At 44.9% G+C, this 53312-nt stretch overlaps 2 long non-coding RNA genes across 2 annotated transcripts; one reads left to right on the top strand and one right to left on the bottom strand.

Annotated features, from left to right (window-relative positions):
- Window positions 1–9742: 9742 nt before the first annotated feature.
- Window positions 9743–15137, bottom strand: LOC132243557 (uncharacterized). The gene is made up of 2 exons (XR_009455182.1): window positions 12255–15137; window positions 9743–10220 (listed from the first exon to the last, which is right to left on the bottom strand). It is a non-coding gene; the product is annotated as an uncharacterized LOC132243557 (long non-coding RNA).
- A 77-nt stretch (window positions 15138–15214) lies between these two features.
- Window positions 15215–38236, top strand: LOC132243562 (uncharacterized). Its single transcript, XR_009455190.1, has 2 exons — window positions 15215–15354; window positions 37698–38236. It is a non-coding gene; the product is annotated as an uncharacterized LOC132243562 (long non-coding RNA).
- The last annotated feature ends 15076 nt before the right edge of the window (window positions 38237–53312 follow it).

Below are 53312 nucleotides of genomic sequence, written 5' to 3'. Positions count from 1 at the left end.
ATAGAATAAAAAGCATAGCTATATATTTATCTATAGTTAGATATAAAATGTTCTTTACACTAGTATAGTATACTATACTATATAGTAGTAATTGTAGAGCAATGATCTCAAGTTGCAACAAGGGAAATTTAAGTTAGATATTAGGAAACATGTTTTCATGAGGAGCATAGTAAAGCAGTAGAACAGGTTACTCAGCAAGTTAGTGGAATCTCCATCTTTTGAGGTTTTTAAGACCCAGCTACACAAAGCCTTGGCTGGGATGATGTAGTTAAGGATGGTCTTGCTTTGAGCAGGGGGTTAGACTAGATAACCTCCTGAGGTCCCTTCTAACCCTAATTTTCTATGAGTCTAGTAGTAGTATACTGCATATAGTGTATATGACCAAAATTCAGGTGTATGACATTTGAGGGTCAATCAATCAATCTATGCTAAATTTTGTAGGATTTTTGGACAATAACATCTGATAAAATGCATTCCACCTTTATACATAGAAGTGATATCACCTCTGGATACCACCTTTTGGACCTGAAAGGTCCAAAAATAGGCCTGTTTTCCACTGTATCACATCAGTCTTACACAAACAAATTATAATAGTATAAAAACAGAGAAATACAACAGTGGATCCAGCTTGTTAGCTCAATGTCCTTTTTAAAATTTTTTTTTTTGCACATATATACCCTAAATGGCTGATTCTATTAATACTTCCCTCTTCCCCTTTCAACACTTGTAATTTAATTTTAAAAAGAAGAAGAATCTATGTCAATTTGTGTCACCACCACCAAGGCATCACCAAAGCTGGTGCAGTCATGAACATCATTATAATCTGCTAATAGGAACAATCAGGGAAGGGTAAAAGGTATATCTGTGCATGTGTGTGCGCATGCGCACATCTAAGAGGGAGAGGGGGGGAGAGAAAGGAAGGGGGAAAGAGAGTTTATAAACATCCATCTCCAATAATGAGCCCTCTAGGAAGAAATGAAAAATAGCCAAAGCTTCGTAAAGTCAATTAAGTTGCTTTTAAATAAGAGGTTACCCAGAGAGGCCAAAAGTTAACATGTAAGGCTTATTGCCAGTGCAGTAAAAATAAAATTGTGCTTGAATATTTGAAGACATTTGGTTGCTATTATAGACAAGTGGAGCTAATAGTGTGGGGGCCTTCATAAACTAACTATTGGAGCTGGGCATCCTATAAGGACACACTGAAAAGCAAGACTGCAAAGTTCTTTGGCTAAATCATTCCAAATGGTCTATTATAAAAGCCACTGACACAACAGGCATGGTAAGGACACAGAGCATTTATAATAAAAGCTTTATAATGAGCAGCTCACACTGTGAATACTGGTGAAGGATGTTTAGTTTTTATTAGCTCACAGAGAACATAAGGGCAAAGCTTTATGATACAGATTCCTATAATAACATGTATATTGTCTGTCCTTACTATTCCAAGCTATTTGTAAAATCAGCTGTATGCATTCACATTTTTAAAATCAACAACTGGGGTGGGAGAGGATGAGATTTGTAATTGTACCTTCAGGATCTTTTTTGAAGGAAGAGGGGCTCTGGTTTGAACCATGGAGAAGAAAAGAGAAGAAAAAGAAAAGATGACCAACACATGTATTGTTGTTTTTACTCTTCCCAGCCTGTAAGGACCTGCTCTTGAGCTCTTTGAAATGAATGGAGATTATGCGTTGGCTTTGGTGGGAACTGTGTGGGACTTATGGCTGCACTTACTCAGACTATGCTCCCAGATGGCAAACCTGTCTGATAAGGATGCTAGTAGAGCTTGTCAGCATTCAGGCCCTGATTCTGCTGTGTTTACCTGCATTGAAAAGTACCTTGAGTCATAAGGACTTGTTTGCAAAATAAGGGGCTACTCTGCTCAAGTAAGGGCCTTGTTGCCTAAATTTTGGCACCTATGTCTATATTGAAACACCCGAATAAGAAGCCTGGTTTTCCAAGGGGCTGATGACTGAGCACCTGCTATTCCCACTGAAGATAATGGTGATTCTCCTATCCATTCAGTGCTTGAGGGAAGACACCATGGTTTGGGCTATACTATATTAAGGATGTCATACATCCATGTATTCTATTTTCATGAGGGGAGGGCGGAGGGGAAATGCTGAATTCCTTACCAAAGACTTTCTCAGGCAATGCTCCAGACCATTGCAGCCAAGTCAGTGCAGTTCCATTGTAACTCCTCTTTCAGCCTATGTATTCTCCTTGACATACATATGCATTGTTTTCAAGAATATAGTTGGGGATTATACTGACTGGTTGGCAAAGAACTAGACCCTGATATTAGTGTGGGCAATATTTACTGGAGTCAGCATTCATTAGTTACCAACTTATCACACATCTGATGACATCATGGTGAACCTCTTCCCAATAGAAGACCCAATATAAGAGAGGGCACAGGGTAACTAATCATGTGTGTATCCTTGAAGCAGGTAACTCACCCATAACTTATTGTACACTGCTAGCTTTTCCACACAAGTCACAAGTTTCCTGACCACTTACATGGCCCAGGAATACTATTATTTCATTGTGACTAAGCACCTTATATCCTTCAATTTATCCTCACAAGATCCTTATGAGGTAGTCTACTATTATCTCTGTTGTGCAGAGGGGAACTGAGGCACAGAGAAACTATGAGACAGATTTTTAAAAAGTAGTTAAGGCCCCTAACCATTAGGACAGGGGATTTTCAGAAGAATCAAAATCAGTAGGAGTGAAGGACATCAGCACTCCTAGAAATCCCATTAGACACCTCTTTACATATACACCCCCTTTAAAAAAAATCATCAGCAATTAGCCTAAGGCCACTTAGGCAAACCTGTAGCAAAACATGGAAATTAAACCAAGGTGCCCTAAGTGCTGTGCTGGTTTCCTTACCCCTGGTCCATTGCTTTTGTAATCTTAGGTATCTCCTACTTAGAAAACAGGGAGAAGGAGCATGTTTGAAGTGGAGAGCATGTAAGAGTTCAGCCCCACTGACTCTTCATAGCCAATATGCAAAAAGAGGCAGGAGTAGGAATAACCACTTTTTATTTCTTATGTTACAGTTGTGTTGAGAGGATATAGCCAGGATTAGAGCTGCCTTGTGTACAGCATTGGGCAAACAGGTAGAAATGCATAGTCCATGCCTGGATAACTCCATAGTGTAAATAAAGCAAGAGAAAGAAAGGGTGATAAGGGAAACAGGGAGAACATACTGATCACTCAGGATGTGGTGCCATTGCAGCCCCAAATTGAAATCCAAATGATCCGAGGTTCAGCCCAGTTCCCCATCCACCAAAACATGCAGCTCACCTTTTTGAACTGGAGCATGACGCAGGAGAGGGGAGGCCAGGCGGGGAGAGGAATCTGCCTCTATTTGTTTATCAACAAGTAAATTATAGCTGCAAATCTGTCAGGCTGGTCCTGCGGTTTGGGGTTTGGGTGAGAGTTTCCTTGGCTTTTTGGTCTTGGCTGTTATACATTCCAGGTTTCCTTTCTAGCCCTTGATAAACATTTCTTACCAAATGTTCAGGTAGCAAAGAATCCTAAATATTGGGGTGGAAAACCCAAAGCCCAGATAAAAGTAAATCTTGCACGTCACTAGATTCCTACGTGAATGAGCAAACTTGGCTGATGAGTGGTCGGGGCAGTGCTTATGTTTTTTGCATGTGTCAGACTGAGAGCCAGACTGCTACACTCTTACGCTCAGTAGGTTGGGCTGTAAGTGCCTTCATCAGCCAGCCTATCTGATTTCTTTTTCTGACCCTGTCTGAAGGTTCAGATGATAGTATGCCAAAAAAAATAGATGCATTAATGGATTTGGAGGGGCTTGACCAGGGTAGAATAGAATTGCACTTAGGCACCTAAATTCAATTATACGCCTAAAATTGAAATCGAATCTGGCCATAGGTGTCTTCTCCCATCAATTACTGTTAAACATGTTTGACCCCCTGATGCGAATGGAATCACCTCAGGCCCTGCTATAGCAGTATGAGCTTGCTATATTTAGGCCATTCAGTACACAACCAGCTCGAGCCAATGGGAACACAACACTTTACCTGATCATTTACAATATAATAATGCAAAACCATGACAAAACACTTTTTACCATGCTGCATTTTTATTTATTTTTCCAAACTTGCCTGCATACTAATAATATACTGTGCGCACAACTTAAGTGCAACATACTTTAATCAGAAATACTGATAAAAACCAGCTAAGCTGAAAGACACTCTAGTTGTGCAAAATAGAAAAAAATATTCCCTCAGTTGAAGTTGCCAGAATTTCCATCAGTAAGCGCTTGGAAAAACTTACAGTATATTACAACCATTGACTATAATCATTAACCAAAATTATTAATTGTAAGGAAACAGACCTCAGAAGGTTGTCTGATAAAGATAAAGCAACTAGGAATTTAATCTGATAGCACTGACAAAGCTAAGTCCTGCTCTGTCTGACTTACTATTGTAGTCCTCTACATTACACAGTGGAAGTATCATCGATAGCATGGAGAGGCTTCAGCCAGGGCCCGGGCACCAGTATGCTGAGACCCACCCCCCATAAAGACCTTATCAGACAGGCAGAGAGGGCGTGTCTAAACAAGATGCTAAATAAGCAGTAAACTATTTCTACTGTGCATTAGCACAGCAGGCAAAACCCGTGCTAACGGGCTAATGCACAGTAGAATTAGCCTACTGTGCATTAGCATCACAAAAAAAATGTACACCAGTGCTACTGTACATTATGTTAGTACCTGTTATTGCAGGTACTAAATTTAATGTACCATAAATCCGGTGCATTAATGAACATGTAGACATGGCCAGTGTCTTTCTGGGGAAACAAAGGCACAGAAAGGTGAACTGATTTGCCCAAGGCTAGGCAGCCTATTAGTAGCAGATCTGTGAACAGAAATTAGTTCTCCAACCTCCCAGGGCCAGTGTCCAACCTGCTAAGATGTATCCTAGGATTCTGGTTATATTCTTCCCACCTGATTGCCTGTTTCCCCTCTGTTTCCTCTCCAAAGTCCTTAAGGAGCATGGTGAAAGACTTGTCTACACAGTTTTTTACATGTTATGTTAAATCAATAGAAATGTGATTCTTTAATTCTTCTTCCTAAAGAAGATGAGTCCTTTAGAAAGATGATAGCTAGCTAGGCAGGCAGACAGGCAGGAAAAAAAGAACACCACAGCTCCCCTTTCTATCCCTCCACACACTTCTCTCGTTCCCTGGAAAGTGACACACATGGAAGTGGGCAGAGCCATCTCTATGACATGGTGTCATCAACACTGGCTCCACTGAAGCTTCTCTAAAGGAGCTCCCTGTGGTGTCTTACTGGCTGGGGTTGGGAGCTGTAATGGAAAGGATGTGGGGAATAGATGCCTCCTGGAACATTATCTCCAGCTCTTCTCTATCTCTTCAATGTTGGTTTTTTTTTTTTAAAGTAACATGTCCAGACACCCTAATGGGATTTTTCTTTCTCCCAACTCACTGACACTGTAGCAAGGTCAAAGAATGTTCCTTCCGTGGAGCACACAGAGTATGGGTTCAAAGGACAAACAGAGCTTGCAGCATTGTAGGACACAGTCTGTGGCCTCCCTTCCCCATTTACTGTGAGTGGAGGACAAACTCCAGTGACCATGGTTCCAGCCATCTGTCCGGGAAGCACAAGCACAAGCAACTAGTTTCATAATTTCATAGGGTTGGAAGGGACCCGAGCAGATCATCAAGTCCGAACCCCTGTCATGGACACAAAAGAATGCTGGGGTCAAACAACCCCGGCAAGGTGTCTATCTAGCCTCCTTTTAAAGACCCCCAGGGTAGGAGCAAGCACCACTTCCTTTGGAAGTTGGTTCCAGATCCTAGCTGCCCTGTTGATGCCATGAGGATTTAAATAGCATGTAAACAAATATGCAAATTGCATTCAGCAATTTGCATATTTGGCAGGTGGCCAGTGCAATGATTAATGTTGCAGAGTTTGGACACCCCTGCTACATCCATTCCCTCAGCTAAAACTCCACGCTTGTCCTGTGCCCTGCTCAGAATGAGACCGTGCCCGAATGTCTGGGTCTTGTTTGTTTAACTTGGCTCCCACATTGATGCCCAGAAAGCTCTGAATTTCCTTCTGACTTATGGCTGCACATTTCAACTCCCATTTCCTCCAGAGGCAAATGGGTGCATTCACCTTTGTAATAAAAACATAGTGACTGCTGGGCAAAAGGCCTAATGCAACTCCCACTGAGGTGGATGAGGGTTGATTTAATTCACTTCAGTGGGTGTTGGATTGGATCCCAAGAGCAGCAATTATGCCAGTTTGCAAGACCCCTTCAGAGGCCACCTCTGGGGAATGAGTGGTAACTGCATTTCCAGTGAGTCGGTGTCCCCATTTCCATTCATGTTTTCTCAGTTCTAACTTGTGCTTCCTTAACAAGTCATAAATTCAGATGCATGAATTTTCTCTGTCCTTTTTTTTTGACTTCCACTTAATGACCTGACTCTCTAAAATATGGCAGGCATTTTCCTTCTAAAATACTTGAGGTTTAGGACAGGTAGTAAATGGAGATCTGCCTTCTCCTCTTAAAATACCATATTGCCGGACTCCTGGCCTTGAACCCAGCCTTACTGGCTCCTAGGAAAGGGGATGCATTTTTCCTTCCTACTTTTCAATTAACTGTAATGTTTGCCTCCCCCCCAAAAAAAGAAATCTTTACAGTGGCACAAGGCAATATTATGCTGCTACCACTTTTATTTCTTCCACCTCAGTAGGAATTTAGCACAGCAGATATAGATTTTGCTTCCAGGTTCTGTATGCAATAATTCCAGTCAAAATAATGAAGTACCCTCCTTTTACACTTGCTGTAATAACATGGGCCATAGTTACTCTGAAGCTTACTATTGTAGTGAGGAGGCTGCACTTTTTGAAGTTCCCGTGGTCAAAGCTTTCAAGACCAAATCTTCCTCAATTGTCTTTTTACAACAGTCCAGTGATGGCCGATTCCCTGTTTTAGTGATGAGGAATGGATGCACAGAGCAGATTAAGTGAACTGTCCCATCCCACAGAAGTGATCTGGGGCTGAATTTAGCTGTCCTGAACCCACTGTCTCCATCAGACTATACTTCCCTACCTTCCTCATTCACATTAAGGACTATTTGCCTGAGGAAGGGTATAAAGGATGTAGTCTTAGTACCATAAATCATTTTTCAGGCCCTGGGTTTCTTGATACTACCCATGTATAAAGTGCATTACAACTCCCCTTCACTGCCCAATCTGGAGAGACTACAAGAGAGAAGCCACAACCCGGCTTAGATAGCTTAACCTCAAATGATAGAATACTATGATTTTGTCTGTAAACTCAGTCCCCCATGAACTGGTCAACATGGGAGCTGTCTCTCAAGCTCAGGTCTCTGCCTGTTTGATTTTATTTTCTTTTAAAGACAAAGCTAATTGCTCTAAAGTGGGAGACCAATCAATTATTTTAATAGCAACACTGTGAGGTTAAACACTGCATTCCTTGGCATTGACTTCAGGATTGCTACCTCACACACAAATGAACACACTGGTAAGATGTGGTAATGTTTAAGGTTCAATTCCCTTCTGCAGCATGGAACTAGGAAGTGGGAAATAGTATCAGAATGGAAGGGTTCCCTCCCAGAAGGCAAGATAAGTGTTTATGTGGCTTTCCCTTGACTGCAGAGGTCCATTTTGGCAACACACAGACAGTTCAGACTCCCTCTGGCTGTGAGAGCCTATATCAGGTCTGAGTGGAGGCAGAAGCAGAGAAAAGCCAACCTGTCCAACACACCGAGAACCTTGGTGACTTTCCAGGTGGACAGCATGGAGAAATTAATAATGCTGGATGTATTGCTGATAGGGATGATGAAGAAATAGTGGGGGAAGCCATGAGTCATTAATTTGGCAATTCTTTTTGGTAGTTGAATAGCAAATATTTATTAAGAATTGCGCCACTTGATGGTCAGTTGGTCAAATGAACCCCATGGAGGATATCAGCAGACTATTCTACTCCATAACTTCTGCTCTGTGCTATCCCTTCTCTGTCCCCCATTTGCCTTGATGGGACATAACGCCACATGTAAAACAAAGAAAGCCAATGGCTGTATTTCAGAGAGTAGTACATGGAATTCAATCTGACTATCTCCTAAATTTCACTTTATTTGTAATTTGTATCCTCACAATTCTTAAAGGTGCCAGGCAAAAGTAAGACTCATAAGGGGTGGAGCCATATACCCATAAAGTAAGAGACAATCTCAGTGCCAAAAAACACTTGGATTTCCCATCAGAGTCTTGTGTTGGAACAACAGCAAAAATGCATTCCACTAAAATTTTGTTTAAATAGTTTTCAGGGCTAGCTGCCTTGTGTTCAACCTAGCAGGAAGGCTACATCTCATCCCTTCCATAAACCCCAGCTCCTTGAAGGGAAAATATTTTAAAAATTCAGCTGCTTCAAAACTGCTGAGGCCTGGATTCAACAAAGCACTTGACCATGTGTTTAATATAAAGCATGTGTTTAAGTCCCTCCACTTGCAAATTGTTTGAAGTTCAGAAAGTGCTTATGATTTTTTTTTAATTGGGACCTTAATTTGGAAGTGCTTTTCTTACTTCTGTGAGAAGAAATGAGCAGACACACAAAGATTATGGACGGTTCCATCCTAAAGCAAGCCTCCTACATCCTTGTTTTGGCATGGATAAAAGAAGCTAAATATTCAGTGATACTGTTTTTTTTTCAGTTCCAGTGCCTTCATCGAGATGTGTGGGTGTCCAGCTCTTCTTAAAAATAGTCCATTCATATTTAAATGCCTAAGTAGGTCTCTATCCATGTATATTTAGGTGCACAATTCCAAAGGCTTAGTTTCTAGCTCTATAATCAGAGCTTATTAAAAGGTATGAAGACTATGATTTATGAAAGTTCTTTGCTGTAAGTTTTGAGGATTTTCCACCACTTCTACAAGTTGTTTAAGAAAACCAATGTATTTTCACTAAGTCAGTCAAAATTCAAAAAAACCGTTTCTACCCACCTGTACTTTGAACACAGACTTCATAAGAATATCAAGCAATGAAAGTATTAAATAATTATTTGCTTTGCAATTACATTGTAGACCCCTGCTTTAAAATATAAACTACCTCTAACACTGTAATGTTTACCATAGATATATATTTGCTGCAGCTGATAAAGATAGGAAATACAGCATAAGGTCTCACCAAGTTATATAGGGATTGTTGATAAGGGCAGAGTTAAGTTTGTTTGGCTAAACAAACTGGCCTACCCATATTGTTCAATGGTTTTTAAAAGCTGTACCTTAATTTAACTTTTCCTTGCTTTCCAATGTATATCTGCTATGTTAAATCAATAGTGTTTAATTTGTTTAATTAAGTTGTGTGAGCTTATCACTTTAACTCTGCTTGCTTTTTTCTTTGAAGAAAGGTGTTTTAATGCTGAGGTGTAACTAATGCAACTTACTGAGGTGTCCACATTTCACTGCAAATTGATGGGAGTTTGGCTCCCTATAGTCAGATTTTTAAAGGTATTCAGGCACTTAAAATGAAGTGACATGCTTAGTGTTACTACTCTCAAAAACACCTTTGAAAATATCAATAGGTTCCTATCTGGATTTTGTAGCACCTAAATATCTTCAAAGACCTACCCCTACATCCTTTTGGGAATGAGATTTAGCGGCCATTATAAAAAACAGGCTATAGCCATACTGGTCTAGAGGCAAAATGAATCAGAACTTGTGGCAGAGATGATATCGTTTATTAGACCAGCTAGATATTTGCAAAAAAAATCTGTATTTGCAAGCTTTTGGGTGCACACACCCTTCCTCGAGCATAGGAGAATGCAAAGATTGTAAAATTTCTCCTAGGTGGAAATGAAAAATCGTAGTTCACAGGAGAGCTGAAGGTGTCTCCAGGTTGGAATGGTTTATTTTGTGCAAATTAGGCTCAGATAAAAGTTAGAACAGGCTGTTTACCTCGCAGCCCCCCGCTGTTGGCTTTAGTAGAATTCCTCCTAATTTACACTAGCTTGATGAAGTCCAGTATCAGACTATGGCTGCTTACAAAGAAACCATAACCACATCCCAGCACATGCTTAGTAGTAATGTGCTTGAAGATCAGATATCCAAAATCTCTTTTCTTGAAGGGGGAGATGGAGGGGGTGGGGGGCGGGAGTAATATCAATTGGGAAGCCATGTAGAAATCAAAATCAACCCTAAAGAAAGAAAAAATGTAATTAAAAACAACATCCATGCAAATGATATATGTACCCAGTTAGGGATTCCACTCCACTATAATGACAATAAACAGCAAAGTGGAAATCAATTTAGCAGAATCAGTTTCCAAGAGTGGAAAACACAGATGTCAAATTCTTGCATTCTACAGTCAAACATCTTGTTCCTATTTCATACAGAATCCACTCTTTCTCTGTGTTTTTAAATATAATTCATCCTACTATATTACAAATGACACAGGTAAAGCAGCTTGCCCGGAAAATATTAATAATTGAATCCGAGGAGAGTTTCTAGCATCCAGAGAAGTGATTCTTAGTCTAGCTGAAATTAAAAAAAAAAATAGCCATGATTTTTCCAGGCGATCTGGAAATTGGACTGTAGGCTGTATGGAGTCTCTCTGAGCACGACAGAAATAGGATTAAAGCAGGTGATGCTTTGAACTTAGTTTAGAAAACTGACCCTCAAAGCCAACCGTCCAAAAGTTTAGTACACAGATTATAGGGACTTGTCTAGTTAGGTCTCCATCAAAGTACCTCTGACTTCAGAAAGTCAAGTTAAAATAAAGAAGACATGTTGCTTGGGTTAGCTCCCAATATTGTTTTAGCCATGTATGAGTACTAAATGGACAATTACTGGGCTGCCCAGTTCCTAATACAAAGTCGAGAGAAAAATTCTTTTTTTGTCCCTCGGAGTGCGCAGGCAGAGCATTTTACAGAGGTCGGAAATACACACAAATAGTAGACAGAAAAGGAGTGTGAAGGTCTATTTTGGTCTGTCTGATTCCATCGCAGACCCTAGTTGAAAACAGATTCTTCTCTCTCTCCTCCCACTTCAAAATTCTCTGCTTTTGATACACTTGTAGAAGAAGAAAAAGGAAGTCTGCACTTTATAAACAACCGAATATATATGCTCGGGATAAAAGGCAGGCTTCAGAGAGCAGGCTGGCGTGTTGGTAAGAACTTTAATGGCATTACCAGTTCTTCAAACCAGAAAGGGCATATCATTGCTGGTGCTAGATGGTCGCCACATGTAGCTTTATAAAAAAAAAAGGTGGGGGGAGAAAAAAAAAATCTCCCTTTTATGCCAATAAATAACTGAGCAGAAGAGAAAATATTTACCACCGTTTTTCAGGATTCCTTATGCATGCAGTAATACACTCCTCCCGTGAAAATGAGCCCATAAAGAAACACAAGCCGTTTCCTCCACTACTACTGGAAGTGTGTGCTCGCTGCAGCAGCCTCGAGGCTGCCAAGAGACGGGGATAAATCATCCGCGCGCTCCAGCCCCGCGCTCACACACGCATCTTCTCTGCAGCTTTCCCCTCGTCCAGGCTCTCTCCCCTGTCTCCTCCGTCTCCTTCTGCTTTCTCCCTTTTTCCGTTCTCCCAGATTCATTCTTGCCTCTGTTTCCCCTTCTCGTCTTCTTGCTTTCTTTCTCTTTCACCTTTCCCCGCACTCATTTTCTTTCTCATCCGTCTTTCCTTTGCCCCCATCCCTCACTTCTCTCTCCCCCATGTCCATACTCCCTTCTTCCCTCCCACCGCTCGGCCGGCTTGAGTCCCCCGGCCCGGCCCGGCCCGGCCCGGCCCGGGGTGGGATGGAGGGATCCCTCGCCTCCCCGAGGCTGTCGGGCACATCGTGGCTATTGGGAGGCCATGGCCCGGAGCGCGGTGCCAGAGCCAGCCCGGCTCCTTGACACCCCGCGCTCGCCCCTAGCCTGCCCCAGGCTGCGCCTCGCTGCCCCCTTGGCCCTGGGGTGGAGGAGAAACCGGCGCCTCGATCCTCGCAGCCCTCCTGGGCTGTCTGCGAGCCGGGCGTGGGGGCACAAGGCTCTCCCCAGCGGATCTCATCCCGGCTCTTCAGAAAGGAGGGGACCCTCCGAGCTGGCAGCTGAGCCCGGCTCCCAGGGAAGGGCAGCTGCGCCTGGCGGCTCTCGCCTATGCCTGCTGCAGGCTGCTAACCATAAGCACTCAGAGCACGAGATATTAATGGAGTTATAATTGAGGGCTAACAGACCTGGCAAGCCACCTTTAATGTGCAGGCAGGACGCGCCGTGCGCGGGGAGCTCGTGAGCCTTGATCGCTTCCTTAAACGCTTTAAAGTTTCATTAAATCAGTACCTCGAGGAAGAGCAACACATGGGCTCCCCCCGCCCCCCCGGCCGCCCCCAAGCAGTGACATGAACAAGCGCCTTGTCCTGCGTGCAGCCGCCCAAGGGCGTCCCCGGCACCCGCCGCCGCCCGGCCACACAGCGCGGCCCGCGCGGGATCCGAGCGACACCTCCGCGCCTCTATATGTAGCCGCGTTATCTGCGCCTCTCCAGTGTGCAGTGATAGCCCGGTGGTGTAGTGGCCGGGGTTCCTGTGTGGCCACAGGAGATAAACCAAATCATTTCACTTTCTTTTCTTCTCAGTCTTCCTTAGAGGTAAAGAGGTCGTGTCCCCCCGCCCCGCCCTCTCCCTTTGGCTAGCAAAACCCGCCTGCGATGCGTGCAGGGATTGGGGGTTGTTTGTTTGTTGTCTGACAATCACAGAAAAACTCGGGTGGGAAGGGACCTCAGGAGGGCATCCAGCCTAACCCCCTGCTCAACGCAGGGCCATCCCCAGCGAGATCATCTCAGCCAAGGCTTTGTCTACCCGGGGCTTAAAAACCTCCAAGGATGGAGAGTCCACCACCTCTCCGGGTTGCCAGTTCCAGTGCTTTACTACCCTTCTTGTGAGAAAGTTTTCCCTGATACCTAACCTAAATCACTTCTTCGGTTAACTTTTAGGCGATGATCCCTTAAACAAAAGAAAAACAGAGCTCGCTTGTATCCTTTTTTAATCCCTTCTGTCTCCACCCCCTCCCCCTTGCAGCTCGAGGAACTGACACCCCATCCATTAGGTTTGGTCCTCGGCTTAGCTGAAGCGGAGATGCAGTCTGGGCAGCCTTAATTCCCGCGTCCCCTCTGTGTAGGGCTAACTACTAACTCGTTTCTTTTTCTCTTTTTTTCTTTTACCTGCCCGTCCTGGTCACAAGGGCTCAGTATCCTGCTGCCAACAGCGTGCTGTGCCCCCCCCCCCCATACATCTTTAAGTTTTGCTGGCTTTTTAGGGTTCACGTCTTCATAATCCGAATTCCCTGCTTTCCCGCTGCAGCAAAACCAACACAAGAAATACACGTCGCGCATCATGTAATAACCGTCCTTTTAGCCAAATGTATCCAGGTCCCCGTGCTTTCCTCCAGAGAAAGCAACACCGGATCGGATCGGATCGGATCGGATCGAAGGGGTATTTCAAGCGAGTTGGTTGCTGTTCCTAGAGCCTGAAAATGATTTCTCTGGGATGGGAAACGACCGTAAACACGTGGGCAGAGAGAAAACTTGCCTTAATGGACACGAGTGCGGGAAGTCTGTACGTGGCCCTTTGCTATGGTTTCCTGTCCTGCACTTTACCAGATCGCTTTGGTACTGAGCAGGGGAGGGGGAGGGCGTGAACAGCGATTAAAACAAAATCAAAGCAAACAACACGGCTCCTGCAGCCTCGCAGAAATATTTACGTAAAAGGCGAGATGAAGATTTAGTTTGTAGAAAGTGAAATCAGTTTGGACTAGTTTGGAAACCATCTAGCTTTGATGTGTCAGCTGCTTTTGAAGGGGGCTGAAATCTTGGGAGATCGTTGCCTTTCGGTAAAAAACAAAACAAAACAAAGGAGGAAAGAGTTGGGAAGAATTTAATCGGAGCCCTGCTGCCGGCCCTGCCGCCTACAGAAAAAAATAGTTTCGCTCGGCGCGAGGAGATCGCGCAACTGCCCCGTAAGGGCATTTATTTGTGAAGGACACTCTCCCAATCGCACGCACTTGGCACCTGCTTCTGGAAACGAAAAGGTTTCAGGTGCAGCAGAGGCGCAGGGGCTCACTTCTGTCCTTGTTGAGTCGAGTCTTCATTGTAAGTAAGCCCCCTTCGCATGTTTAGTGGGGACGGATCGCGGTGTCAAACCAGGTTGTGCGACCCATCTGGGGAAATCTGGTCTTGTTACCCCTCAGTCTGTGAAGCCGCCCCCCACACAGGTATGTACGTGTATATTTATATCCCCCCCCACACACACACACACGGGCGCATATACAGAGGTACATATTTACATAGGAGCGATAGATCCCCCTAGAACATCACCTATGCACAGATTTAGGTTCTTGGCTTAAAACTTCCGTCGTTGAATTAAACCGTGTTTCGGAATGAATCAAACACCAGACGCTAAAATATCGCCTTGTGCTCAGTTTTCACGTCAGTAAAAGCGAGTAACACTCACCCTAAACCAGACTTCGATCCCGGTGCAAAAAATGTATCGATTTCCACCAATGGGCTAGAATTGCTCATATCCCTATCAGGAGATGGGAAATCTCACAGGGCTAAGAGAGAAAATCAATAACCGAATCAATCGGTCCCTTTTGTGATCTTTCCTTTTCCACTCCTGAAATCCAGTCTTTCAATGAAGTTTCCCCTCTGCTCTTGTACGTTGCGATAGGAAATGTATGTATCTGCGCTTTGCTGTGATGCCGAGTGAGGCGAAGGCGAGAGCACCGATCTGTTTGGGAGGTTTTCGATATTAATGGTCAAACAGCGGGGAGACGCTGGTTTAAACAGATCCACATTTTGTCTTGCCATTTTAATTTCCATGGTGGAGGGAATAAAGGGGAGGGGGAGATAATCTGTACCCGCACTGCAAGGTAAGCGAGGTGCATCACAACACTTCACGCCGGGCAGAGCTCGGACTCTGCACATTCACTGTCAGCAGCTGCTCTTAAGGATCGGGGGGAGGGGGGTCTTCCCAGGCACGAATTTTAGTTGAAGAGGGAACAACTCAAAACTTGATTTGGTTTCATTTAAACTCCCAAACACACCGAAGAGAATCTTCAAAAACAAACTCACTTTTCGGTGCGGTCCCTCGATCCCGGTACGACTCGGTTCTGTAAATCTCTGCCCACATACACTCGCAATAAAAGCGATCGTGAGGAAGGTATTCGGTGCGGCTTTGGGGGGCTGTTTGTTTCCAGCGAGCGCACTTTAAATTGTTTCTTTGTTCCCCGAGGTCAGTTGCCTTGAACAGTACGAGAGCCCAGGACTCGAGCGCGCCTGGCGGGTAAGTATAAAGAAGGAGAAAACAAGACAAAAGATGAGTGATAGGAGGCTGCAGGCGCACACTGCCCAGGGGCAGACGCAGGTCTGCAGCCAGCCCAGCCTTATCCGAACCCAAAAGGAAAAAAAAAGGTGTTATTATAAGATCGTTTGGATGATGTAAAGGGCTTGCTTTTCGGTGTATTTTCCCCAGCCCTTGGTGGGGAAAAGGGCTGCAATGTAAGTTTCAAGCGAGTGATCATCTCTCTGATCTGATTGATTTCAATCTCTCGGGCAGTTGTTCTCCCCACACCCGAGAATATTTGCTGATCGTTTTCTGCCCGCAAAAATAAGGGTCCCTAATTGATCCCGGTGTCCAAGGCTTCCCCACAGACGAATCGTAGGGAGCAGTACACGGAAACAAAGAGCACGGGAAACAAATGCCATACACCTAGAAATGAAGGCTGGCTTTGTGCAAGTGGCCAGGACAGTTCACAAAGAAATGCGGCTTTTCCCAAATATTCTTTACAAGGTTTCCTAACTTTCCCCCTCCCCCCTCCCCCATCTACTCCTCCTAATGCCAGTCTCGTGGTTACCTACTTTAAATTTGTGCCCATCCGGACACTGATTCGTTTTTAAAACCATCCCTTTTTCCCCCTTCCAGTTTCGTGGAATTGATCTTAACTGATCTCATTTTAATCACAGCTCTTATAAAACACAGGCTGCAGAATTACGCACGTGCCCATACATACAAGACAGACTTACCACGATATCCACATTTATCTATCGCTCAACCTGCTGGGCGATTCCACCAGGCTTTTACCTTATGCCAACGCTCACTGTTTTCACTGACCTCAGGTGTCAGTTTAAAACACCTCCGAAAAAACCCTTCCCATTGATTCCGAGTTTGGAGTCTAAGACTTCCAGTGTTCAGGCATAATAAAGATTCATTTCGTTCATTTCTAGTGATAGATTCAAACTACAGTACACAGCAATTGAGGACCCGATTCTGCAGCTATTGAAAACTAAAACTGTCCCCATTTTTTATGGCACAAGGATCGGGCCCCTCTACTAAAAAGAGAGGCATTGTCTTTTCTTTCCTTCCCTGCCTTGCTTGGGAATGGTTGAAGGAGGTCAGAATCCTCCACGCTTTACTCAAACAAAAAGCTACAGTGGAAAATTAATGACTTTAATGGGAGTCTTAAGCATGGCACGGAGGATCGGGCCCTCCATTAACAGCCCTGGGTTTTTATACCCGGAGCTGAGCGCTCAGGACTGTAAGAGGTTTTGTAGGACTCGAAAGATCTATTGACACAGGGTTTTTATAAAGCCATTAATGTTTCCCAGAACTTCATATTAACTCAGGAATCACTAAAGGTCGATTTGTAAATGTCTGGACATTAGAAATATAGGAGATGTTGTAAAGCTAAGGCAGTTGCCTGCATTAAAATAGGAGGTTCCTTTGTGCAATTTAAATCTGAGCCAGAACCTTGCTTAAATTGCAATCAACTGTCTCCTTAGAATGAGGAAATGCTAAGAGGGATGCATGCCTTACAAGTAAAGCCACCTCCACCTCCAAGGACTGGACTTAGGGAACTCACAGACTGTGCTCTTTCCTATTGTGACAGCTGCCATTAGTGATACACCCCTGTCCCAAACACCCCCTCCACAACAGCTGACTGATAGGAGAGCAGGGTTTGGATAACTGGGTCTGAAATTGACTGTGCCTTCTTCATCTCAGAGCCACAGATACCATCAGTGCTTGGGGAACACTAGGTCTAGTGTCTCTAATGAAAAGAGGTATTGGAAGGGGGTGGGGGATGGCCAAGCTTCCCCCCAAAAGTGAAATAAATGACCCCTACCCCCCCCAAAATCTCATATTGAAAATCCATTTTTGGTCAGATTAATAATCTCCCCCTGCCCTGACACCAGCTCAGTTATTTTTCTTATTAAGGTCATTGAGATGAATGGGGCTCTGTGTGTGCATGTGTGTAGGGGGTGATCAGTATTATCTGCACTCCACATGTTTGGCATATTTATATCTATATATATGTGTGTCTGGAGGAGGCAAGATCCCTTTAAAATAGCACTTTGATTACCCAGTTTAACACAAAACACAGAATAAGACAATGTTTGATATTACAATGTAAAACACATTTGTGGTATGCTGTGGGGATGGCTTGCTCCTCCCTCTTTTCCTGTTTCTGTCTGGTCCAGACAGCCCCCACCCCCTTCCACATTCTGAGGCCACATTCCCTCAAACCCCGAGTTCAATATCCATACCCCCACATACACACACATACTTTATAGGTATTCAGCTTCAACAGTAAACTCTCAGCTTTTCAGATCATCTAGATATGAACCTCCAGTTTTCTTTAACATCACGAATAGTAGCAGTAATAATAATGTTCCATTTAAATAGTGGCCCATAGTCAAGGGCCTATTGGAGCCTGAAATTATATAACAACACATTAAATCTTAAATCCAAACCAAAAGCATGACTGTCCCAATAAAAACAATTGGATACAACAACTTCAACAACTCTACAAAAACTTTAACAACTGGATACAAAAACTTCAACTACTTTTACACGACTATTCAGCCACAGTTATAGTATCATTTTTTAAAATAAATCCCCTCAAACAAGCCACAGCTAAAACACCACCAGACTCCCAAATGTAACGCCCAATCTTGAATTCCATCAGCTAAGCTTCAAGGCATTTATTCCAAGAGAAAAGCCTTAACTGTGAATTTGCCTGGGGAGGCTGGACTCTGTTGCTTTGTGCACATTTCATACACAGCACTCTAACCCAAGTGTGTTTTTGAAAGACAGAGTCTGATTCGGAAAAAAGTGGGGTGCTACCAATACAAAATGAAATACCATACACAGAAGATTAAATAGAGACACTGAGGTTGAAATTCTTGTTTACACTCAAGCCTTGTTTCCCTGGAAAAATGGGGCCATTTTAACTACAAGTGCATTTATGTGGACTTAGCTGCACCACTCACAGGTCTGGACACTTCTATCTCAGTCTGAACTAGGCTAGCTCAATTTTTATTATATGTGTATCAAATTCTATTATATATAATCAAATACAGTATTGACATCAAACAAGTAAACCAAATCAAGCCACTTTTAATTCAGACAATAGGAGATGAAAGGTAGTTCATTATATAGTGTGCTACATCTAGGCTGAAGAGACTTGCATTAGATCTTCCTATCGCTGTTCTCTCTCTCTAGAATCCAGGACAAATTAGTTAATAATTTTAATAATTCTGTACCTCAGTTTTCCATCTGTAAAATGGGTGTAAGAGCACTACCCTGCATCATGGGGGTGAGGTAAGGTGATCAAATACAATGGAGCTACATAGCAGAAAGAAGCATGAGTATTTTCACTGGTTTAAACGACACTGTTTTTTAAGACATTATTTTAAACAAGCCTAGTGCAAATGTCTTGACTGGATAAGGCTTAGCCCATCTACCCTGCTTGGCAGAGTAAAGAGACTTTAGAAAGGGTACCAGTGCACAGGATGTCATAAAAGAGTCTTGTGGTGTAAGTAAGCAGGACTAATTCAATACGAAGTATGAAAAAAATCATGCCTTTCCCTGACATAGTGATGCTAGCAGAAAAGACCCATAGATGCTGTGTTTACAACATGCCATTTGGAGAAGTGATTTAAACTACATCAGCAGCAGAACTCTTGTCAGTTCACACTGCAGCTCTACCAGGGAGTTTGCTGGTAGAGATTGCTGAGCCTGGCAAACCCTTTTAAGTATAACCAAACTCTCCAACCCTGAAGGACTCCAAGATGAACTCTATCTGCACACAGGCACTGTGCCAATTTAAATGGCTGAGTTAAGGGGTACAACTCCCCTGTAACAGAACAATGCTGGTATGAAGGTGCTTCATACAAGGTTAGTTTAGCTTTGTATGAGAATGGGATTAAATTTTACCAGCATAGGGCACCTTTCTACTAGGATAAATCTGTCCACGCTAAGAGTTGACCCGGGATAAATATTTCAGTAAAAAAGTCACACTGTTAACTGGAATAGCTATCCTGGCACAAAATCTTCATGTGGAGCAGACTTCAGAAGAGTGTATGGGGAAAAGCGTTGTTCCCATTATTTGTGGCCTCTTTCCTAGTAAGATAAGTCAGGTCTGGATCGCTCTGAAAAGCTAGTAAACATTAAGATTAATCTATGATTGAAATTCTACAATGAAAGCAGAGAGGGGAATTATTAACTTATACAATTAATATCAGCTTCCTTATGCTCTCCTCTTTTTTCCAAAGGATTGTATAATTCCACTTTTAGGACCAAATCCTGCTCCTTAGTCCGATGATCAGTGCCAGCAAGTCTTTCTGCGTAGAGGCAGATTTTAACCCCATCAGACACTAAATAGATAAGCAGCACCTGCTTAACTTTGAGCATGTATTTTTGTTCCAATGGCTTTGACTGATCTCAAGGACAAGTTTAAAGTTACGAATGGGTTTAAATAAATTGCTTAACAGGGAAGGATTTTGCTTGATTGGGGCCTCTATCTACACAAGCATGTTCATAATTACTCACAGTTGTAAGAGAGGATTCAAAGCATCATTTAATACAGATTGGAAGGTATGACCCTCTCCTACCCATAGCATATTTCAAGCACTTTAGATGTTTGTCTCTGTCTTCCTTTCAAGGAATCTCGGGCACATGAATGGGGAGAGCAGGAGAATGAATGGGACACTTCAAAGAAAATGAAAACCATTACTGGGAAATCTGTTTATAGAGAGAATGAATGATTATGAGGGAAGATGCCAAGAGAGAGAGAAAGATTGAGAGTTTGCACACTGCACAGTCACTCAGCCCAATGGTTCTCAGACTTTTCCATAGTTCAGCCTCCTTTGCTTTGGGGGCCCTTTTAACTACCCCTCCTAGATTGGTTTTCTGTTTAGCAATAGGGGAAGGACAGGATAGTTATGACCCTCTGACACCTGTCCTGGAACCCCGTATGAGCTATGACCTCTGGGGCCTGAGCCACTGATTTAGCCAAAACCCTTCAGTAGTCTCTCTTATGTTTCTCTGGTTGCTATTATCTGCTACTAATTTAATATTAGTTCTTCCTCCTCCATTTTTGTTGTGCCTAAAGCCTTTGATGGAGGATTACAGCCTTGTGTATCAGGCACTGGACACAGATAAAAAGACTATCTGTGCCTGAAAAAGCCCATCCGGTAGGTAGATAGATAGAGATGGTGATAATGAGCAGGAGGAAGATGTAAAGTAATGTGTACAGCCCTCAGTCAGGGACCAATGTTGCATTCTACTACAAGGGTATTTTTGTGAGGAAATCACAAAGTTGCATCTCTTGTTCTTTTGGCAGAAAAAGAGAAATGTCTGCGAAAACTTGGGCCAAGACAATTTTGTACTTTGAAAAGACACTGAAAATCTCTCAAACAACTAGTCACACATAAAAAGCCCCAGGGCTGGGCTCACAGAATGGAATATATTAGCTTAACGGTACTGAACTGGGAGCGTATATGGAATAATTTCCAGTCCTGGCATAACTCAATGCATTACCAGTTTGCCAACCTTTCCCTTCCATGGCCCACTTCATATGAGACAAACGTGTCCAGGGAATGGACTGTTCTTCGACCTAATGCATAGTTCAAAGAACACAGCCAAGAGACCAGTGGTCTTTTTATGGAGCCTCTGTAAATTGGCATCACTATTTTGCCACCTCCTTTCCTCTTCTTGCTATGCCACTCTTTTCCTGCAGCCTGTTTTGGGTGGTCCCTTGTTAACATGTCACTGCAATCCCCCCATACTGCTTTACTGGTGTAGCTTTAAATACCCTTTCACCGAGGTACACACCTTTCAGCTTCTACTGACTTAATCATCTCCCATTACAGTTGGGAGTTGCATAATCAAAAGTGAAACATGAAAGTAGCCCAGTTCCCAGCTGAGCATGAAGGCAGTGGTCATGCAAACTAACTTTCAAAGGCTTAGTTTCATCCACTTATAGTACTGAAAAGGAGAGGCATGGAATAAAAAGTGAATTATAGAGAAAGAACAGTATTAGTGCTAATGCATTGACCAGGTTTGCCATGGACTTCCAACATGATATTGGCAAGTCACTTAATAAGTTTGACCCAGCTCCTTAAAAGTATGTAGATGTGTACCTCCATGAGGACATGAGGCTTTGGCCCTTAGTCCTAATGCTACATCCCTTCTCTCAGCCTTTTTTGCTTGTCTCTTTTGACTCTACACTCTGGAAGGAAGTGGGTGTTTCTCATTACATGAATACACACTGCTTAGTACATACAATATGGCCCTCATCTCCACTGGGGGGGCTTTGCTGCTGGGATAGTAGAAATAGTAATGATAGCTTAGAGAACATAGGAAGGAAGAGGTAGAAGACAAATGCAAGCTTGGACAATTCCCATTCCTTGTCTCAAATTTTAAGGCCAGATCCTGCTGGCAATACTTAATGGGAGCAGTCGCATTATAGACAATATATAACACGGGGAAAGCTGCCAACCAGGCTCGCGTTCAAGCTCAACACGGTGGTGAAATCATAAACCACTCATGCTTCACTCTTGTGGTTTATTGTGATGTCACCAAAGCCCCCACTCGATGTATTTATCTAATGAGAATAAATTATTGGGAACTGTGAGTTGCAAAGTTATAAATATGTCTGTTGGGTGACATCATAACAAATTAGATGAGAATGGAGCCTGGGTGACTCATGATGTCATCGCACCCTCAAGATGTATTTATATCCTTGTATGATGCATGGATTTTTTTTTTTTTTTTTTTGCAAACAGCAAGACATTTCTCTCTGTAACTTCTCTCCTTCCATCATCTTCAATCCAGCTCAATTTTCCAGTTAATCTGGGATTTCTTGATAGTCATCCTTGGGTTTTAATCAGTCTTTATCCAGATAATTTTCTCTCTGAAATCAATAGGAATTTAACCTATGTATTAACTAGTCAAAACAGAAGCAGGATGTGAGGATTCTGAGACAAGGATATAAGGAATAATATTGAAGCAATATACAGTGAGGAAAATAGCTATTTTTAAAGCTGTTCCACTAATTTTGATTTTGAGCATATTATGACCCAGTCTATAGAGAGACTGAGAACATGCAGTATTCACTGATTTCTATAAGAACTGATCAGACTTATTTGGATGCATCCGCATGAATTAAGGGCAATGTTTCCAAAAACATTCAAGTGACTTGGGATTCTAAACTCCATTAAAATCAGCGGAGGTTCAGCTTTTAAGTTCCTTGGGTGATTTGAAAATATCATCCATACACCCAGGTTTTCTAACTCAACTTCCTAAAAAGTCCTACTGAGTGGCCAGCTAACCAAGCAGGCACTTACACTCACTGACACCTCCCTGACCTGGAAGTTCCCTACACAACTGCAGCTGCAGTATGGGGCATATGTACAGCTGCTGCAGTCTGACCAGCCCAGTGCTTAGCTAATGTCCAAGCCCTTTGGCCTCCAGAAATAAGATAGAAAAGTGCCTAAGACCCATGTTGTACAGATATATAGAGACACAAATGGCTGCTGCCAGTGTCGTTAAGTGCTTTATTGGATCTGGCCCTATGTGATTCGGGGCCACAGAATTACTGAAGGAAATGCCTTTATTACCTGCAGGTGTGCCCAAGACCACTGCCAAGAAATAAGCTTCTTCCTTGTTCCAGTTCTGCCCAGATAGAAAAATGTCATGAGGTTGCCATTAGCACTCCTAGCCAGTGCCATGTTTAGGAGCATGCCTGAGATGGAGATCTTGCAAGCAACTACTGAGTGGCTGGGGCTTGTTGATCCAGATCACTGCAGAAGTGACACAGATGTGACCATAGATCTGTAGATCAGAATTTTACCTTAGCAGCTGGCCCTGCCTTTCTAACAGGACAGAAAAAAACTCCACCAAACCCTGGCAGCAGCTCGATTCTTTACAGTTGAATCATGTTAGAAATGAAGCCTTGGGATTCAAAACTCTGTCAGGAAAAATAAAATTACTTCAAGATTCAACTGTTATGGTTTAGGCTACCCTCTAATTTTTAGTAGCATATTTATTGACAAGAGGGTGTTGGCATAGAAAAGGCAATTGTATAATATTTTTTTTTGGGTACTATGACCTGACCTGTTAATATCTCTTTCTTCCTTTAAAGTTGCCTTCTAAATCTGAGCATTAAAGGTGATTAGATACGTTAGGGACTTCCCATGTCATTAGTTAATACTTTAGAGCTTGTTTTGGTTCCAGTTAGCAGTAATGCAGGGCCCTCTTGATAATACATCACCCGCCTCAAATATGTCTGCACAGTCTCCAGATGATATACCCCACCAGCGTCTGCCTCTGTACAGCTCACAGATTGGAGGGGTCGGAGACGAGTTTAATTTAAAGATGAGCCGCCCTTGGGTTGCCAAAGGAAATGGTGTGTCAACTACGTCAAAAATAGATACTGTTGTGCAGATATATGGAGGGTGAGATGGACACTGCCAGTGCTATTAATTACCTGGATTGCCTTTAAATGTCAAAGCAAATCCTTACCCAGTCCTTCTCCAAAACCTAAATCACCAAGAGAGACAAGGTCAACCCTAGCAGGCTGGAATGCTGGAAAAGGAAAACACATATACATAATGTTGTGTGTGTGTGTTTGTGTAGGAGAAAGATAGAGAGAACAAGAACGTGTGTGGGTGTGTATAAAGGATCAAGTGCTAAAAAGCTCAGTGAGCTATTGATGAGAAAGTTGATCAAGTGAAAAAGATTCACCCCCCATTCTAATATATTATTTTAGGGACTGATCCTTTTCCCATTGGAATTAGAGGATGCAGCATCCAGCCCTAAACCGGATACATAGAATGCTTTTATTATTTGCTCACTGTTCACCCATTGACATTGCTATATTGTTCAGTTAAGCACATCCCCTCTATGAGGATAAAAAGGAAACTAGGATGGCCGAGCTTTATCTGGTAACACTGGGACAAGATGGGACTTTATGCAGTAACTTCCTCCCTCCCTCCTGCCCAGATAGGAACAGGAAGCCACATGCATCTGTATATCAGGAATCCTCAGCATGATGAGCACCAAAAGAAAATTGACGTGTTGGCTTTTAAGCAATGGCCATATCCCCATCTGAGACTGTAGATAGATATGATATGATTTTTTTTCTATCTATAAACAAAGGATTATATAGATAGCTATCTCTATATATAGAGATAGCTATCTATATATATGTAGCTAAATAGGATAAACTAAAATATATGTAACTAAAATAGGATAAAACCTTTGTGTTTGGATAGACTTGTGATTACACCAGTATAAAGAGGAAGGAAGAAGTTTGTTGCTCAGGAGTACAAATCAGCTGATCTGGTGTAACTTTCATCTGTCCTCACCTGCTCTGCAGTAAGTAGAGGCAAACTGCAGTCATTTGCCATGGAATAAAAAAGCAGGCAGACAAACAATTCCACTAGATTCAACTCCACTACAGTAAGTTCCCCCTTCTTCTCACAGAAGGGAATCTGTTTTATCTGGCCACACTTTATTAAAATGAGCAGTCCAATTTATTTGAAGTATTTGGGTTTTTAAACTAGTTTTAAATCAAAAGGGTGCGCACTGCACATGCTGGTGTGCCACAAAAAGGATACTTTACCAGTATCAGATCCCACCTGTAGAGCCATGTCAAGCAGCCTGCAGGACTCCCCACTTAAAACAATCTCTGCCCACCAACTGCTAAATGTCTAAGCTCTATGAGGTATTATCAGGCCCTGGTCATGCTACCCCTGTGTGGCAGGATCAGGCCCATGGACTGGATTCAACCTGTGGACAGATCCAGCATCGCTCATCTAACTTGCGGTGCCAAAAGGTCAGGCACAATGGTACATACCCCTCTCCCCCCTTTTCAGGTATAAGAGTCAAGTGTGATGCTAATTTTAGTCCAGAAAAAAAATGCATCCCAGGTATCAAAAGTTTGGGAAACACTGTTTTAAATTCTGCCACTGTTCACAGCAAACTCAAAACAGCTAATCATGTTGGATGCATTTTACAAGGCAGTGTTTCTTTAATCCTTCATCTATAAGGGATTAGTTAGCAAGGCTGGGAGTCCCAGAAAAGGAATGTAATCCTGGTACAGGTTTATCACTAGCATGTTCGCAGTGGGCATAAGTCTGATCTTTGTACTCTTCTTTAATAGGATCGTCTCCTCTAGATAACTCTGGACACACTAGCAACCAGATGTACATTAAGCACTGATTTCAGGGCAATGCGTCTGAGAGCCCAGTTGGTTTCCATGTATAGTACGTAGGGTAAAAATGTAAAGAATTTCAGATAAACCCTTTTGGAAAGCCACTTAGGGTGACTAAAGAGAGATGTTGAACTGGGGAGGAAGGCAAAGAGGGGAGGGGGCATGTATTTTAGTTATGAGCAGACTGGAGTCTGAAAGGGAACTGTGCATCTGTCCTGAAATGCATTAGGAAGCTATCTTCCAGCTGGGCCAGGCTGGAGTGTTCACTGCTAAGACAATGCTCAATCAACACCACTCACTTATCCCTGTCCCTGAACCAAAGAATTTTAAAGGAGCCCTGTCAAGAAAAGGGGCATGAAGGGTGGGAAGGAATCAGATCCTCTTTAAGGCTTGATTGATAGTCTCTGTGTTGATATCACTGTTTTGGCAGTGGTTGTGATATTAAGAATTACAAGTCAATAAAACCTCCTCCCCCAACCCTGCCCCAAACAAATGCAGGTACATACTGCGATGTTGATCACCCTTCTCAACGAGGAATAAGTTGTCGTGGTATGCATACCTTTCTACAGGAATAAGTACATGCATGCTTAAACTGATAGAGGGTGGTTGTCTGCTTAACTTATAGCAGCATGGTTAAAGCTGTAAAAATCTTGTATGCTGAAGGTGTAAGAATCACATTAATTTATCCTTTGGTTACCTTAGATTTTGGTTGGTTTTAATTGATTAATTATTCTGTAAAGGCTGCAGGGATGAGTTCTTTGATTAACAAATTATGAAGTGACCACAAACCTATAATAACAATGTAGGACATGGTCTTGGTCCATCACTAGATACTATGACAAGGGTAATGAATGTGCTCTACTGGACAGAGGAAGGGGCACAAATTCCTGAGCATCATTCCTGGCTTTTTGCCAGGGACTTGCTGCATCTCGCCAAACTCTCTCTGAGCCTCAGTTTATGTCTCTGAAGAACAGGGGTAAAAATATATCCCCCCCCCCTTTTGGAGGCTGAATTCATGCATATAGAATACTTTGAAAGCCTTGAATGAACCATGATCTAGAAATGCAAAATATGATTAAAAAACAAACAAATGAACAGTGTGTACAGATACACAAAGTCCTGTTTAGCAATAATTAACAAACTTTCCTCATCTCCAGCATGTGCTGGAAGAAGTCAATGAGCTATATAGAAATGGTTAAATTTTACGACCATTTTATGGAAAAGAAAACTGGGGCAGAGCTGAAGCAGAATATGTAAGGTATCACAGATTGAATGGCTTAACTGGGAACAGAACTCCTGACTCCTATTTCCCCTTAAACAAAGCTGCTAAATAACCCTTTCATGTCAGGTATGGAATGACCCTGAAGAAAAACAATGCCAATTTGTACAAAGTTTGGCAGCACTGCTTGAATATCCCTTAGGGCAGTGTTTTTCAACTGTTTTAGACTTGAGACACCCCTCAGAAAATGCCAGCTCTTAGTTTTCACTCGGTTTTCTCACTATGAAAAAATAACAGCAATTTTTCTGTTGCAAAGACCTCAGAATGACCATAACAAACCAGAGTGGTTTTAACACTTGGGATACTTGTTTGCTATCTTTTATCTTGTGAATAAAATATATCTTGAATAATATCTTGCACACCTATCATTGTTAGCATTTCCTGGCACCCTGCAGCACCCTTGAAAGGATTTCAAGGTACCCCTGGGTGCTGTGACATCCTGGTTGAGAATCATCGCTCTATAATCTACTGAAGTCAATGGTTTCCATTGATTTCAATACTACTGGGCTTTGGTCCTGATTTAGTTTTGAAAAAGCTGGAATCCATCCTCTTGCTCAGAGTGTCATTAAGAGCATCCTAAGCCAAGTCCCAGTCTGAGCCCATTCTGCCCTCAGGGCACAATCAGGCTTCTAGTAAAGTCCATGGGACTTGCAGGTTTGATTTCTCTTTCACCTGCAAGAGAAGAACTGGACCATCTGATTATCATAGTGGCCACTGGGGGATGTTGGTGGCCAACATATTGTTCTTTCTTCTATCCGTGGAATCCCACTGAAGTCAGAAAGGCTGAATGAATGGAACTGAGGGATGAATAAAGCCCAAAGACACGAGCCCAAACAAGACAGGGAAGAATCAACATTATTAAGGCTAGAAGCATAGTACCATGAAGAAACTTGTAACTTAAAAGGAACGTAAGTGTAACACCCCTCTGCATAGTAGAAGCTGGCATAACTATCCCATTTCAGGCTCAAGCCTACTGTCCTGAGGCAGGCACAAACTCCCACCAACTTCAATCAGAGCTTCACCTGATCAAAAGCTGCAGAATCGAGTCCTAAAGTAGTAATTCCCCAAAGAATGCATGGAATCTTCCCTTTATGCAGCATGCACTTGGCAGATGACCTCTGTGTTGAGCGAATATCCTCCTTTACCAATCAGGGCAGTCCATGCTGTGCCCAGCAACTCCAAACATCACAAGGTTCCTTTAAGAAGACCTCTAGCCATTAGCTTAAAACTGAGGAAACTACAGCACAAAAAGGACAGAGATCCAAGAGATCTGGGATTTTATGGGACAGTTCTAGAGACCCTCCAGTCTTTAAATCATTGCAAGATTTCTCCAGGGTTTTGTTTTTTCCTTTTTTACACCAGGGTCTGGATTTTGACTAATGGTAAAATAATTTTTGTAGCAATACATTCTTGAGGCATAGCCCACATACACTAAACTGTTTTCATGTCCCCATAGTGTGGCTCATTTTGGAAGCAGAGTTGTTTATATAGGGTAGTATGGTTAGATTTTTTTTTTAAATTTGCAATGAGGGATTTGATAAGTAAGGGAGAAGCACAGAAAAAAAAGATCAGAGGAGAAAAGTCCACTCCTGAGCAGAATTTGAAATAATGAGAAATAAAAGGTTGCAGGTTATGGAGCTTTCTTGCTGGAGGATATCTGTCCCTTATGTTTTATGCAGGCAGATCAACTTGGAGGAATTTTTCTTCTAACCTCAGCGCCACTTTTTAAATCCCCACAAACTGGTTTTGGTTATTTAAAGATGGATGGCAGGGACAGCCTCCAAATCCAAGCCATTTGTCTTCCCCAAAGTGTTTTCTACCATGTCACATTATGGGAGAGGGCAGCATGCCCTAATAGGGATTTTTCTCCATTCATAACCTCTTCAGCATCCTGTGGTTTCTGCTAATCTGAGGGAGATGCCATAATCTGCGGTGCTGAAACCTGTTGAGGATCAAATGGGAGATCATTAAGGGCAGACGTCTGGGCCAGATCCTCAGCTGGCGTAAATTATTGCAGTGGAGTGATGCCAATATACAGCAGCGGAGGATCAAACCCATATGAGTCTATGGCAGAGATGAGACAGAAAAATAGCTTTTCTCAATTCAGGTTAATTTCACCAACAAGTAAAGGACACCAGCTGTATTGAGAAGGCCTTGGACATCTCTTACACTGATGAAAACTCATGGAATGGCACAGATAGCATCTGACCCTTTAAGTTTACGTTGGCCATCCCCTGATTCACATCTCCACCCAGGTCATTTATTAGCTATTCTCCACAGCTTCCAGTAGCAACCATAATCAAATGGGACATAGTATCTTCCTTAAGAAAGAAGAGGAAGGCAATTTAAGAGAGTGAAAAATGGGTTTCTTTCATTGTCTGGACTGAAATGATAAATTAATCTCTCAAGTCTGGACAGCAGAAGAGTTTAAAATCAGAATACTGCCACCAACTGGGAAATAGGCTGAACTTTTAGAGCAGGGGTTCTCAACCTTTTTAGACTTAAGCCACCCTCCTTAGACTCAAAGCACCCCTTGATAGACTTGAGCTACCCCTCTGAAAATGCCAGCTCTTCGTTTTCATTCTCTGAGTGCAGAAAAACGAACAGAGGAATTCTTCTGTTGCAAAGACCTTGGAAAGACCACAGCAGGTCAGAATGGTTTTAAGACCATGGGTTCCTACCTCTGAGTTTATCTTGTGACTTGTATTTGTGCACCTAAGAGCAGTAATGTCATGTGGCACTCCATAGCACCCTTGAACAGCTCTCACCACCCTGGTTGAGAATTACTGGTTTAAAGGAGCTCAGGGTTAGCATAAAAAAATCTGAATTATGTTTTTGGCTCTGCCATCCACACACTAGCATGTCAGGTAAGTTGTTTTCATTTTGGTTCCTCTTCTGTAAAATACACTTAGTCTAAAAGTTCCTACACTTTTGCCTTTGTTAAAACAACTGTTTAGTCACATAGTATTCAAGATACAGAGGTCCACTGTGGTTCCACTAAAGGGAAAGTGATGGTGGCAATCATTATTACCCTTTCACTTTCACCCAACTTATTGCAAACAAAGCAAGCACTAGAGGTTTATGAAACTGCACTAGAGGTTTATGAAACTTCCAGTGGGATAAAAGTAGATGCAAACCTAGATAGATATTTAGGGTGGGGTTTTGGTATTCTGCTAAACTGTGGTGATTCTTGGACTTAGAGGAACTTCATTTCTTTGCTGAATTCAAACCCTCATAATGTGTGAAGAAAGATTATACTCAGGTATCAGAAGCCCACTGACTGGTAAAAATATGTATCATTTTACTGCCCTCTTGTGGTGTGATTGAGTATATGCAACAAGAAAGATGCAACAAATTCTAACTCAACTAGAAAGCAGATTGAATAACAAACAAATCCTAAAGGCCTTGGTTGTGTGAGCAGCCCTGTAACAACAGTATGACCAATCTGTGAAAAATAGGTGTCACATCTTTGGTCCCGAATTCTATGATCTTTCAATTTCATTGCCACTATTACTATGTCAGTCTCACCTCCATCCTCGGCAAAATCTTTGAAAAAATTATCAAGGCTCACATTTGCGAGAGCCGGGCAGGACAAATTATGCTGAGGGGAAACCAGCACGGGTTCGTAGCAGGTAGATCATGCCTGACCAATCTAGTCTCTTTTTATGACCAGGTTACGAAATGCCTGGATGCAGGAGTAGGGGTTGATGTCGTATACTTAGACTTCAGGAAGGCCTTCGATATGGTATCCCACTCCATACTGGTGTACAAGTTAAGAGGCTGTGACTTGGATGACTACACAGTCCGGTGGGTGGCGAATTGGCTAGAGGGTTGCACCCAGAGAGTCGTGGTGGATGGGTCGGTTTCGACCTGGAAGGGTGTGGGCAGTGGGGTCCCGCAGGGCTCGGTCCTGGGACCAATACTCTTTAATGTCTTCATTGGTGACTTGGACGAGGGAGTGAAATGTACTCTGTCCAAGTTTGCAGATGACACAAAGCTATGGGGAGAGGTGGACACACCGGAGGGCAGGGAACAGCTGCAAGCAGACCTGGACAGGTTAGACAAGTGGGCAGAAAACAACAGAATGCAGTTCAACAAGGAGAAATGCAAAGTGCTGCACCTAGGGAGGAAAAATGTCCGGCACACCTACAGCCTAGGGAATGACCTGCTGGGTGGCACGGAAGTGGAAAGGGACCTTGGAGTCCTAGTGGACTCCAAGATGAACATGAGTCGGCAGTGTGACGAAGCCATCAGAAAAGCCAATGGCACTTTATCGTGCATCAGCAGATGCATGACAAATAGACCCAAGGAGGTGATACTCCCCCTCTATCGGGTGCTGGTCAGACTGCAGTTGGAGTACTGCGTGCAATTCTGGGCGCTGCACTTCATGAGGGATGCAGATAACCTGGAGAGAGTCCAGAGAAGGGCCACTCGTATGGTTAAGGGCTTGCAGACCAAGCCCTGCTAGGAGAGACTAGAGAACCTGGACCTCTTCAGCCTCCGCAAGAGAAGGTTGAGAGGCGACCTTGTGGCTGTCTATAAATTCATCATGGGGGCACAGAAGGGAATTGGTGAGGTTTTATTCACTAAGGCGCCCCTGGGGGTTACAAGAAATAATGGCCACAAGCTAGCAGAGAGCAGGTTTAGATTGGACATTAGGAAGAACTTCTTCACAGTTAGAGTGGCCAAGGTCTGGAACGGGCTCCCAAGGGAGGTGGTGCTCTCCCCTACCCTGGGGGTCTTCAAGAGGAGGTTAGATAGGCATCTAGCTGGGGTCATCTAGACCCAGCACTCTTTCCTGCCTATGCAGGGGGTCGGACTCGATGATCTATTGAGGTCCCTTCCGACCCTAGCATCTATGAATCTATGAATCTATTACTATTAATTATGAATATTGGGGGCTAAGTGAGCTGTGTGCTGTACAAACACAAAAAGTAATAGACAATCTCTGGATCTCAAAAATCTTAGTTAACAATAGGTGAGAGGGGAAAGCAATTTACCCAAGGTCACAGAGTAGGTTGGTGGCTGAGCTAGGAAATACAATCATGGTCTCCTGTACTTTACCCAGTTCATGGACCATAACAACTCAGCTCCTTAACACTCCAAAAAAGAGCAGCCTCCCAATTTAGGGAGAAATAAACATCTCTCTCATACTCTGTTTCTCCCCTTCAGATGAATCTGAGAACCAGGCCTCCCAGTTTTATCACCTTATTAATAATTCACCTTTCCTGTCTTTTCATTCATGTTCTGTATTATATAAATTTGTTTAGACCCTAGCATAATGATAACCTGATTCAGACTGGGGATCCAGGTGTAGAAACAAATAGAAATGAGAGCTGTAATCAAAGAGTAATATAGACAAAGATAGACCTTACAGATTATTATAGATGATATAGTATTTATGGAATTAGCAATGATAGCTGTAATAGAAATGTCATAGAAAATTAGAGTTTGGAGGGACCTCAGGAGGGCATCTAGCCCAACCTCTTGTCAAAATAGGACCATCCCAACTAGATCATTCTAGCCAAAGCTTTGTTTAGCTGAGTCTTAAAAACATCCAAGGATGGAGAGTCCACCAACTCTCTGGGTAACCTGTTCCAGTGTTTTACTACCCTACTAGTGAGAGAACTTTTCTTAATATCTAACATAAACTCCCTGTACTGCAACTTGAAACCATTGCTCCTTGTTCTGTCATCTGCCACCACTGAGAACAGTCTAGCTCCAATCTTTTTCAAACCTCCCATCAGGTAGTTGAAGGTTGCTATTAAATCTCATTTCAGTCTCCTCTTCTCTAGACTAAACAAGCCCATTTTTCTCAGTCTTTCCTCATAAGTCATGTCTGCTAAACCCTTCACCATTTTTGTTGCCCTCCACTGGACTGTCTCCAATTTGTCCACATCCTTTCTGTAGTGGGGGCCCAAAACTGAAGACAGGACTCCAGATGTGGCCTCATCAGTGTTGAATAGAGGAAAATAATCACTTCCTTGACTTGCTGGCTACACTCCTACCGATGCAGCCCAGTATGACGTTAGTGTTCTTTGCAACAAAGACATACTGTTGGCTCATATTCAGCTTATTGTCCACTGTAACCCCCAGGACCTTTTCTGCAGAGCTGCTGCCCAGCCAGTCAGCCCCCAGGCTGTACTCGTGCATGGGATTGTTCCATCCTAAGTGCAGGACTTTGTACTTGTCCTTGTTGAACCTCATGAGATTCCTTAGGCCCAATCCTCCAATTTGTCTAGGTCATTGAAACTTAGCCCTACCCGCCAGCATACCTACTAGACTCCCCACAGCTTGGTGTCATCTGTAAACTTGCTGAGGGTGCACTCTATGCCATCTTCCAGGTTGTTGATGAAGACATTGAACAAAATTGGCCCCAGGAATGGCCCGTGGGGCACTCCACTTGATACTGGCTGCTAACTAGACATCGAGCCATTGATTACTACGTTCTGAACCCGATGCTCCAGTCAATTTTCTCTCCACCTTACAGACCATTCATCCAGCCCATACTTCCTTAGCTTGCCTGCGAGAATGTTGTGGGAAACCATATCAAAAGCTTTGCTAAAATCAAGATATATCACATCCATTGGCCTCCCTGCATACACAGAGCCAGTCACCTCATTATAGAAGACAATCAGGTTGGTCAGGCATGACTTTACCTTGGTGAATCTATGCTGACTGCTCCTGATCACCTTCTTTTCCTCTGTGTGCTTAGAAATGGATTCCTTGAGGATCTGCACCACGATTTTTCCAGGGACTGAGGTGAGGCTGACTGGTCTGTAGTTCCCTGGATCCTCCTTTTTCCCTTTCTTAAATGTGGGCACTATGTTTGCTCTTTTTCAATCATCTGAGACCTCTCCTGATTGCCATGAGTTTTCAAGGATGAGGGCTGGTGGCTCTGCAGTTTCATCAGCCAAATCCCTCATAGTTTCATAGTTTCATAGTAGCTAGGGTCAGAAGGGACCTGAACAGATCATCTAGCCTGACCCCCTGCCACAGACAGGAATGAATGCTGGGTTCACAAGACCCCAGACAGGTGATCGTCCAACCTCCTCTTGAATTTGCCCAGGGAAAGGGCGGGGACCACCTCCCTGGGAAGTTGGTTCCAGATTTTGGCCACCCTAACTGTAAAATATTGGCTACTGATCTCTAAACTAAACCTATTCTCCAACAGCTTATTACCACAGTTCCTTGTCACCCCAGGTGGTGCTGGGGAGAAAAGGGCTCTTCCTATTTGCTGATGATCTCCCCTGATGAGTTTGTAGGCAGCCACCAGGTTCCCCCTCAGTCTCGTTTTGCAGAGGCTGAACAGGTTCAGGTCCCTCAGTCTCTCCTCATAGGGCCTACCCTGCTGCCCTCTCACCAAGCGGGTGGCCCTCCTCTGAACCCTCTCCAGGCTGGCCACATCCCTTTTGAAGTGCAGCGCCCAGTACTGGACGCAATACTCCAACTGCGGCCTGACCAAAGTCACATAGAGGGGGAGTATCACCTCTCTGGCCCAGCTTGAGATGCACCTTTGGATGCATGACTAGGTATGGCTGGCCTTGCTGGCTGTGGTCTGGCATTGGTGGCTCATGTTCATCTTGGAGTCAATAATGACTCCAGGATCCCTTTCCGCCTCTGTGCTTTCAAGAAGGGAACTCCCCAGCTTGTTTGTATGCTGTGGATTCCTTCTCCCAAGGTGCAGCACCCTGCATTTGTCTACGTTGAACCCCATCCTATTCTTGTCTGCCCACTTTTGTAGTCTGTCTAAATCTATTTGCAGCATCTCTCTCCCTTCAAGTGTGTCCACCTCACCCCACATCTTAGTGTCATCAGCAAATTTGGACAGCATGCTTTCCACCCCCTCGTCCAAGTCGCTGATGAAGATGTTAAACAGTGTGGGCCCGAGGACTGAGCCCTGGGGGACCCCACTGCTCACATCTCGCCAGGTTGAGTACAACCTGTCCACCACTACTCTCTGGGTGCACCCCATCAGCCAATTTTTTACCCATCCAACTGTGCAGGCATCAATGCCACCGTCAGCACCCTCAGGTGCATCCCATCCAGTTCCATGGACTTGTATATGTCCAGCTTTTCTAAATAGTCCCTAACCTGTTCTTTCACCAATGAGAGCTGCTCTCCTCCTCTTCTTACTCTCCTCCTCTCTAAACTGTGCTGCTCGTGAAGTAGTCTGGGAGCTGACCTTACCTGTGAAGACTGAGGCAAAGAAGACATTGAACACTTCAGCCTTTTCTGCATCCTTTGTCACAAGATTGCATCCCCTATTCACTAAGGGACCCACACTTTCCCTGATTCTCCTCTTGCTACTGACATACTTTTAGAAACTCTTCTTGTTACCTTTCACAACCTTGCTAACTGCAACTCCAGTTGTGCTTTGGCCTTCCCGACTTAATTCCTGCATGCCTGAGCAATGCTCCTGCCTATTTATTTGTCCAAGTTTCCACTTTTTATGAGTTTCTTTTATGGGACTTAGTTTACTGAAGAGTCACTTGCTAAGTCAAGCTGGTATTCTGCCATACTTGCTAGTTTTCCTGTGCATCAGGATGGTTTGTTCCTGTGCTCTAAATCAGATTTCTTTAAAGTACAGCCAGTTGTCCTGGACAATTTGTACCCATCCATTTCAGTGCTCCAGGCATGAGAGCTCCCACCAAGTCTCTGTTATTCCAATCACATCACAGATCCATGACTGTGCAAGGACTTCCAATTCTTCCTGCTTGTTTCCCAGGCTCCGTGCATTTCTGTACAGGCACCTGAGATAACTAGTCAATTACCCTGATTTCTCAGGAAGTAAAAAAAACACCTCCCCTGTTGCCCCATTCTGCTTGCTTTTCCTCCAGGTCTCTCACTTCCCTACTTACCTCCGGACTTTGGTCTGCACCCCATAGCGAACCTAGTTTAAAGCCTTCCTCACTAGGTTAGCAAGCCTGTCTGCAAAGATGCTCTTCCCTCTTTTTGTCAGGTGGATCCCATCTCTTCCCAGATATCTTTTTTCTTGGAAGAACATCCCATGATTGAAGAAAACAAATGCCTTCAGGTGACACCACCTGCGCAGCCAGGTATTGATCTGCAGGATGCACCTGTTCCTGCCTGGGCCCTTTCCCTTGACTGGAAGAATCAAAGAGGACATGACCTGAGCCCCAGACACCTTTACCCTTGCACCCAGAGCCCTGTAGTCACTTTTGATCTGCTCAAGGTCTCCCCTGGCAGTATCATTGGTGGCCACATGGACGAGTAGCATGGGGTAGTAGTCAGATAGCAGTGACGGTGGCTTCTTTGCATCCAGGTCATGTAGGATTGGGGTGGGGGCAGGTCCACACACAAACTGATTTGCCCTGGGCCCCACACCCTCCTCGGGTCGAGGGTGCGGGGCCTGGGGCAAATCAGTTCATGCAGGGACCTGCCCCGCCCCAATCCTGTGTGCCCTGGATGCAAAGACACCGCCACTGCTGTGGCAGTATCGGGGGGGGGGGGGGGGGGAGGGGAGGGTAGCAAGTGGCCAGACGTGAAGCCGGCGGTGGCGCAGAATCACCACAGCCACTCTACCTGGCTCCACAGGGCCCCCCAAAGTGGGGGGCCCAGGGCGGTTCCCCTGATTCGCCCCCCCGGGATGGCTCTGGCTGCCACTGGCCTCAGGTGGCAGCACCCAGTTCCTGTCAGCCGGCAAGCAGATGGAGGGCCCACCGGCACCCCTGAGAGGGCTGTGGGGGCTGTGTTGGAGTCCTCCTGGGAGGGGTGTGCCCCCAATCTGTTTGTCAGATGACAGGAGCTGGGTGCTGCTGCCTGGGGGCAGTGGCAGCACCAATTTCCCAGTGCTGGGTGTGGGCTGTGTGAACTTCCCAGCCTGGGTGCAGGCAGATTGGGGGCCTGCACCCCTGGGAGGACTCCGGCACAGCTCCCGCAGCCCTCCCGGGGGTGTGGGCAAGCCCCCGATCTGCCTGCCAGATAACAGGAGGCGGGTGTTGCTGGCTGGGACTGGCGCTGAAGCCAGTAAGCCTGGCTTCTAAACTTGAAACATTTAGAAACTTTTGAAATGTTTTGAGTTCCCTTGTTTTGTTTCAAAGCTGTTTTGAAGTCTTTTGTTTCATTTCAGTTTTGCTGTTTTGAGCTTGAAACACATCAAAACAGCTTTGAAATGAAACGTTGGGCAAAAGTTCACACAGCCCTACTATACAGGCCCTGCTGCATCTGTCGCGCACTGCTGGCTCCATGCTCTGGCTGCTCGCCACCCCCCCCACCCCCCAACACACACCTGCACCATGCTCCGGCCACTTGCCACCCCTCACGCTGCACATCAGCCACTTGCCACACCCCGACCCCACATGGGCTGATATGCTCTGGGCTCTGCACACCCCTATGGATGGCTCTGCAACCACCACTGTAACTTGCAGAGGCTCCAGTGGAAAAGGTAGTGGCAGGGTCCTGGTCATGTCGCCTACTGTTTCTTCTGAGGAGGATAGACCATGGAGCTCGACCTCCACACCTGGTACGTGACGCTCTAGGGACCCTTTAAGTCATCTGTCACCTGAACTGACAGCTGCAATTAGGCTGGGCTGTGAGGTGAAGGGGGAGAGGGGGACAGCATAGGACAGTACTTTAAAGACCACGGGAATTAGTGGGCAGTGCAGGGAGATACAAGGGAACACATAGCAAGGACGCGCATCAACGGCCAAAGCAGGTAGGCACTTGTTTGCAGCCACTCGGGGCCTGTTACCACCCATGGCCAGGTACCCCTTCTCGGTCATTTTGGGATGCCCACTTCTTATCTGCTTTTAAGATTCATTGAGTACAACTTTTTAGAGTGCTGAGTGTCCTTAATTCACTCTATATCTCACATTTCTTGATTTTTAGTTCTGCTTGCAACACCACTGCTGAGGACACGCAGGCTACTGAGGCAGGCTGCCACCAATACACACATGGACAGGACATCTTCAGGGACTGTGAGCATTGGCTGTGTGAGATGGTGAGACAGACCATCTGGCTATGGGCAGATTCATGGCCATCCAGCATGACAGGAATCGCTGTGAGTCCAGGAGGCATTCCCAGACCCAGGAGGACTGGCAAATAATGGCCGGGCTCCTTGCAATGATTCTATGCCTGATGGTCATTGGCCCCACTCCTGCCCAGAAGTGGGAGAGGCCAGTACAGATCCACGCTCCGCCATCCACCAGTTCACAGTCAAGCTTGGAAAGTCCACCTTAGAGCCAAGGTCTTTCAGTAAGAAATGATTATTGCTTCAATTGATGTTTTTTCACAAATCATTCATCATTACGGTAGTAAAAAGAAATTCCTCTGTTGTTGTAATTATGCATTGTTATCTTATGAAAGCTGTTCTGTGGTTTGTTTAATTATGATTAATATTTGGCTTGTAAATAAAGGTTTATACTTGCTTTGTTCGATTCTTTACTTCATGTTCCCTGTGTGTAAGAGGCAAGTGTAGAAGGGTTAGGGGAGGAGGTTTGCATGCTTGTAAATTGAGGGGCTTGCATAAGCTGCTGATGGGCACACCTGTCTCTCAATAGTGGCAATTAACACTTAGTCAAGCCTGTCTGCCTGGTTTTGAATTTGCTTTGTTCTCCTCCATTGCCAATCATCAGCTGAACTCCTGATTCCTGAGAAGCTGTATGCACTCAGAGGAAATATTATGTGTTCTGTGCAGCACCCACCCATTTACTGCTCCCTGCATTAACAAAATTCTGGGCCAGCCCACCACCACCCAACTTTGGTTTGGCTGCTGTGTCTTTCTCTGGTCACAATAATAAAAGCCTGGCCCTTGAAAGCCCCCGCTCCTGTAAGTTTCCCCCTTAGGTGGGATGGTCAAGGAGCACTGAGAAGCTGCATGTGCTCAGGGGAAATATGAGTGCTGTGCAGCACCCTCGATTACTGCTCACTGCCATACCCCACAGTATCCATATTCTGGGTAACCCCCCCGCCCCCATCAGCCCAGAGGTGGGCATGTCCTCTTCCATTAGTGCAATGTGTCTGAAAAGCCTGCTTTTCTTTGGTTTGGCTTACCTCCCCACCACAGCCCATGCCTCTACAACCTTTCCCATTACAGCAGGCAGACATATATGAAAATTCATTTTAATTTCACCAAGGCATTTATTTTATTGTCAGTAACTGAAGCAGAACCAAAATAATGCAGGAACACAATGCCCACTCCCTGATTTCCTACAGAAGCATTGGCACTAACAACTAAAACCCCATCACCCATCATAGGTTCTTCTTCCCCTGCCCCCCCACACTGTGCCCCCTATCTCTCACCTGCCCCTTCATCCCTAAAGTTTAGTAGTGTTTTCCTTGGCCTGCTACAGTAGAAGTGTCCCTTGCTTGTAGGTACAGTGGCTGTCACTGAGGTTGTTGCTATGGGGGACTGATCATGGGTAGGGGCCTCTATGAGGGTCAGCTCACAGACAGGGGCATGCACAATGGATGTCATCTGGCTGGTCACCAGGGAAAGTGGGTGGCAGCTCTTGAATAGGGGCCAGAGTCATGCATCTGAGGAGCTCCTCTCTAAACATGCCCTCCATTCACTGTTTGTCTGCAATATCCTGATGGCACTGTCTGGCCAGGTCAAGGAATTCCCTTGTACTGGCCATGATGTTTCTGTAAGCTGCTGCCTCTCGCTCTTCAACCTTTCTATACACCTCCTGTAGTTCATCTTGCTATTCTTCCATGGACCATACTTGTGAATCCAAGGTTGCCACCAAAGCCTCTGTCATGCTATCTCTTGACCATCACTGCCTGCTGCATCACTGCTGCATCACTGCCTGCTGCATCACTGCTGCATCACTGCCTGCTGCAGCGTTCATGCATTCGCTAAGCTCCGGTTCATGCTGGTGTCTGCACTTCAGTTGCACATCCCCAGCTTCCAGCAAATGTGGTAGCTGGTAACAGGAATGGGGGGGAAGGAGGGAAAGGTGTTCATGGTCAAAGATCTCGTCCTTACTCCCTGTAGCAGATGGACTATTGATGATTGCCAAGCAGCATCCCTGCCACTTGGCAAATTAACACAACCACCCGCAAATCACAAATTCCTGCCACTAAATGAATTAACACCCCCTCCAAGCAACTTTAAGAGATGGCACAGCATGTCCACCCCCATGTAAGTGAAACATCGTACAAGTGCAAGCAGAGGACATATTTGCCACTTACAAAATTAATGCCATCCCTTCCACCTTGCTGCACTTGGCCTTTGTGCAAAAGTGGGGCTATATCCATGTAAGCCCTAGTCACACAAACTGATCTAGTGCCCCTTCTCCATAACTTACAAGTCCCCGGGCATGGAGCTTTGGACACATCCAGCACTGACACTGATCTTTGGGTCTCTTGAATTTTTGGCATGTCCCACAATTCTGGGGACAGAACCATCATGGAATCCGATGTATCCTCCTCTTTTGGGTTATGTGGGCAAGGCATTGGGGAGAGTGGGGTCATGATGAAGACAACTTCATCTCAGCTGCCCCCAGCCTCCAGCTGCTGCAAGCACTCATCCCCCACCTCCAACTAGTTGCCTGAAGGCTGCACAGTGCATATCACACTACCTGCTGCAGTGTGGACTCCTGCAGGCTAGGTGATGCTGTGGTCTCCTGCACCCCTATCATCCTGAAGAATTGAAGGAAGCGCCACCTGCATCCTTTGTGAGAATACAGAGCAGCTTCTCATAGAATCAGACTATTGTGCATCCTTCCCCCAAACAAAAATTCTGGCTTTTGGCTCAATGGAAAGCACATTTCAGAGCCTTCATTTTGCTGCAGCACTGTGCCCAGACCTGGTTGTGGCTGTGCAACTTTATTTCTTGGGCAATGGCTGCATAAACTGGCTTACTTAATTGATTTTCCAGCTGCTTCAGAACCTTTTGTTCCCCACAAATATCAATCAAATCTGCCGATTCTTCCTGGGCCCAGTTGGGGCCATGGCTTAGGGAAGTATTTGGCTGCTGCTCCAAACCTGGCAGACATGGCTTGTTCTTTGGCGCCTCTGTTGAGTATATTTTTGGAGCCAAAATGAGTCACTGAGAGAGGGGTTATATAGAACAGTTATATAGACATGTGTATGGAATATATTCATGTAGGTCTGAGTTTCCACATATGCATAACTATGCAGGTGTGAACTGTTTCTCAGTACCAGCACTCATTGAAATCTGTTCATGTGTCCTTTCCTAACAGAACACCTGTGATATCCATAGCCTGCCCCAAATTGTCCCCCAGATTCCCCATTGTCCAGAAGGATAGTTGTTAATGGCCTGCTGCCACACATACCCAAAATTCTTTGCCTGGCAGCTTTCAATGCAGCTTGAAGGGAATGCAGCTGTCCCTTCAAGCACACCCACCCCCATCCCAGCAACACTGTCTGACCTAGCACTTGCTCAACTGTGCTCTGGGGGTGGGGGGATGATCTATTTGGTCTGTGCAGTCGGGGGGGCAGGGCAGGGCTGGGAATTCGTGTTTTGTCCATTCAGTCTTCTGCTCAGTGCCTGCCTTTTTTCCACTGAAGGCTTGACGGATTTCAGGGGATTATCCCCCCAAAACCTAAAACCACAAGTTTTTAGAGGAGGGGCAGTTACTGGAACCTGGGGTGTGTAGAAATTGAAATGTAAAGAGCAGGGCTGTTAATGCTAATGTCCATATTCAACAATCCTTAATTTGGGGTTTGGCCATTTCAGTGTTCTCAACGTCTGCCTTTTTTCCACTGAGTGCATGTCATCGAAAACCAAGTGTAGGGAGATTTCAGACATTTGTAACTGCGATATTACTTGGTGGTTCTGGTGCCTCGATGTCTGGCATAGCTCTTGATGTGCTAATGGGACCTATTAAAAAAGAGCACAGGGACCTCACAGCCACATTTCTTCCCTGGCTTGTGCTGGGTTGGGGATGTTTGCTGGAATGATATTCATGGTGGGTCTATTCATTGTTCCACTAAGCATTTCACTATTCATTGTTCCACTATTATCTTCAACCCTGGGCAGATCATGGCTTTCTGGGGTCATCAGACACCTCAAGTTTTTAGAGGAGGGGCAGTTACAGGACTCTGAGGTGTGTAGGAACTGAAATGTAAAGAGCAGAGCTATAATAATGCTAATGACCCTATTCAACAGCCTTAGCTATTCAACTCCCTTAGCGCAAGCAGGTGGTACTCTGAGCAAAACAGTAACTGTAGTGTCCTGCATAACAACATGGCTTTGATGAATCCTGATAGAATCAGTGAGGAGAAGCAGATACTGTTGGATGCTCTGTTGGTGTCCAGCCAGAGAATGGAGGCACTCAATAATGCAGAAATACTGCTACTGAACACAATGCAGACTATGATGGACCTTTTACAAAGGCACCAACACGAGGTAACAGCTTTTGAGGGGCCGTAACCTGGAGTTGGAGGACTGAGAGGAAGGTGTGGATCTCAAAGCTGACAGGTTCTGTGGTCAACTTGGGATGATCAACAGTGGCTTGAGAGCTTCTGCATGATCTGGGACACATTTGTGTGCATAGTCTCACTGCTCTTCCCACACATTGAGTTCCAGGACACTGTTATGCATCACCCCATTGCACCAGAAAAGAGGGTGGCCATGGCCATCATGAAACTGGTCACCCCCATCAGCCTCCACTTCATCGGGAACCAGTTTGGCATGGCTCCCTGCATGGCTGGGGTGCCGATATGTGAGGTATGCCAGATGCTGCAGGATGTCGCAGCAAACAGCTTCATCTGCCTCCATCACCCCAGGGAAGTTGTTGAAGGGTTCAAGGCCATGGGGTTCCCTAACTGTGTGGGTGGATTGGACAGCACACACATCCTGGTCCTACCCTCACCCCAGGGGAGCCAATCATTCACCAAAAGGAAGGGATTTGCCTCAGTGATTCTTTAGGCCATAGTTGGTCACCAAGGACAGCTCACTAACATATATACAAGCTGGACAGGCAGCGCACATGATGTGCATGTCGTTCAAAACTCACCACTGCTTGGCATGATGGAGAAAGGGCAATATGCACCCAGGGTTTCCAATTCAGTGATCCAGGGTGTTGCTGTAGCACCGTTTATCATAGGAGGTGCAGCTTACCCACTCCTGCCCTGGCTCATGAAGCCATATGGAGGACAAGTTACTGACTGGCAAAAGATGGTATTCAGCTACTACCTCAGCAAATGCCAGATGACTGTTGAATGCACCTTCGGCCATGTGAAAGCACAGTAGAGATCACTGAACTACAAGCCTGAGGTAGAGCCAGAAAGCATTATTGCATTCATTGTGGCAGCCTGTGTGCTTCACAATATTTGCACGACCAGTGGGGAGGTATTCATGAGTCCTGGTCTGAGGAAGTGCAGGAGGCAGAGGCCAGACAGAGACATGGGCAAGCAGGGCATAGTACCCCCTATGATCAGCGTGCAAACACTGGTTGGGGAGCCATTGTGCAGATTTGCCTGGCCGCACACATGCTGGCTGCTGCAGATGGAGAGGGAGCTTTGTAGGCCACCGATCAATCAGTGCTGAATGCTAAACTGTTCAGCAGTTACCATTTAGTGTTTCTATAAATAAAAAAAAAAAATCATTGCAACACTTCTGCCTGTCTCATAAATACATTGTCTCTAGTTGGGGAGTACATTGTCTCTGTCTGTCTCATAAGTACATTGTCTGTAGTGGGGGGACTGCCATGATCATGGAGGAGGAGGGAGGAGCCAGAGAGTGCTGAAGTCTACAGGTTTTCCTTTACTTTGTGTGTATGGGGGCGTGAAATGCAGCAAGGACATTAAAATGCATTACCTATTGATGGTCACATTAACTCAACGTCCAATACACGCATGAAAAAATTAGAAATTCATGGGATGCTGATTCATGCACATATTATAAGTGCTTGGAGAATTTCAGCACCCTGTTTGGAGAGGGGGGAGGTGATAATAAGAAGCTCTCTGCTCCTGTCTCCTGGAGGGCAGTGGAGTATGTCCAGAGGGCCAGGGTCTCTTGTTAGTGGGGGAAGTGGGGGAGCTTGGATGGTTGGCATGTGGATTTGAATTTGGTGGGCACAGCATGGGGACGGAAGAGAAACATTCAATGAAACAATGACTCCCAACAGTGCAGGAATGTGAATGCAGGAATGTGGGTACAGAAGGGGGGTTCCAGGCACCTTCTGGGACATGGACCCCCTGTGAGATAATGCAGGGAGCACATTATTGGAGTTCCAATTAGTGCACTACAACACTCCAATATGCATGTGAAGATATATATATAAGAAATTCACAGGGTGCAGATTTATGCGCATGTTATACACGCTTGGAGAATTTCAGTGCCCTGTTCTAGGGATGACTATTTAAGTGAAATAAAAAAACAAGAGGATTTACACATGAAATGGGGTTTACCTGATGACATAAAAATAGAAAAATTAAAAAAAAAATGAGAATAAAAATAAAGATAGGAATAAGAATATAATAAGAACAAAAAATATAAAAATATTGGTGTAAAAATTAAAAAAAAATAAAAATATGTGTAAAATATGTGTAAAAAATAATTAATTTAATTAAATGACACATTTAAATTCATTAAACTTTTGTTCATCTGTACATATCAGCGAGCTATAGACATCACTGGTCTGTAGCAGGGATTAGCAGTGTGTAGTAGGAAGCCAAGAGACAGCTCTCTGACACCACCTACTACAAAGAACTACAAGAAGATCCTACTCCCCCTTTCACCAAAAAACTCAACAATACCATCAAATCATTTCCATCAAGACTACAAGAAAAACTACAGACCTTGGTCCCCCCGCTACCTAACTCGGGGACTTTTTACATGCTCCCTAAAAGCCACAAATAAGGGAACCCTGGTAGACCTATCATACCCAATCATGGGACCCTAACTGAGGAAATATCAGGTTTCGTTGAATCAATCCTAAAACCGCTTGTCACCCACAGAGCAAGTTTTGTACAAGACACTACAGACTTTCTACGGAAACTTAAAAACATAGACCACCTTCCCAGCAACACACTCCTAGCCACCATGGACATTACCAGCCTATATACCAACATCCCACACCAGGATGGCATCCAAGCCTGCCTTACATATCTCCAGGAACAAGATTACAACTCAGAATACAGACCCAAAGATATCACTGACCTTATACACTTCATCCTCACACACAACAATTTCACTTTTAATAATCAACACTTCCTCCAGATGATGGGAACAGCTATGGGCACTAAAATGGCCCCACAGTATGCCAACCTTTTTATGAGCCACCTGGAAGAAGACTTCCTCAAGAACTGCACCATCAAACCCTTGCTATACTTAAGATACATCAATGACATCTTCATCATTTGGACTGAGAACCTGCAGTCTCTGATTGAGTTCCATCAGAAATTCAACAATCACCATCCCTCCATCTGACTTTCTTTAGAATACTCCAGCACCAGCATCTCCTTTTTAGACACAATGATCAGTATCCAGAAGGGTAAAATACAGACCACAGTATACAAGAAACCCACAGACCAACATACATATCTGCACAGAACCAGAAATCACCCTAAACACACCAAAAAAGCTGTGATATACAGCCAAGCCCTCAGATACCACCGCATCTGTACTGAAGAGAACACCCGGGATTGCCACCTCACCAACCTTAAAAAGGCTTTCACCCAGCAAGGATACTCCTCCAGAGAGGTAGATCACACATTTGAAAGAACCACCCAGATACCACGTGAAGAACTGCTGCAGTACAGAAGAAAACCCCCCACAAATTGTACACCGCTGGTTATGACGTATCACCCATCCCTTGAACCTGTACAGAAAATCCTCAAAAAATTGCAACCCATGTTAGAAAGAGACCCTATTCTTAAAAAGATCTTCCCAGAGCCACCCATCCTAGCCTTCAGACAAGCACCAAACCTCACCAACCTCATCACCAGAAGCAAACTTCCTCAAGCCCAGAACACACCAAAAGGATCCAGACCGTGCCAGGACAAGAAATGCAAAACCTGCCAACACATCTCCACTACCCCCACTATTACTACACCCCACAACAGAGCCATCAGCATCCCAGGATCTTACAGCTGCACCTCCAGGAATGTAGTATACCTCATCCACTGCACCAAATGCCCTGATGGAAAATATGTAGGAGAGACCAAACAACAAGTGCGCACCAGAATGAACGCACACCGGAAATCCATCAAAGACAGAAACACCCAATTACCGGTGGGGCACATTTCTCACAGGAGGGCCACTCTCTCTCCAATCTCTCAGTCCTGATCCTCAAGGGAAACTTACACAGCACTTCCTAGGGACGAGCCTGTGAGCTCCATTTCATCAACCTGCTGGATACTAGAGATCAGGGACTAAATATAGACATTGGATTTTTGATACATTATAATCTGCCTGGCAACTGACTCCTCAGCCCAGCCCAGCCCAGCCCAGCCCAGCCCAGCCCCTGGCTTCTTCACTTTTCATTCCATCCAGGAAGAGCACACACCGACTGCTGAAGCTTCCTTAGCCTGACGAAGGGTTTTTGAACTTGAAAGCTTGCTTAATAACTATTCTCCAACTATTTGGGTTGGTCTAATAAAAGGTATCAAATTCACCCAAGGAACCTTGTCTGCCTAGCACACCCGGTGTAATTTAGTATGAAGAGATCAGTGGGGTGGATTGTTATGCGGTTCCCCCAGCAGTTATTTACTGTGAATAATGCACTGAGCATTTCATGAGATTTAAAGTGGATGATGTTTAAACTGTGACTGAAAAAATAAAATGCGCCATTTCAATTTAGAGGGCATAAAATGCAACCCTGAAGATTAAACTTCTGTCACATGTACATGGGCCAGCAAAGTCTCTCTTCCCAGTCCCACCCTCACTTACCAAAGTAGATGAACCAATAAGGAAGCACATTAATGCTGTAGGGGCCAGGAGTATGTTGCTACCCCTATCCTGAAACATGAAGAAAACAGAGTGGGGTGGGAGGAGGAATCTCTGAGTCGCAACACCTCTTGGGGTGATGCAACTTCCACAGTACCCCTTGCTCAGAGCTTGTACCTGCAGCTACTGTTGTCCCCATCTAATGTCATTCTCTTTCTGTTTCCTAGTTCTGTCCACTTGTATCTGATCTTTTATGAAGGATCACCCCTGATTCCAGCCTTGTTTGGGTGATTTTTATAAGAATATGTTTTCCTCTTCCAAGATGGATTTTACAGTCTCTTTCCTTTCTTTTCTCCCCAGTTTTTTAGCCCTCATTGTAATATGTGCTTCTGTAGCTCATTCATGTAAACTTTAAATGCTACAAACCAAAACTGGAAAGCTTCCCATAACACACCGTTGTCCATGCCTGCACCTTCCTGGTTCCTCAGCAACAGATTTCAGCCATCACTCTTCATGGCACTATACAGAAGTTGCGGGGACAAACACCCAACCCCAGTTCCTTTCACCAACTGAAGTCTAATCAGGGACTGAAGTTTGATATTAGTCTGAGGTGGATCCTTTAGCTGAATCATTCTAGCAGAGAGGCAATGTCCAGGCCAACATTTCTGAAGGTTGTATCTTAAGGACCCTGCCCTAGCCTTTCTCCCATTTGGCAGCACATTACAAGACAGGGACCCCTCTTTCAGTGGATTCATTGTGGAACAGACCACTGTCTGATTGGGAGGTAATATGTTCTAGGGTAGTGGACTACCAGTTAGACCTGGGTTCTAGTCTCTGCTCTGCCACTGATCTACTGGGTGACTTTGGACAAGGCCTTCAATGCTTCTGTTCTTCCTTCCACTTTCTCTCCAGTTGCTTGCCTAATTAGACTGCAAGCTCATTAAGGTAGGGTTTGTTTCCTACTCTGTCTCCACTGCCCCCAGCACAATGGAGCCCTAATATTGGTTGAGCTCTCTAGGCTTTACCGTACTGCAAGCTTCAGTCCCTGATTCAATCTGGTGGAGATTCAGCCCAATTTAGTAGCTGAATCTCCGAATCAAATCAGGAGACCATTTAATCTCTCCGAATCAAATTAGAACCCTCCGAATTGATTTGGAAAGATTCAGGGATTCGGAAATAGACACAGCTTTAAATGTTTTTTCTACATACCTCTAGGTAGCAGGCAGCTCATCAATGCTGAGATGTTGGGGTGCATGAAGTGTCCCACAGCAGCTTGGAGGGCTTCCCCACGTGCTTGGCAGCAGACCCGGAAGTGGACCAGAAGCACTTCCCGTCCACTTCTGTATCTGCTGGAGAGTGTGCTGGGGGGTGTCCCCATGCCCCCCCCCCGGCTTGGCAACTGGTGCCTCCTGGGTCTGGGGGGGCACCTGGGGTTCCCCCATGGCTTACCACTGAGCTGGGGGGGGGGGGGGAATTGGGGGGGGGGGCCCTAGCATGCTCCCCAGCGGACCCGGAAGTGGACTAGAAGTATTTTCAGTACACTTCCGGGTTTGCCGCCGAGCATGTGGAGGGCCCCTCCCCCCCCCCCACACTCCTGTGGGACGCTCCATGTACCCTCCAAGTAGCATTGCAACATTTACAAGCCACGCCTGGTATCTCAAGGTATGTAGAAAAAACATTTAAAGATGTGTCTATGTCTGAATTGTTGATTCTTCGAATCAGCATCGAATCTTCAGATTCGGATTCGGCTGAATTGAATTGGGGACAGTGATCTGAATCAACGAATCGAATCACTGTCCCCAATTCAGGCCGAATCCAAATCGAACAGGGGCCATTTTGCACACCCCTAGTTTCTGGGTCCTTCCTGCTTCTCAGATGGAAGTAAACTATGCAAAGCTTTTATCTGGTGCAGAACACAGCATGCTGGCCAGAATATAGAAATCACATCTTTGTCCCAACTTAGCTGGGAGCTCTGAAGCACTTCAGTAGCCTTTCTGTTAGTAAGAACAAACAAAGGAGTGGTTTGCCTCCTGTGGTATATCTTGCTTCACCAAATGCTGACATACAAGATATCCTCAACATCTAGTACAGAGCCGTAGGCAAACAACTGTGCATGGTGACCACAGTACTACTGAGTAAGAGCTCTCCAGGTATGCAGGTTGGAGATGAGCAGTCAATGCCATTAATAACCCTTGCATATAATTCATAGTGAACAATAACTAGAGGCGGCTGGAATAACTACTCTGGCAAAAACCATATTGTAGGGTATAAACTGTATTTATACAATGTATTACTAGAATGATAGATTAAAGTAATGTAAAGCTTTCCTTCTATAGGCCTGGCCTAAGGGAGTCAGGCACTTTATCCCATTGTGTTTCAATTGGACTTGCATATATCTCTCCCCTTTCCACCTTTGAACTTCCCCGCTTTTATTTTCCTAGACTTATCCATATTTCCAGCCATGTAATGGAAGCTAAAAACATTTTTTGAATGCTAGTGGAGATTTCCAGGACTCCAGGAGCTGGGACTATACGAGAGTCATGAAATACTACAAGGCTGTCCAAAAAAAAAAGTGTAAAGCACATAGAAGTAGCAATAGATTAGCGCACTGCCTGAGCTATGATGCAATCACAACACTACCCTTCCTTCCATTAAAGACATAAGATCATTTTAAGTAGTTGCAGGCAACGTTTGACCAGTAGTCGTGTTTTTACAAAAGACAGAGGAAACAAAGAAAATTACTGGCCTTGGACTAATCACTTCAAGTCTGCAACAGAGCCGAGATTAAGCATTCTCCCCTCTAGCCCCATCCTTGGCATGGGGCTGAGAAGGGACATGGTTTGCTGGACCATATTGCAGAGGAGATCAGCAATTGGATACAACCAGGGTCTGGCATCTTGACTTCCACTACTGTGCACCTTATTCTAATTATACTGTTTTTCTCCAAGCTACACGGTGCAACACCATGGTGCTTTCCTTGCCCATTTCCAAGAGAATGGTATGAACAAAAGAGGATTGCTTAAAACATGCCTGAACAAGGAGCAAGTGCTTGGAGGGTTGAGTCCCCAGAGGTGTAACAAATGGTTCTAATAAAGCTAGGTAACAAAGAGCACCTCATTGCCCCATTTGGCACACATGAGCTCATGTCGGTGCTGATTCATGCCCAGTTCATTTCAATACATGGGTGAGAAAGCAGTGCAGAATTCATCCAAATCATACTAGCTTCAAAATCCTGATTTGGCATCAGAGCAGGGCCTCAGATCCTTCACATTAGCACCCAACTGTGTTGCCCATCTTCCTGCATGCAGTCTGCTGCTACACTGCTGTACATGCCTGCTGGAATATGTGGCATTCATTTCACTAGAACAGCAGTTTGTTCTTGGAGTCATGTGCTTGTTAAGGTGGAGGATGCAGGCAATTGTCTTGTTCCCTAGAGGATTGGAAAGGCAACAAACTCATGTGACTTAATGAAAATGTTCCTCTTCACATGACAAAGCCTGCTGCTTTTCAGGCCCAGAGATCTTTAGTTCAAGTCTTAGCAGGGATAGAATCAATTAACTAACTTGCTTTCCAGATAAATGAAATAGAGGTGAGCCCCAATAGCTAGCTTTGAAATCATAATGTAAAAGGAAGCCAGCGTGTTCTCAAATGATATGTCTCCAAGTTACCTACCCAAGTGCTGATTCCTTTCCTAATTTCTTTTCACAACCTCTGACCTCAGCTTGCAGGTTTTAAACATCTGAGATATTGTTCTGTGGTCTGTAGAATATCTCCTTCCTGTAGGCAGTAATAACATATGGGAAGCCAGAATATAAAATTAACTGAGGATAACAGTCTACCTACTCTACCAGGAGTTAGCATATTCAAATTAGCAAACTGATGTGATCCAAGTCTACTGTGAATCTTTTTCCAACAGAGACGTATTCCCCATCTCATTCCAGCTGCCACCCAGAATTTTGGCATAGGCCTCTGCCTGATTCTTCTCACAGCTTGGGTTCTCAACCTGATCACTGCATTATATTTCCATTCTTCAAAAGGCTAATTATTAGGGCTGTGCAAAGCTTTGGGTGCCAATTCAATTCAGAGGAGATTCAGTTCAATCCGGTGGCCGAATCTCCAAATCTGAATCGAATCAGGGGACCAATAAAAAGGTCTGAATCAATTTGAAGCTCTCCGAATCTTCAGAAAAGATTCAGAGAACTTCCATGGTTTGGGCAGTCCCCACCCACTGCAGAAGGGAGCTGCAGCTGGCCTCAGAGCCAGTAAGTAGGGGGTGGGGGACGGGGGGCTGGAGGAGTGGGAGGGGACCATGGGGGCACCCCTGCCAGGCCCCATCCCCTGCCTGCTCCCGCAGCCCTGCCCATGGCTGCCCTTGCCTGCCCCAGCTCCAGCCATTTAAGGAAAAAAAAAACAAGAAAAACCCCAGGACTCACTGCTCCTGCAGCGGCCTTGGGGCTTTGGGGGCTCGTGCAGAGCCCCCCATGCAATGTGGGGCAGTGGGGGGGTAGTGGGGTTCACCCCCCACTGGCAGGAACCCGTGAGGCCAGGGGGGGGTTCTTTTTTTTTTTTTCCTTAAAGGCCCAGAGCCGCAGGGGGTGGGGCAGCCATGGGGGTGGCTGGGAAAGCAGGAGGGGAGGGTTGGGGGGCTCATGCAGAGCCCCTCCATGCAGTGTGGGGCAGTAGCGGGCAGCAGGTGTTGCCGCCCTGCCCGGCAGCACCCGGTGAGTCCAGGTTTTTTTTCAAGTGCCAGGAGCTGGAGAGGGCAGGGCAGCCTTTGCTGGGCTTGGAGAACAGAGGGGATGGCCCTGGCTGATTCAGAGATTCAGAGATTTGGCAGCAGCTGAATCTCTGAATCAGATTCAACTAAATAAATTCAGGACAGTGATTTGAATCACCGAATCCCCCGAATTGGCTGAATCCAAATCCAAACTGGGTACTAGCTGCTATCTGCCAGCACTGCCAAAGGCAGATCAGCTGAGGCAATGAGGTGAAACACTTCACCACCACGATGATGCTGATGCATCTCAGGAGATAGCACCCCCTTGCCCTTCTTCCTCCTCAGCCCCTTACCAGTGGGAGCATGCCTGAAGGGAAATCCCCCACTTGCTTCAAAGCCCCTGTCCCCCCAAAGCAGAGGCAGGCCACCCTGGAGCAGTGGGGGAAAGCCACAGACAAAGTGGGGTGTGTTGCAAGGGTGAGCAAGATCACCCAGAGCGCTGGGGAGATACTTGCTGTGGATGGCCAGCCCTTCTCCTTAGTTGAGCGGCCAGGATTTAGGCAGCTCATGGCATTCATGGCCCCATCCTACCATGCCCACATGGTAGGCAGATTGGCTCTGCCAGCCCCTCCTGGGGGTGTGGGCCCCTGGATCTGCACCCAGATGACAGAAGAATGCTGCTGCTGCCTGGGACTAGTGGCAGCATCTGTGTTCCCCAGCACTGGGTGTGGGCTGTGCCACGGCAGCCTGGGCAGCCTCCTGTCATCTGGTGCAGATCCGGGGGCCCGCACCCCCAGGAGGAGTCTGGCATAGTCCCACAGCCCTCCCAGGGGTGTGAGACCCCACATCTGCGTGCCAGATGACAGGAGGCAGCAAATTTTGCTTTCAAGACTTTGAGGTGCAGTTTCCAAGAAACCTCCACAGCTATCTCCTTGAAGCTTGGCAGGCTTCATGCCTTCAGAAGGGACTACCATCCCTGCAATTTGCATCTGAATCAGACAACAAATGACAACATTTTAGGAATTTTCATGATTCCCCATTATAGCCTATGGGTGAAATGGCGAAACAAGTCAAAATAGCAAAACAGTTTCAACAAAATGAAATGGGACAGTACTTCAAAACAAAATGATGAAACAAAACACTGTCCCTTCCAAATGGCAAAATGGACATCAAAACGAAACGATGGTGTTTCGCACAGCCCTAGTTAGTAGGCCTGTGAGAATAGGGAAGTATTTGATTTGGATTCAGCTGATTCAGAGAACAGTGAGTCAATTCAGAGCTTTGGATCACTGTCCCAAATTGGTTTGACTGAATCGGCTTTGGAAGATTCAGCGCTGATTTGGAGAGATTCAGAGATTCGAAGATTTGGCCATAGAATATAATGGGGAATCACCCAAATATCTATAACTTTGTAATTTTTTGGCTGATTCAGATACAAATTGCAGGGATGGTAGCCCCTTATTAGGGCATGAAGCCTGCCAAGTTTCACGGAGCTAGATACAGGGAGTTCTGGGAAATGGTACCTCAAACTGCTGAAAGTTCAACTCATGTTGTGTGTGCGCTAAGGCAGATTTGGATGAAAACAGCAGGGATGGTAGCCCCTTCTGAGGGCATGGGATCTGCCAAGTTTCAAGGAGATAGGCACAGGGGTTTCTGGGAAACTGTACCTCAGGCTGCTGACAAGCAAAACTCTTGACATAGGTGACACTGTTAAGGAATACCCTCACTGACGCTGGGCCTCTACATGACATGGTAGTGTGCCCCAATGAGAACTTCTCCTCCCCTACAGCCTCATTCTGGTCCACCACTTTAAATAACATCAGGTAAGCAGTGTACTACAGCACAGTAGCATCTCAGGCAGCCAAATTGTCACAAAGCCTTTCTTTCCTTTCCTTCAGGATCTTCTTCTCCAGCAGCTGCCAGAGAA

This window comes from Alligator mississippiensis, chromosome 10 (assembly GCF_030867095.1).
Source record: "Alligator mississippiensis isolate rAllMis1 chromosome 10, rAllMis1, whole genome shotgun sequence".
NCBI lineage: Eukaryota > Metazoa > Chordata > Crocodylia > Alligatoridae > Alligator > Alligator mississippiensis.
Note: the sequence above shows the minus strand (reverse complement) of the source record. Positions and strands in the feature narration are given on the sequence as shown.